Source organism: Molossus molossus, unplaced genomic scaffold (assembly GCF_014108415.1).
Source record: "Molossus molossus isolate mMolMol1 unplaced genomic scaffold, mMolMol1.p scaffold_m16_p_7, whole genome shotgun sequence".
NCBI classification, from domain to species: domain Eukaryota; kingdom Metazoa; phylum Chordata; class Mammalia; order Chiroptera; family Molossidae; genus Molossus; species Molossus molossus.
Window position 1 is genome coordinate 25,750,090 of NW_023425401.1, and position 72,089 is coordinate 25,822,178.

Here is a 72,089-nt window from a genome sequence, read left to right on the forward strand (position 1 = left end):
TCATATGCTGAATAAATTCCAAAGAATTGAGTACATTCTTGCTAACATGAATTTTTGGTTCTTATCTTTGAATACTAAGTGGCTATCAGTTTTAATGTATAGAGTTTTTATAGGCACATGAATTCACTTGGTGCGTTTGAGCATTGATCCAGTTTAACCACGGTTTGCGTTCTATCCACACGTTCCTATTTACACAGACACAACAAAGTGTTTGGATTGTTGAACTAAGAATTATAGAAATAAATGCCAGCCACCAAGAATCTCTACATGCAGAAAAGAAAGAAAAAATACATAATTCAGACAAGATAATCATAATCATGACTGTTGTAATTATGTTAAACTAAGAGATATTGAATTCTTATCAAATGCTTAGCATTCCTGACATTTTTAGCATCACACACTGAAGGTCATAAAGCAGGAATGAGAGTGATTAGGTTGTCTTCAGAGGTGAAATGGGACACACTGAAGAGTAAGGTTGAAAAAATACATATAGTCTTAGCCAAAGCATGTTTTGGAATCTGAGACATCAGGTTGTGGACCTTTACCATTTAAGCATTATTATTCGAGAAATGGTTTTATTTATAAGATGCATTACCCATTTGGATATGCATTTTGACCTCATATATGTCAAATTGTATTTATTTTCCATAATAAGCGTGGTTCTTATTTGCACATGCCAAATCTGAGAGGTGACACCTCCTGGCATAGAAGCTTCCATTCCTCTTGTCCACTTGGAAATGCCCTGAGAAAATAATTTTCCAAACATCATGGTACCTTTCTAGAACAAAGCAGCTAATGAATAGAAACACTGAATATTAGGCACCATGAGTAATTAATAAGATGTGACTTCTTTCTTCTGGAACCTTAAAACAGAAAAGAAATAAATATGAACCATGGGTAAATAAAAATGGAATTTGCTAAATTGCAGATTAAAAAATAGAAAGGGTGGAAGTCGAAGGAAGGAACATTTCCCTCTTGTAGGGTCTGTAGGGAAAAAGTACTGTATTTCAAGGACCTCCTAGAATTCACCTTTACCTGTAAGCAGCCCCTTAAGAGAATGAATCCTGTCTTCATTTACATTTTAACCAACCATCCAATGATTTCATCTCTTCTTTAATCCTAGACACACACCAGACCCAACCTTTAATGTCAAATCCTATCCACACTGCCCAATGCATGATCCGCTCCTTTTTCTTTCCCTGGTTTTGCAGAACTGGCTCCCTCTGGTAATATATTTAAAGCAGGCAAATAGTTCATGTACAAAGTAAACTTGATCTTTTCCTGACTTTTTAAGTATGTTGTAAAAATAAAACCCTATTTGGCTCTACGTTTCCATGCTTTCTCTGGCAGAAAGGAAGTGGGGATAGGTGGGGAACTAAATAAATGTACCTAAGTTTGCGGAAAGGTTTTGGTGCTTACACTGAACTTGATTTGTATGCTGATGTATGCTAATGAGCACAGCAGGATTCTCTAAGAACAACGGGATAATTATTGTGCCACCCGGGCTAAAATGTTAGCTCATGTGACATGTTCCCCTTGTCCTCTAGCACCGGTGGTATAAAGGGATTGATTTCACTCTTACACTAGTGAATATGATGAATTTTTAAAAGCAGTTTATTGTTTTGATGTAAACCCAAATGTCTTGATAAACAAGAAAAATAATTGCTAGAAAGTAGGTTTGGGGTTGACTACGATAGGGTTAACATATATCTAAGGCGAGTAAAACAATAATTAAAATGTGAGCAGGCAAATTCCCTCAAGCACTGTTTTAATGATGGACATATTCCAAGAGGGCCCTTGCCTCCTCAGGGCAAAGGCTAGAAGTCCCTTTTCCGTCTCAGATGGAGGGGGGTGGCATCTCATTTTGGTTTTCAGGTACACATGTTAGGAGAAAAACATCTGGAAATTAAGAAGCATGCTGCTTTTTTAGGATGGAAAAATACTGCAGCTATAGGGATCAGCTTCTTAAGAGATTTCTTGTTTTGTTTTTCCATATATGAATTTCTGAGCATTTGGGACAAAAGCATATTTTAGAAATTAAGCCCCTTTCACATTTAAACAAAAGGAAACATGAATACTTTACTTTCTGTTAAGTCTTGGACTGAACCTGGAAAGGATTTGGGGCATCATTGTTTCCTTTTAAAGGGCACTTACATAGGTTATTAAGTCAAAATCATTTTGTGGTAACCCATTTTGGAATATACTTTACTATGGACATTGATTTGTGTGAGTTTATATACTTTTTTCTGCTATAGGACGCTGAGCACATCCTCCGAACGGGCTTAGTGCCTCGGCAGCTCCCTCCCCACATGATTGCTGGTGACCATAAAGCCCTATGACCTTGCCAGCTCTGTGTACCTTCCCCTGGGAAGGTTTGGATGCAAGGGATTCCTTATAGTAACCCTTACCTCACCATCAGCATTTCTGTGAGTGGATAGTTTCTTCTATTCAATAGGTGGTTCTCAATGCTGCTCTGCATTTGAATCCTCAGAGATTTTTAATAAATTGGTTTTGGGTGAGAGCAGGTATTAGTTTTTTTGTTTTTGTATTTTTAAGCTTCTTGGGTGATGCAATGTCCATCCCGGGTGGAGAACACTGTATTAGATGATTTAGGAAAACCCCAGGGCCATTCACTCATGGCAGGGGAGGAGAGCATGGTGACACTCCATGTCCGTTACGCCTTCACTGGGGAACTGGCCATTCCATTTACTATTTCTGTCCAGAGAGACTTGCCAAGTCCCATCTTCTGGCTAAGTCTTGCTTAATTTGGGGTACTGAGTCTTTTTGCTTTTCCCACTGATTTGTACATGAAAGTTCAAATTTCCTCTGGTTTCCTACCGCGTGGCTATGTAGGACTTGGACAATAATTCACCTTGGCATCACATTCTGCAACTCTAGGCCAGCCCTCTTTCTCAACTGTAATCCCTACTACACTAGACATACAGGCTCATGAAACTGTATCTTACCTCTCTCAGTGTGTGCCTTCCAACTCAAAGTGTTCGAACCCCTCCAGCAAGCATTCTCTTTGATGATCCAATGAAAATACAGTAGTGTTTTAGTATATAAACTATATGTTATTACACAAGTAAACCTTTGGCCAACAAGAAATCATATGTCACTTAAAGCTAGATAATATGGATCATCTTTTCCTTCTCCCTTATATTAGTAATTCTAATTAGGTTGACTGTAAATACTTTTTATCCAGAAAGTATAATTACTGTCTTTTTAAGAATGTATGATTTTAGTATCATAAATTCAAAGTTCATAGATAAATTAATGCTGATAAATATGGTGCTATATATTAGGAATATAGCTTGGTAACAGTAAGTTCCATATGAGAGCAGAAAGGTTGGAAACAAAGGTACTTTGTCAACCAAAATATATGAATACGTTGAAATTTTGTTTGGAAATAAAAATCTTTATGTTCTATGACTTGTACTTTGTTTTATTGGCGAGGGTGTTGGTGTTGATTTATCCTCCTATTAGAAGAGCTATTTTTTAAAATATAGTTTTATTGATTTTTAGAGAGAGAGAAAGGGAAAAGGGGAAAGAGATAGAAACACTGATGTGAGAGAGAGCCATTGATCAGATGCCTCCTGTATGCCCCCTACTGGGAATCAAGCCCATAACCTGAGCATATGCCCTGATCGGGAATCGAACCTGTAACTTCTTTGTGTATGGGTCGGTGCTCACACTGGCTGGGCTGAAGAGCTATTCTTACAAAACAAATATGAGGATTTTTTTAAAAAAATAAAGAGATCTTTTTTTACTTGGCAACAGTGCTGAAATATCATAAATTATATATATATACACGTGTTATATATATATACACACACACATTCAAAAAGTTCCACCACTCTGCACTTTTACACTACATGGTGTTAATAGCAATGATATCAAGATTTCTCAGGATATTTTAGTGGGTTTGTAGTTGGCTCAGGTTTATTATTTGGAGTTAGCTACAGTGTCATTCAGTTATCTCTATAAAGAAGCATTGACACACATGAAAACCTTTAATGACTTCACAGGATTAGACTGTTGCCGTTATGGTGATACTTTCTGCCTGTTACCGTCACTATTCAAGAGAAAGATCCAGTAATATTTTTCAAATTGAGCTAGAGGGTAATAATTGAGGCAGAAATTCTGGCTTGGTAGCAGAGGTGTTGTCATTATATGGTTTGAATTCTCTGATTTGAAGTAACAGAAGTCAAAAGGCAAATTAATAATGAGAAGTAGTGGGGCACAGCCTAGAATCCCAAAAACAGGATTCATCTGTGCCTCACTGACATGAGCAGGAAGTCATTGGGGCTCCTTCCTTCATCTGCAATCCTTCCTTCATCTGTATTTCTCCCTGCATGTCTGCTTTACTATTTTTTTGCAAATAACTTTTCTCTTCTACTCTACCTACTTGGTGGGAAATGACTACCCCTGTCTCCCTATATTGTATATGGTTGGTCTAGGCATATCTGAAATTTAAACGGCTCTGGAAGAGAGAATCTGACTATTTCAGCTTAGCTCAGGGACCGACTGACTCATCACTAGTGATGGCCTGGTATTAGTATCATTGAGCACTGTACTCTGGGGGCTTGAGCCAATGAATGAGAAAAGGAATTAACTGGACGGATGACCAACTAGGGTTAACTTTCATTAGAAATGTTCAAAAAGATATGATTTTATTAGCATATGAGGCTTAGAGCTATTACTTGCAGCCAACTGTTCCTCCATCTGGGGTCAAAAACCTGGTCATCTAGACCACTTATTATACCCAGGGACACCTCTCACCCTCTCCTTTTCCTGTATTTGCACAGCTAACAGCTAGCCTGCTACTTCCCGTTTTGTCCCATGTGATCCTGCCTTGGTGTCTTCCAAGACTCTAGGGCTGGACCAGTATATGATCTACCATGGTTTAGATAGAAGAAAACAAATTATAGGTTATTCCTTTTCCCTCTGGCACTCTCTCAACCTCAACCTATGTTACTGTAGCAGCAGAGCCAGCGTAATAATTGCTCTCAATGATTTGATAATAGTTGATATTACTGAATGTTCACCATGTGTGCAGGACGAGGCTGGTCCTAAGATTATCCATTTATGCTGATAATAACCTTCTACACACTCATCTGTGGTGTGTGTGTGTGTGTGTGTGTGTGTGTGTGTATATATAGCTTAGAAAAACTCTCTAGAGGAAACAGGCATTAAGTGATGTTGCTGGAATTAAGCTCCAAGCAGTCTGGTTTCCAGACCAATTTCTTAAGTAGTTTTTTATAGAAAGGCCAGCATCCTTTGCATCCATCCCCCCACCCATTCCACTCTTAATAGCCTTTATCAGGTTCCCTCCAGACATTCACCTCGAGCTCTCCAGGCCTGTCCAGGCCTGCACAGTGCTCCTGTAGGGTAGTCCACTTGGTCCCCCAGTCACACCTTTACCTTCATGCAACATGGACTTTCCTAGGGAGGGTATAATGGATAAATGTTCATCCTCGGTTATGAACTGAATGTCTGTGTCTCGCCTTCCCCATTCATAGGTTGAAATCCTAACTCCCATTAGGATGGTAATAGGCAGTGGGGCCTTTGGAAGATAATTGGGTCATGAGGGTGGTGCTCTATCAGTGTCCTCATAGAAGAGTGTGAGAGCTTGCTCTCTACTCTCTGCCGTGTGAGACAGTGAGAAGCCAGCCGCCTGCAAGCATCTCAGAGAATTCTCATAGTCTCTAGAGAAGCTACTTAATGCTCTTTACAAGCCCATATTGTGTTCAGTTCCTGTTTGTATTTGAAATACTAAAATTATATATCTTGAAAATTATTCTAAAAATGTACAATCTTGGTTGTGTGCAGTCCTGGGAAAGCACAGTATCAATCAATACATTATGTTTCAATTTCTTTTCAAGACTAATAGAATGTATTTGTGCTGGTGAGGCAATTGGATGCATATTTTATTTAACAATCAATAAGCACATGGTTCGTTTCTTAACACTTTTCCCTGACAATGTTAGGCAAACATAAGTAATTCAGGCACTTTAAAGAACCCCTCATCAGTCTGCTGCTATATCCACTAATTCCTGATTTCTCCCTGGAGGAATTCGGTGGTAAGTATAGCTGTCTGGTGGGGACCAGTGCAGCTAAGATTTTTATTTCATGTCTTGAAAAAAATAGAGAGAAAGCTAGAACAGAAACACCCCTTTAAAAAAAGCAAGTAGAAAAGTTCAAAGTTTATTGACAAATCGTGATCTGACTCGGTTTTCTTAAGGTGAGTTGACTTTTTCTGATTCAGTGAAAGGAGGGTACATATTGCTGATGTGCAGTGACCACCTTGCCTGTGTGTTATAATCCTGGTACTTTGGAGCATTCATCTGCTCCTGAGATCCATCTGAGGGTCAGCGGCCCTGTTATGCTTATGGGTGGGGCACACCCCAATTTTACATTTAAAAAAACTGCAACTGAGGTACGTGCCCTTAGCAGGAACCAAACCCAGGTCTCTCGGGACCGCAGGCCGACGCTCTAACCGCTGAGCCAAACTGGCCAGGGCTACTTTTTAAACTAACTCAAAGAGAATAAGTATGGGGATGTGTGTAAATTTCCCATTGCTGCCATAACAAATTACCAACACTTTTGTGGCTTAAAATAACATAAATTTGTTACGGTTCTGCAGGGGTCTGAAGTTCAACTGGTGGATGCCCAGCATCTTCTGCTTACGGCACCTACCTCCATCTTCAAAGCCGGTGAGGTCTGTCTCTGACCATTCTGTTCTGTATCTCTCGTTGCTGCCAGGAATAATTCTCCATGTTTAAGAATGCATGTTGTCAGACTGGGCCCACGTGAGTAATCCAGCATAATCTCTTCTCTCAAGTTCTTTAACCTTAATTATATCTGCCAAGTCCCTTCTGCCATGTCAGGTAATATGTCACAGGTCTGGGGATTGGGATGCGGACAGCTTTTCGGGAGGAAGGACATCATTCTGTTTTCCATAGAATAGGTTAAGACAGCAATACAGAGAACTATTAGGTAAAATGAGCAAATTGATTTATTTTTGGTAGGACTTTCCCCCTGACATGAATGTTCCTCCTCAGTTATCACCATGTGTGGTATTTTACTTATTTTTTTTTTTATTATTCCCACTTTAGGTGAAAATTGAAGCTCATAAAATGGTCCTAAGTCATGTTTCCAGTTATAGGAGAAATCAAAGGCTGAATCAAACTTTCTGATTCAAGGTGTCCTCTTCCTATGGCTATTCCAGATTGTTTATATGTAGAAGACAAAAGGGATGCCCTTGAAAATTATAGGCCAGTCCCTGGTTCAGGAACCCTCTGGAAGTGTGGGCTGTTGGTACAGGCCCTTAAGAGATTCCTTTAAGTGAGAATCATAACCAGTGATTTCTCTTTTAAAACTGTAGGTAAAATGTGCAGACTGGCCAGGACAGAGTTTATATTTGAATAAAAATAGGACAAATATAATGGAATCTGAAAGTTATAATAATTTACCTATTTATTATAAGACTGACCACCAGTTCAGGGGGAAAAATAGTGAAGAGTTCAAATAAATTATTTTAAAGACCAGTGCTTCTCAAACTTCACATCAAAATTATCTGGAGGGTTTGATAAAATGCAAATCGCCAGGCTCCACCCTCAGAGTGGCTGATTCAGTAGGTCTGGGGTGAATTTGCATTTCTAAACTATTCTCAGGTATGATCATAAAACCTCCTGGTCTGGGACCACCTCCTGAGAACCATGAGTAAGACCTTTAATTTATATAGGCAAACTCCATATTTCAGGGATAGGAAAAAGATGCTTCAGTTTCTTAAAGGAAATTGCTTAATATCTGCTCCTCAAATACATTTTCCCATTAGTTTTATGTAAAGAACACTGTGATTCAAGTGTGCAGCAAAGTTTGAGAACCAATGGACTAGGAATTTTATGTGGTACAGGACTTTCCATCATTACCATCATCATCTTCAACTTCAAACTCTGGGTTTCATTCTTAACTTGACCCCTCTGGAGTTCTGTCATGAACCATGATTATTACCTTCATGAGAAAGTCTCCAAACTGACTGAAGACACTAAGTTCTGTGTCTGCTACTCTTTGGCATGGCCTTTTGCTTCCTAAATTGACCCCAGTCAGAGGGGCCCTGGCTCGGGCCCTGGCTCGGGCCCTGGCTCAGGCCCTGTCTGCAACCTTGGGCTAGATCCCTCCTGGCTGTCTGGACCACACCTCAGTCAAGCTATTGTCCAAGTGTAGTCCTTTCTCTACCCAAAATAGTTTTGCTTGTGCCTTTCAAGATTAGTATCTGGGAAATAGCACCCCCATGTCATCTAGGCATGATCTACCTGACAGTTTTAGTGCACATTTTATTTTAGCCAAACTGGCTAGTACAGAGAGTTGCTATGAGCACCGTGTGTTCATGGAATGAATGCCTGACAGCCACTACCAAATGGTGAGCTCAGATCAGGCAGTAATTGTGATTGAAAAGGAATGGAATTCATTGTATAATTTGTGGTTCTGGCTTCCATTGGAAGATGTCATGAGACAAGGTAATATGATGGGCAATTGACAGAGCTGCATAGATAATCCTAAACCACATGCACAGGGCACTCTAGCACCATGTTCTTAAGGGCCTTCTTGACTTCTCATTGTTATCAACAAAACAATCACGTGGCTGGTCCACACCTGCACATCTGACCATCAGTCCAGATAATCAGACACTGGCACCCTAGGGTCACTTTATGAAATTTCCAAAGGCCTTCTCCTAAAGACATTTTGTCTAATGACGGACAACTCAAATGTAGGAAACCTGGTGGTCATTTTGAAAATTTAGCACTAGTTATTTATGTTCATTACAAAAATGGCAAAAATGCAGTCCCAGTGGGGGGGGACTTACATACATTATTTATGATTTTTATCATAAAATGACCTGGATATAAACTAGGTTGTTACTTTTTCTGATGTGATCTTTGAGGAGAACAGAGGAGCAGACATTGTGAGCATAACTGGAGAACACTGCATGAGCGAATGAGTAAAATGTCATAATATTTTCAGTGCGGGGTAGAATTCTTACCACTCATTAAATTGAAAAATGAGAGAAGCAAGACTTCTGCTGCCACACACTTTGGTAAAGAGTCCAGTTTTCCTGATACAAAAATAAAATAGCCATTTCATTCTCTTTTGAGCAATATCTTTGAAATATTACTAACCTCCATAGCAGAGGTTGCTTAATCTGCAAATTTATCAGCTAGCAAACCATTATTATTGCTAATAACCCTTATTCACATTACCCAGAGAACTGCTGCTTCTACCGGTCCTTAACAAATGGAGTAGGGCAGAGTGGTGAAGCCTATTAAATTTTCACACATCATTAGTCCCCACCTCCTTTAAAGTTTTAACTTATATTTTTCCATTTTGTCATTTTCTCCATGAAGGCATTTTCTTCCTACAATTGACAAATATCGAGTGAGATTTCATGCAGTTCAGTGTAATTATCTTCTGTAATTTTATTTAAAAAATAGTCAAAGCGCCCTGCCGGTGTGGCTCAGTGGTGGAGTGTCGACCCATGCACCAAGAGGTCGCCAGTTTGATTCCCAGTCAGGGCACATGCCCAGGTTATGAGCCAAATCCCCAGTGGGGGGCATGCAGGAGGCAGCCAACCGATGTTCTCTCCCATCAATGTTTCTATCTCTTTCCACCTCTTCCTTGCTTTCTCCCTCTGAAATCAATAAAGAAAAAAAAAAAAGTCAAAGAATTGGCTCAAAGTGGGTTTGTAAAAATGTGGTGACTCAGTCTATTCAATAACAGTATTTTTAATAAGAACAAATAATTTGTTTTGGCTATGTGAATGGTGCTAAACTCACTATATAGCATATAACTTTAAAACAACCAAAAGGAATCCTTTAGTTTGACTGTTATGGTTTACCATTATTATATCACAGTGAACTCTCTTCAACAGGACCACTTGTCAAGGTTGAGTTCATTATGAAAACATTTACTTTTATTTTTATTTATTTATTTTTATTTAATTAATTTATTTTTGTTACAGGTGTTTCTCCTTTTCCCCCCACTGATTCCCCCCTCTCCCTCCCTCCCCGCCCTGTCCCCAGCTTTGTTGTCCATGTCCATTGTTCATGCATACATGCATATAAGTTCTGTGGTTTATTTCTCCCCCCACCCCCTCTTCTGGGGATTGTCAGTCTGTACCCCACTTCCACATCTCTGGCACTACCCTGTTCCTCAGACCATTATGTTCATTATATTCCACAAATATACAATGAGATCATGTGATACTTGTCTTTCTCTGCTTGGCTTGTTTCACTTAGGATAATACTTTCCAGGTCCCTCCATGTTGTCTCAAAAGATAAGAGATCTTTCTTACCGCTGCATAGTGCTCCATTGTGTATACGTACCACTGCTTTTTTATCCATTTGTCTACTGATGGACATTTGGGCTGTTTCCAGATCTTAGCTGTTGTAAATAGTACTGCTACGAACATGGGGGTACATATATTCTTTCTGATTGGTGTTTCACGCTTTTTAGGGTATATTCCTAGAAGTGTGATCACTGGGTCAAATGGCAGTTCAATTTTTAAATTTTTGAGGTAACACCATATTGTTTTCCATAGTGGCTGCATTCCCATCAGCAAATGCACCAGTCTGCATCCCCTTTTCTCCACACTGTCACCAACACGTGTTGTTTGATGATTTGTTGATGGTGGCCATTCTGACAGGTATGAGGTGATACCTCATTGTTGTTTTAATTTGCATCTCTCTGATGATGAGTGATGGTGAGCATTTCTTCATATGTCTCTTAGCCATTTGTATGTCCTGTATGGAGAGGTGTCTATTTAGTTCCTCTGCCCATTTTTTAATTGGGTTCTTTGTCTTCCTTTTGTTGAGCTGTATGAGTACTCTCTATATATTGGAAATTAACCCCTTATCTGATGTATCATTGGCAATTATACTCTCCCATAGAGTGGGTTGCCTTTCCATTTTGGTGGTTGTTTCTTTTGCTGTGCAGAAGCTTTTGAGTTTGATGTAGTCCCATGTGTTCATTTTTTTCTTTGTTTCTGTTGCCTTAGGTGATGTATCAGTGAAAATTCTGCTGCATATGATGTCTGAAATTTTGTTGCCTACATTTTCTTTTAGGATTTTTATGGATTCATGAGTCACATTTATGTTTTCTTTATTGATTTAAAGAGAGAGGAAGCAAGAGGGATAGAGAGATAGAAACACTGATGAGAGAGAACATCTATTGGCTGCCTCCTCCATGCCCCACACTGGGGATCAGGCCCGCAATCTGGGCATGGGCCCTGACTGGGAATTGAACCGGAGACCTTTTGTTGCATGGGCTGACACTCAACCTGTGAGCCACACCGGCTAGGCAAAAACATTTCCATTTAGCCCTGGCCGGTTTGGTTCAGTGGTTAGAGCATTGGCCTGTGGTACAGAGAGACCTGAGTCCGGTTCCCGCTAAGGGCATGTACCTTGGTTGCAGTTTGTCCCCGGCCCTGGTTGGTCATGCGGGTGGCAGCCACTCGATGTGTTCCTTTCACATCGATGTTTCTCTCTCTCTCTTCCTCTTTCTCCCGCCCACTCTATCTGAACAAAAAAGTGGAAAAAAATGTCCTCGGGTAAGGATAAAAAAAAACCCACAAAAAACCATTTACTTTTAAATCATCTTTAATTCACCAACTGGCTCAAGGTCAATTATGGTACACAGTGTTTTGGCACTTTCCACCGAAGTGTCTGCTGAATTAGGTAACTCTTTTCAGAGAGTGACATACAAACAAAACAGTAGTCTTGCTTTCCAGCTTCTAACAATTTGATAGTTTTCTTTTTTCATTAATTTCTATAGGATAAGGCACCGTCTCAATTAACAGTGAATATTCTGCCTTTGGCTAAATAAAGACAGACTTGCTAATCACATTTATAATGATATCTCAGCAGTTTTTGCCAATCAAGGTATTCATATACCAGCAAATACCAGGTGTGTCTCGAGCCACAAATTGGTCTTTTTGGATCAGATTGAAGTAGGAGTTAGGATATGTATTGTGAAGGTCAGCAGAATCAGCTCTGTTTCTCAGCAGGTCAAGAAAATAAGGTCTGTGAATTTTTACAGTAGCTAAAAATAGGATAAATGGGTTACTAGATTGGATTATGTTCCTCAGTCACATTTTTAATTATTAAAGAGTGTTACAAGTATTTACAAGCAGATGAAGATGAATGATTCTTTAAAGCAACATTTCTAAAGCCAGGACCAGCATGTAAAGAGCTTGGGAGTCACAACTCTCATCCTTGCAACAACAACAGCAAAAACTTAACAAACTGAAACTTAACAACTCTATAGATTCATCCAGCAATTAAGTCCTAGGGCACACTGATGACACCCCTAACTGGAGAGACAGGCAAACAGTGACATTTAAATGTTATTTTTGTTTCCTGGGACATTGCTTTTCACATTCAGTTTCTGTCAACAGTGAATTTGGCAAACCTTTCCCAGAAATGAATGCATGACAAAATTTCAGGCAAACTGCAGAAGTTTTATACTAGTGATGAAACAAAAATAAGAAATTAAGAAATGTTGAAAGCTGTAGAATGTTTAACTACAATACTATTTACCGGAGACTTTTTAAAAGTTTCTCATTTTTCACAATTGATGTGTTCCTGGAAAGTTATGATGCAATTTTGGGGGTACGGAGATAGGATATATTGAAATATTTAAATTTCAATATGGTTGTAGGTCAATTGAAGTAAATCTTTGAAAAATGTTAATGGAAGAAATCTGTTTAGAAATGGGAATCAGCATTCCCTGATTTATATGTTATGGTTAGTTGTCTCATTAAAGTTGAGAATATTTGTAAAAGAGTGTGGGTTCCACCCCCTGCTCTCCTATTTCCACAAAGTATGTCTCCTCAAGAAGAAAGAATAGTCTTTCTTTTCTTTGTTTAATTATTTGATTAACAAAGCATGTAAAAAGGTACCTTGGAGAGAGTTTGGTCATTTTAAAAAAAAGAAGAAGAAAACAAATGAAGAAAAGAGAAAAGAAGGGAAATGTTAGAGTAAGGAAAACAAAAATGTATTCTGAATTAACCTTTTTATTTATTTTTTATTTCTAGTTGACTTAATATTATATTAATTTCTGGCATAGTAGCTAGACATTTATATAGCTTACTGATTCCTCCCATTGGTCTAGTACCTACGTGGCACAATACATAGTTATAGCACAATATTGTTGACTATATTCCCTATTCTGTACTTTATTTCACTAGAAAAAACTTGGGTATGGGAAAAATCAGGAAGGGATTCAATTACGAGACCATTCCAGAGTTTTTTCTGCTTTTATTTATATTACTTCTCCTGTCTTGTTTTGTTTATAAACCTTTTCTTTTGCAAGTCAGGAATACAAATATAGCTCAAAAGTTAATATGTATGACTCACTGAAAGGAACACACTTTCTGAGATAGTAAAAATTTGGAATAGTGGAATGCAGTTAGAAATTGATCATAGTGCCCTGCTTCTCTGTTCCTTAGTGTGTCTGAACTGAAAAATAATTTTTGTCAAAATTTCTGTGTTTATTTTCAAACTGTATTTCTATGTCAAAAGAAAGTCTAGATAAAAATTCAATTTTAGATTGTTTCAATTGGTAAACTTTTTTAAAAATTCAACTTTCTTCCCATCTCCCTTATCTATTTCTTCAGGAAAAATAGCTTCCATACACAGTCCCAGCCCTAGGCACATTACTCATTAATTCTAACTCCTTGATCTCACTGTTACCAGAGAAAAATGTGCCTCGTCCTTCCCTGTTGCAAGTGGGAGTGGGGTTCTTGGTGTACCACTGGAATAAGCATTTCCAGAGTCCCCCAATGGAGGATGAGATATGATAGAAAGCTTTATTTCATAAAGTGAAATCCGTGCATTTCCAAAGTCCAGTTTCCCTTAGTCTAGTCACAGAAGTGTTGCTGATATTTCAGTAAAGCTAGAAGCAAAGCCAGTGTCCAGAGTTTCCTTGTTGAAGCTGGGTCCAATTCAGCATCAGGTTAGTTACAGTCCTTTAGTTCACTGTGTGTGGGATCCACGTGGCCATGGGCTATGTGGGTAAGTGCAGGGAAGCAGGGGCAAGAGCCCTGTGAGCCCAGAGTCATACGCATACCAAGAGAGCCAAAAGCACAGGAGAGCGAACTCCTTTGTTTAGGGGGTGAGGTATCCCAAGTCTTCCAGGGCTTGCCATGAACATGCCCGTTCTGGACAATGACCTCTGTTCTTCAGTGTGATTGACACAAGCACCTTCCCTGTCACCCCAACTTCAGTGGACATGTGTCTATCTTCCCTTGGTGCAGTCCCCTTCCCCCAGTGTTTTGCAGGGTACATACTCATAATGTCTGGCCTTCCCTTTGTGCCTCTCCTATTATTGATAACTAACTAATTACAATGGTATCATCATGATTAACATATATTCAGAGAAACCTTAACACTGAGCTTTTGCTTATAATAATTTCTCTCTGCTGACACATTAAAATAGTTCCAAATTGAATTTGTTTATACATACACACATACATATATATACATGTGTATATATATATGAATTCTAGGTAAATCTCTTATAGACTTATAGATATGGCATTGAGTTACTCTAAGTTGTATTTAATTATTTTGACAAAAATTATAAAAATTTTTATCTTCTATATACACTTGCATCTCCACCAACTTGAGTGGAATTTTATAAAATTGGATTCTCACATTTTAAAATGTGCTAGCCTTGCCTTGGCTGTTTTTGCTCAGTGGTTAGAGCATTGGCCCATGGACTGAAGAGTCTTAGGTCCGATTTCTGGTCAAGGGCACATATCTTGGTTGCAGATTTAATCCCCGGCCCTGGTCAGGGTCATAGAGGAGGCAACCAATCAATGTGTCTCTCTCTCATCGATGTTTCGCTCTCTCTTTTCCTCCTTCTCTCCCTCTCTATCTAAAAATAAATGAAAAAATATCCTAGGGTGAGAATTAAAAAGACATATAATAAAATAAAATACAATTTGCTAGTCTTTTTTGTTTCTTTCATGACTTGTCTATTTTATACTCTTTTACTCTAGGGTTTGTTTTGTTTTTTTCTTAGATGTTAAAAAGTGTGCACTGTGGCCAGTGTGGCTCAGTGGTTGAGCATTGACCTATGTACCAAGAGGTGGCTGGTTTAATTCCCCAGTCAGGGCACATGCCCAGGTTGTGGGCCAAATCCCCAGTGGGGGCCAGGCAGGAGGTGGCCAGTCGATGTTCTCTCTCATCGATGTTTTTATCTCTCTACCTCTCTCTTCCTCTCTCTAAGATCAATAAAGAAAAAATTAAAAATAAAGTGTGAACTGTGCTAAATTATATTACCTAAGGTTTCAGCCTTGGAGCAACTGACTCTGGGCATGATCTCTCATTGAATGTTAATAACATGTAGGAGCAGCTCAAAAGTTGTGTTGAAAGCTACTCGTGAAAACCTGGAGAACATGACAGTTTTCAGATTTTATTTTGTCTTTTGCTTAATATATACATTTATCATTTTATTATTCTCTCTTAACCCTGAAAAATAATTCCTACTTGGTTTTGTGTTATTACTATTTATCTCAGTGTAGATCATTATCCTATTTGCAGACTTGTGACTGTGATATTCTGAAGTCATAGCTAGGGAAGAAATCTTTCTGGTGATCCCTATTTTATATTTTAGAAATCTGATGTTGGTGATAGTCATATTTCAGAGAAATAACATACTTCATAACTCATGTTGTGTTCCTTTGCTTTTCTTGGCCAACCTCTGGTGCTGCAAGCCATGTTTTAGAAAAAGGGTGAAAGTGGGGAGGACTGACTTGCCTAACTTGGCCGTTGGGTAGATTTCACTCATTATTAGTACATCGCATCTAGGATGCTGCCAGCATTTGCTGATGACTATGGCGTAGCAATGAGGCTACAGCCTTCTCTTCTCTGGATTCGACTGTAAGCACCTATTCCCAAAGCAGATATGCAGAACATTAAAGGAAATGTAAGGAATTTACTGTAGGCTTCAGGTAGTTGACCCAAATTTACCCGGATTTAGTTGCATAGATGATGAGGCAGGTGGCACAGCTGAACATCTTAAACTATAATTTCTCCATTCTATGTTCCTTTTCTTCAGTCCTCTCCTTTTAACCCCTTTTCCTTTTTTTCTAGAGCTCCCCACCCTCCAAAACACAGGATTTCCCAGCCCGTCTATTTTCAGTTATCCCTTATTTCTTTCAACTCTTGTAGCCTGAATGATCTGTGGAAAGGTCTCTTGTACTTCTCCCCATCCTAATGGTCTTCTGCTGGCCCTGCAGAGGAAGGACCCTTTGTGTTAGGGTTTCTGCATCTCTGGCTGTGTTAGAGAAGCATTATGAAGACTTTGTTTCCAATTTAGAGAGAGGAAATTGATGAAGGAGTAGGGTAGGTGTTTTTACTCCAGGCTGTAAGTTATTTCCACCCAAAGTATCTGAAATCAAACACCCCTCCCACTGTGATGATTCATTTATTTCTAAGGGTCCCCATCTGGTCTCCATGAGAAATTCATATTCCTTCTATTAACATAACTTTGACCTTATTTGTAACAACCAAATAACTAATAACTCCGGCCTTATTATAACACAAGGGCTTTCCCTGCCCTGGGCTATGTTAAAAATTTTCTTATATTAACAGGCAGTGAAAGGTGTTAGGCCTATTTGCTTCTCTTTGATTACTAGGTTTCATCCTGAGTAATAGGAGAGATAGGAAGGATATTTAGTTCACCAAATCACTGCTTATAAAATAATTTGTTCAGCCCTGGCTGGTGTGGCTCAGTTGGTCGAGTGTCATCCCATGCACCAAAGGGTCACCAGTTCAATTCCTGGTCAGAGCACATGCCTGAGTTGCAGGCCTGATCCCTGGTTGGGAGCGGGCGTGCGGGAACCAGTCAACCAATGTTCTCTCTCACATCTCTCGACACTGATGTTTTTCTCGCTCTCCCTCTCCCTTCCTCTCTCTCTAAAATAAAACAATTATATATTTAAAAAATAATAATAATTTATCCACTGTTGTCCTGAAATTAGTAAACCAGGAGGCACATAGCCTCTAAGAGAGTCTTGCTTTCTTCATTTCCACTCCAGTCCTTGTATACTTTATGTCAGATATCTTTCTGAAACATTCATTTTATTTTTTCAAGTTTTCATGATAAGAAAATCTAGAACTAAAATTATAGATGTGTTTATTTATGAAGGGAGGACAATATAACAGGATAATCTATAAAATGTTGCTAAGAACTCCTGTGGTAGGTATTAGAGAATAATGATGATTATCGTCATAGTCATTTAGATCTGAATCTTTTGGGAGCAATTTCTGGTTAATGTTGAAGAGTAGTCATACAAAAGCACTCAGGGCTGCTATCCTCAAAGAATGAATATTTTCACAAACAGATATGATTACTTACTCTTTAGACATAGCCACCAATTGCTCCACTTTCTTATATATTTATAAAAGTGAATTTCACATATTCAACTCTTATTTAAATGTGATATTGAGGTGATTATTAGTCTGTGTACAACATTTTGATCCATAATATGTATCAGAACTTTAATTTTTTTGAATGTGCTTATATTTTCTCTTTCATTTATATTCTGGTAACTGCTTCTTCTTTCTGTAGTTAGCTGAAGCTTGCTATTTTAGTCAAAATCCTTCATTAATCCTTATTATTGACCATTGTAAAATGTACAAACTATTCTTTACCCCTGGTATCTACCATTTATATATCTCCCTTTATTTAATCTCTCTCTGTATTTCTTGGTTACTTTTTTTCTTTTTGTCTTTGCCTACACTGGGACCCTATCATTACCAAATATTCTTTTCTTTACTAACTGCTATTTTCCTTTAAAAATTATCTGATATAACTATATTTTCATCATTTTGTTTCTGGATTTTTATCTCCTTTCAGTGGTCTTAAAGTGAGAAAGCAAGTTATCTAATCATACTTTGTGGAGGTAACAGGAATGGCCTCCTATTCCTCCACTCTTCCAAATGAGGTATCATTACTCCTTTTATGAGTTATTAATCATCTACAATGTCATGTGACAGCCACTGTGTTAGAGGCCCTAGCAATACAAAAATAAACAAATTAAAATTCCTGAAGCCAAGAACCTTTAAACTAAGCTCTAGAAAAATGTTGGCTTCATGGATTTGCTTGGTTTGTGATGGCAGATTACTGATGGCCTCATGTCTATTATGATAGTAAATTATGATAGTTCTCCATATTCACATTTCAGCTGGTTGACATTTGAATCATATATGCTAACTAGTCTTTTTGCATTGCTGGAGAGTAAAAGTAGCCTGAAAAATTAATATTTCTAAATAGTTGAGACATTTCTGAGTTCTTGACTTATTTTACATTATCAAAATGGAAATTACTTTAAAATGTATTATACATCTTTCTTCATAACCATTTAGGAATGATTTGGTCTAGGTGAGATGGAAAATAGTGGGAGTGGGATTATCTTGATATTGAATAGTAGGCAAAGTTAAAATTCACTTTTATATTAAATAATTATAGAGTGAAAAATATGTTCACATTTTTCAAATTGTGTTTGTTTGGGAAATGCAATTAAGGGTGTTTTTCACATCCTCGGGTTAAACTTAGTTGACATTTATTAATTGACTACTATGTGACAGGTGCCTTGCCTTGCGTGTGCCACCTTCTAACATCCTTGCTTAGCTGTCGCTTTGATGTCAGACACCATTTTGAACAATGGTGAAAAACACCACTGAGTTTTACTGATCTTTTAAATCTTTGTTAACATTCTCTATTCTTTGTGAATAAAGCGGAACAATTTTTCTCATAGGTCAGAAGCCCTGTTATCCAATGTGTAGGCTAGCATGTGGTTACTCTGCTAGGTTTTTGTAATCAACTCATAATGATCGCTAACCATGTTATATTCTCCCTTCTTCCAGGAGAATCCTAGAAATAAAATTCCCATGATCCCTTTTCTGTAATGGTTCTAAGTTACATTCAGTCAATAAGAAACATTAGACAAATAGTAGCTATTAGAGAAAACCAAAGCCAGAACCTAAAATTGGATAGACTTGGATTAACTTGAGCTGAATTTAATCTGCTATGCAGATCAGTTTTGATGACCCAGGTGAGTTAGTTTGAGGTTCTGATTCAGTTTGGCTCAGGGTTATCTCCACTGCACATCTGCAACAGTTCTGAACACAGTCCCCATGGAGGTTTCACAAATGATAATTTTCAAATAGCTGCCATTAAAACCAATGACAAGAAGTAACCCTTAAATTCATTGTTAATTCTGTACCTTCAGAAGCAGACAGTGGTTTCTGTATTTTTCTCTTAGGGTCATATGTTACATCTGTACAAGTGGTGCTTTGTCAGTTGATGGAATGACTGAGCAGGAGCCCAGCTGCCCGTGACCTTGTCATATTGAGCTCATCTATGGAAGTGTAGTGAGGTTGGTCACTCTGAAATCCAGTCAGAAAAGCCCAGTAAAATAAGCATTGGTTAAAACCAGGCCAGACAGTAATATTATCAACAAGGCAAATGGATTGTATCAGAGATGGCAACCAATTCTTTGAATAGCCAATGCCATTTTTAAGAAATATGAACCCTAAAAATTTTGGGGTTGGGATACTACTATACAGATTTTTGAGTACATTAAACTTTTCTCCAGCTGCTTTTTGATTCATTTTCTTGATAAATATATTATAACTCCATTACTAAGGAGATACTGCCATAATGATATTTTGCACAAAGGTATATAGAGCATGCATTATGTTGGATCATGTTGCATATGTTGGCATATTCAGTAGTCTTAGTTGGATGTCTTGATCCTTTAAATAACATGTTGGAAAATAAAACATATATTTCATGTTGAAATATATAGGAAAAATATATTTTTTCAGATTATGATATATGTGACATCAGAAATCTTAAGGATGATGGATATGTTATAGTTGAAATTTTATCTATTACCTGTTATGATACTCCTGATCTGCTTTATCTATAAAACAGTTTAAATGTTCAATCAAAATCTGTGTTGGAAGTGTTAATCCTTTGTATTTCAGGGTTCGGGAAATCTTGAAGTAAGCAAAATATCAGGATAGCAGTGGTCTCTAAAGATTGCTGAGGCAGTTTAAGGAGAGTCATGGATGGAGAAACACACAATAATGTAAATGTCATTCGTTCTCCAATTGCAGATTCAGTTGGTTTGCTGTTTCTTCTAGATATTTCAGAGTGGCAGGTGCAGTCATATGTTATACATAAGAATTGAAGAAGCATTAGTTATTTTAAGTGAAAGAAACATTTTTTCATAACCACAATTATATCTTAATTTTGTATCCTCATTTATTTTTTCCTCATAGTAGAGATAATTAAGATTAAGGTTGTTCTAAAAAGCAGAGTATAATGAAATTTTAGAAGAACCACTTCATTGAGAATTAGGAGGACTTAATTGTGGTCTCGATTTTGGTCAGGTTTCTTGGTCTTAATGTTCTTGAGTTGTAAAATAAGGAAGCTAAAATGATCCTTATGTAGCCTCTACTAAATCTCTGTATTTGATGAACATTATCACAACTAATTAATCCTTAATTAACCCTATGAGACAAGGCTTATTAGCAACATTTCACAAGTATAAGAATTCAAGCTTTGAAAGACTATAGCTGTATGAGCTACTAGGCATTCGTGGGTATTGGGATTCAAACCCAGTCCTGTACTCATGCAAAGCCTATGCTCAGAACCATGAGTCATTACTAATGCTGTAAGATTGCTGCACATAATTCTAGGACTAAGTTTTCTTAGCATCGTCTATTCTAACCATTCATATTCTTAGATATTTGTTTGAATAAGAGAAATGTTAGCAATTGAGTTTTGATATTTTTGAACCCTAGTCACTTATTTTAATCCTTTAATTTTCCTTGTAATAAGTTAAAGTCAAAGAGCCAGAAGCAACTGGGTTGAAAAATGACTCTATCAGTACTCCTTCTTTTCAGATAACAAACAAAGAGAATTGTCTTTTATTTTCTTTATCTGCACTGATACCACTTAGAGACAGAGGTGGGAATGATTAGATATGATTGTCAATTAAACAGCATCTTTGCTAAAAGACAGAATTTGAGTTAAATAACCTGATTAACATGGGATTTTGACATTTTTTTTTTTTTTTATCCTCACCCGAGGACATTTTTCCATTTTTTGTTCAAGTAGAGTGCGAGGGAGAGAGAGGAACAGAGAGAGAGAGAAACATCGATGTGAAAGGAACAAAATTGAGTGGCTGCCACCCGCACGACCAACCAGGGCCGGGGACAAACGGCAGCCGAGGTACGTGCCCTTAGCGGGAACCGAACCCGGGTCTCTCCAGACCGCAGGCCGACGCTCTAACCACTAAGCCAAACCGGCCAGGGCTGATTTTGACATTGAAATATTTCTTATGGTTATAGCATTGGAAGACAACAAGGTACTTTCTCTAGGTTTTTTTTAATTCCTTACCCAAGGATATTTTTCCATTTATCTTCAGATAGAGTGGGAGGGAGGGAGGGAGAGAGAGAGAGAGAGAGAGAGAGAGAGAGAGAGAGAGAGATAGATAGATATAGAAAGAGAGAGACATTGATGTGGGAGAGACACCCCAATTGATTGCCTCTTGCATGACTGTGACAAGGGCCAGGGACCAAACCGCAACCAAGGTATGTGCCCTTGACCAGAATCAAACCCTCTACTGTTTGGTCTGCAGGCCAACACTCTAACCACTGAACCAACTGGCCAGGACTCTCTAGTTTTTATCATTCACTTCTATGGTTGTAAATACCACCTACATGCTTAAATGTGATCATTTATGCTCTAACCCAGAACATTGTTAAACAACTCAAACTTATGCATCCAGTTTCCTGGTTGACATCTCCATTTCGATATATCAAAAACTATTTTAATTTCTTAATGTGAAATAAGTAATATACATGTGGAGAAATGTCCCCCACCCTAGTACCTAAAACTCAACTACTGTTCTAACACTTTAACTTTATAGCAGTCATCATGATTTAAAATATATATTTTTATGTTATTGATGTTCTTATTAATATCTGATTACATAAACTGTGTGCTTCATCAGTACAAGGTTTTATTCATCATATATCACAGCATCTAGCAGAATGCCTGACAGTTAGTAGATTGTTTATGTAATATCATAGAATAATGAAGGGACTGGGTAAAATATAACCAATTTGTATGATGCACACACACACCAGTTTGCTGATATGTACAGAATTTCCAGGTTAGTTCAGGGGATAGGGAGAAAGGGAGTCATTACCAGTTATTGTGCCATATTTTCTAATGACAAGATTTAATTAAATGTCTACATTTTCCTGTGCCTTCTCTGACATTATTCAGCAAAATACAAAACAGTATTTTCTTCAGGTGTAATAGATAAATGGCCCAAACAGAAAACTGGCAGTATTTTTATTTATATTCTTTTGAATAAAGAATAATGAGAGATCTTGTCCTTTTAATTTATGTAACAGCCAGGCAGTCACAGACTTCTTATAAAGTGACGTCAGGCTGGCCCTGGAAGGGTTGGCACTCTTCTCTAGTGGGCTCTCTCATCTTTTTCTACATTATTATTTCTTCTTAGCACGTTTTATCTTTTGGCCCTCTTTTTCTACCTGCCCTGTGTTTCTCTCCTGTCTATCAAGTCTTTAGACCAGTTATCAACACCATGTGTGGCTTTGCCCAATGCTGGTGGCCACTGGGGCTGGTGAGGAATAGAGAAGCATATGGTTGATCAAAACCAAGTTGGAACTACTGGCAGATATCTTGTGTGCATGATTACTTTTTAAAAATGTAGTATTGATTTTTAGAGAGAGAGGTAGGAGGAGAGAGAGAGAGAGAGAGAGAGAGAGAGAGAGAGAGAAAGAGAGAAGCTGCCTCCTGAATGCCCACCACTGGAGATCAAGCCTGAAACTGGGCATGTGCCCTGACTGGGAATCAAACCAGCAGCCTTTCGCGTCACAGGACAACACCCATCCACCTGAGCCACGCCGCCGGGGCACATAATTACTCTTTAGGGTTCTTTCTCTTTTGGTATTTATGATGCTTGGTCCTTATCATGCCACATTTATTAGTTATTTGTTTGAATACTTTGCAGCAGCATTTCTATAACTTCAGGGGGGAAAAAAACCCTCATATACCTAGATTTATAGGCTCCTAAATTCCAAGACTTTTCTTCAAAAAGCAGATTTTAGATGAGTCTCTGAGAAAACAAAAATATCTTATGATACTACTGCCCAGGCTAAATGCCACTAACACAAATGAAAATAAGGCAGAAAGTGAAAGACAAATTTTGTCTCTGTCCTTTCGGCCTTAAGTGCTTCTTTCCTGAAGAGTGAAATATTATCATATATTTTATATTAGCATTGTTTTGTATGTTTGCATCCATTTATGAATGACTTATAATTATATGTGAAACTATGGAAAGTAAAATAATTTAACTTATTTTTCATGTTAATGCTTGGATCTAATCATTTGTCAAGAAAATGTACTATAAAATATGTTTTATATGCATTTTTAATTTCACCCTTAGTAATATGTATGTGGCAGAATAGATATATGGTATATATATATCTATATATATACACACACACACCATATATATATATATATGTTCACATATTCACTCACTCCCTCACTCATTTGATAATAATGTTAGCTCTTTATCTGATTGCTGATATGACTAAGATATTACATTTTTGACATTTATTTTCTTCAGAACAAATGCTAAGTGAAGGATCGAAGATATTTTGATGTTCGTTGTGTTACCTTGATGCATACATTATAAAAAACTTAAAAAATCAGTAACAGTGTTAAAGTAACTTTTCTGTGACAGAATCTTCAAGGTTAATAAGAGCATAGGTTTTGATTAAGACTGCTGTAATATAAATACCCAAAACGGAGCAACCTACTGAATGGGGGAATACATTTACCAATGATACACATTTAATACGGGATTAACATTTAAAATTTATATAGAATTCATGCAATTCAACACCAAAAAGAAAAACAATCCAATAAAAAAATGGGCAGAGAACCTGAGTAGACACTTCTCCAAAGAGGACATACAGATGACCAACATACATATGAAAAGATGTTCAATGTCACTAATATCTGAGAAATCTAAATTATTACCACAACAAGCTACCACTTCACACCTGTCAGAATGGCATCATCAATAAATCAACAAACAGCAAGTGTTGGCAAGCATGTGGAGAAAAGGGAACCCTCATGCACTGTTGGTAGGAATGCAGATTGGAACAGCCACTGTGAGAACCAGTATGGAGTTTCCTCAAAAAAAATTAAAAATTGAATTGCCTTATGACCCAGCAATTCCACTTCTGGGAATATATCTGAAGAAACCCAAAACACTAATTCAGAAGAATATATGCAGTCCTATGTTCATTGCAATGCTATTTACAATAGCCAATATACACGTATACAATGAATATTAGCCGTAAAAATAGAATGAAAGCCTACCATTTGTAAGAGCATGGATGGACCTAGAGGTTATTATGCTAAGCAAAATAAGTCAGGCAGAGAAAGTCAAATACCATATGATTTCACTTACATGTGGAATCTAAGAAACAAAATAAACACAATTAAAACAGACTCAGAGATACAGAAAACAGACTGATTGTTGCCAGAGAGAAAGAGGGTTGGGGGCCTGGGTGAAATGCTTTGGTGGAGGGATTAAGAAGTACAAATTGGTCTGGCCGGTGTGGCTCAGTGGTTGAGCGTGGACCCATGCACCAAGAGGTCGCCAGTTCGATTCCCGATCAGGACACATGCCCAGGTTGTGGGCCAGTGGGGGGCAGGCAGTAGGCAGCCAGTTGATGTTCTCTCTCATCGATGTTTCTCTCTCTCTCTCCCTCTCACTTCTTCTTTCTCCTTAAATCAATAAAGAAAAAAAACCATAACCTTATTAAAAAAAAAAAAAAGAAGAAGTACAAATTGGTAGTCACAAAATAGTCATGAGGATGTAAAGTACAGCATAGGAAATATAGTCAAAACTATTGTAATAACTGTGTAATGCCATATGGGTACTGGAACTATCAGAAGAACATTTTGCAAAGTATATAATTGTTGACCAGTCTACTGTGCATCTGAAACTAGTACAAAGTAATGTTGAATGTAAACTGTAATTGAAAAATAAAACAAATATGTAAAACAAACAAAAAAATACCCTAGATGGTTAAAGCAGGTTACCGTAAACTTAAGAATGGATTTATTTGACATTATTTTGACTTGGAGCTTCAGGGATGTTCTTCCAAATGGAGGGAGCGACCTAAAGAAGATGGCCTGCTATACTTCTGTCCCTGTCCAGGGCCCATTTCCACAGACATTTGGCCCAGGGGTAACTTGAGTTATAGAGGCTGCAAAAGTGAAATCAGCAGTGATGGCGAGTGTAAGTCATAATAACGACCTGTCCCTGCAATATATTTTTAGTGTGAATGAGAGAACAGTTTTCTGACTTCTGTGTAACTGCTTTTTTGTATAATTTTAAAACATGTAGACTGTTGGGAAAATGTGGTTTACTACTCAGGGGTAAAGAAGAGGCAAACCCTCTATAGCATTTTATCTTCGTGTTATTTTTTTAAATCTTTCACATTATATGTAAAGTGCTGTGTGTGTGTTTGTGTGTGTGTGTGTGTGTGTGTGAGAGAGAGAGAGAGAGAGAGAGACAGAGAAAGAGAAAGAGAGAGAGAGAAGCTTAAGGTAGTATTAAAGCTGTCAGGCAGTGCAACTCAATTTTAGTTTCTTATTTAAAAAAAACAAACATATTTGGTAAGTAATTGGTGAGTTAATGTTTTTAAAGCACTTAGAACTGCTAAACTACTTAGAACTGCTAACCTGTAATTTTTAAAAGTTTATTATAACTCTCATGCAAATAGGATGAACACATGCTGAACATGTATGCAACTAACTATAGGAAGAGAGCTGTGTGGCCTTAAAGAGACTGTGGGGCAAGAATGGCTAGGTTAGATGCATACCTAGTTGATGTACAGGGCAATGGCCCTTAAACTTGGGGATTGCCTTTTCTACCAGATAGAAATCATTTGCATCACTAACAGACTAAAATCTACATATTAACTTGTACCTTTGCCTCTATTGGGCTTTTTTTTTTAAATCCTCACCTGAGGGTATTTTCCCACTGGTTTTTAGAGAGAGAGGAAGAAAAGAAGAGAGAGAGGGAGAGAAACATTGTCAGAGCAAGACACGTGGATTGGTTGCCTCCAACAGGACCCCGACCAGGGCTGGGGATCGAACCTGCAACCCAGGTATGTGCCCTTGACCAAGAATTGAACACGGGATCCTTTGGTCCATGGGCCAATGCTCTGACTCTTGAGCCAAACAAGCCAGGGCTCTATTGGGCTTTTAATTGATAATAAATACTAAGTCCATCAAGATACATTATTAAAAACTTAAATTGGCTGGTTGAACAATGCTCCAATGTGAAATTCAAAAGATAGGCTGCTTTTTTTCCTTTGTCTTATTTCTCAGTTGTGAATATTTTTGTAACAGAACAGTTAGTGATGTGTAAGAAGAACTCTATAAATATTTAAAAACAGGGGAAATGACTTAGGAGGTGACATGCTGCGGGCTTATGTTTAGGATTAAGATTAAGGAATAAAATTTGTCCACATAAGGCTTGAATTTCTTTTTTATTTCCCTGAGCGAGGGAAGATGGGATCTTAGAAAAAGGACCAGAAAGAACATGGGTGAGGGAGAAAATGTGAGATCTAGTACTGCATGGGAGAAGGTCACAGGATATCAAGAGTTGTGGCATGACCCGTGACTGAAAGGAATTTCGTGAACAAAAAAATCTAAGATTTGGAGTTACTTGAATTGTGTAGTGGATAATTTCGTCCATTTCTCTTGCCTTCCATTCTTTAGTAAATTTTATTGTGTTCGTAACTTTCTATGTGTACTTTATTTTTATTTTATTTTTAGAAACTGGGGAATGGGCTGAATTTCATAGGTAGCTATTTATTAATACATTCATGTATTAAACAACAACTTTTGAACTCAGCTGTGTGCTAAACATGTATGAGTTGCTGGACACACTGTGTTTAATCCAACAAAGAAAGCAAAAGGAGCTTTTACAGAGCTTATAGTTTAGTGTGAAAGTCAGGCAATAAATAGATAACCACAGAAATATATGCTTATCGCTTGTGGTGGATGCTATAAAAATTAACAGGATGCAAAATAAAACAAATATGTAAAACAAACAAAAAAATACCCTAGATGGTTAAAGCAGGTTACCGTAAACTTAAGAATGGATAGAGACTGATAGGTTTAGAGATCTGTCTTAATGGTATGGTCAAGGAAAGCCCCTGTGAGGAGGAGGCCTGCAGGCAGACCTGAAGCAAAGGCCATCGAAGAAGAGGGAGATGTATTAGCTTCTCCGGCTGCTGTGACAACCACAAACTTGGTGTGGCCTAAAATACAGAAATTTATTCCTTCCCAGTTCTGGAGGCCAAAGTGCGAAATCAAGGTGCCAGCAGTGTTGGTTCCTCCTGGAGACCCCAAGGCAGAATCTGGCCTGTGCTTCTCTCTTACCTCTGGTGGTACCCAGCTGTCCTTGAGGTCGGTGGCTTGTACTCCAGCTGCAGTCCTCCAGTCTCTGCCCCTGTCTTCACGTTGTCTGCTGCTCGTCAGTCTATGTCACAAGCCTCCCTCCACCTTTCTTTTATAAGGGAACTGTCATTGGATTTAAGATGTGTCCTAAATTCACGATGAACTCACTTGAGATTCTTAATTCCATCTGCACCATTCAACCCACTACTCTAGGCAGAGGAATTAGCATGTGCGATGACAAGGAGGTGGAAAAGAGCCGAGCCTGGCATGTTCAAGGACAGGTCGTTTTGGGTGAGAGGGAAAACAAGTCATTATTCAGTTGACATGTTAGGCAGTGTTGTCACGTTGCCTCTGACGTCAATGGGTAGAACTAGAGAGTGAGCGTCATGTGGATTTTCAGAAGCATGAGGAATAATTTGGGCTCCACAGGGTCTGGAATGGGGCTAGGAGTTGTCCATGAATCTGTTTGGTATTCAGCTTGCTAATCATTATTATCTCTTCTTTCATAATATACTTAAAAGCTTTGTGACTTAATGAGCTTACTAAGTGGATATACTACAAACTTGTGTAATTTTTCCCACAGTTACTGCTTGTGTGTTTCTTATCCATTCTAACAGGGTCATTTTTCAATATCCCTTGCCTCATATGTTGTGACCTTATCCCATTTCTGAGGTCATTGCCTAATGATCCATTTTCTATAGCTCATCTCTGAGAAAGAGTGACTAAGCAATAATGCAAAAGTATTCTCCAGGTTGTACAGACCAAGCAAGTCTTTTCCTATGATGCCTTAATATTTGTTACACAGAGAATTTGTGTAGTTGTATATGTCACCACTTTGAAAAACCTGTCTAAGTCCCTTCTGCAAGATATGCCAATGGAATTCAGTTTAAATTAGAGTATAAAATAACACTGTTTGGGTGTCTTATTGAATTTAAGAAACTCTTGTCTAAGGAAACCATTTCCATTAGCATCAGTTTTGTCTCCTACCAAGGAATTCATTTCAAACTTTTTGTTCCCTAAGAACCACTTTATGTGACTAAAGATAGTAAAGAAACTTCTTTTAACCTCTTAAATGTGACTTGTGCACTTATCTACCCAAAAACATACTGCTGAGATTACTGATGTCCCAGTAGCAAGCCCGCCTTCAGATAGGGCTATAATCATTCTTGAGCATTTTAGGGTATATACCTTTAACATCGTTAGCCACTAACCTCAGTGCTGAAATAGTAGTAACATTAAAAATCCAACTTTAGGTACTTTTCTGATCAAATGGTAGTATTTTTTGCATTTCTAATTATTTTCCATTAGCAGTTTCTACTGCTTATAATTTACTCTGAAAGTAATTTAGCAGCATTCCTATAAAGGAAACCAACCGATTACTAGTCTAAGTGTTGAGAGGGTAACACTAAGAAGATAATTGAAAAACAGGACAAAACAAAGTCAAGTCACTCTAACGTATCCTGAGTACCTTCCTTCTGCAAAGCAAAATGGAACTAAAAATTAGGAAGATTAAAATTGGTCTTTCTATCGAACAGTTGAAGGACATAATTTATAAAAAACAGAAATCTGCACTTTAAGAGAATTTTCCTCAAATGTGCATTTGCTCAAATGTGGGATGCACACTGAAGAACTTTGGGGGGTACATAATAATTTTAAATAAGTTAGTGGGGAACCTATGCCAAATGCATCTTAAAAATTAGAAGCACAGCAGGTGAATTAATTCATTTGTTGATCCAAGATAGTTTATAGATAAATGAAAAGAGCTAAAATACAGCTTTCCATGAGAAAGCAAATGAGAATGTGCCTCACTGCTAAAAAGAAATGTCATCCCCCCAAAAAGGCAGTTTGGAAAATAAGATTGTTTGTTGAGATGGCATTTAAATATGCTAAAGAAAATAGCGGTGACTTATGACAAATGTGAGGTTGTATAGAATAATTTACTGAATACTATTTTATGGAAACATTTTGTAAATCATATTCATGTTAGATTTATTTTTTCCATTAAAATATCAAAAGCTCCTCAGCAGTTTTCATTCCTTAAGAAAATTACAAATTATTGGTTTGTTGAATTTCTCAAAGCTTGTTTGCCTATTGTAATTGACCTTGAATAATGAGAAAATAAACTTAAAGTAATAAACTACTGCTTTAATCTTGTCTCTGTTTTATTACTTTCATTTTTTTCTCCTTATGGAGAAATGTGTTTCTGGCATGAGGACAAAATTTAAAGCAGGGGGGAAAAGAAAAAAAAAAGTCATTTGATCTTTATACATATTACTACTATTTATTTATTTAAATGACTTATTTTTTATTTAAAAAATAAAGAGCATAAAGTCTTTGCTTTACATTGATTAATATTCTTTATAGAAAAGTTTAAAAGATGACTTCATTTTTTTTTTTTTTAATCCTCACCCGAGGACATTTTCCCATTTTTTTGTTCAGGTAGAGTGGGAGGGAGAGAGAGAGAGAGAGAAACATCGATGTGAGAGGAACACATCGAGTGGCTGCCACCCGCACGACCGACCAGGGCCGGGGACAAACTGCAACCGAGGTACGTGCCCTTAGTGGGAACCGAACCCGGGTCTCTCAGGACCGCAGGCCGACGCTCTAACCGCTGAGCCAAACCGGCCAGGGCGGTGACTTCATTTTTAATAGGTAAGTAAAAAATTACCTAATGTTAAAATTAGAGCAATAAGTATTAGTAGGTTATAATTAATGGAGGAGATGAAGTACCATGTCTTGGAAAACAGTTCTCATATTTTTCCTTCTGACCTCTGTATACAGATATATAGTCTACTTTTCTGGCATAATGGTTGATTAACTTAGTGTGCTGCTCAAACTAAAGGAGAAAACTAACACATAGGTTCATTAACACCTTAAAGCATGAATACAGTTAATACTGCTGTCATCACTACTCACTATGGCTTAATATTCTAAACTTACAAAGTATAATTGCGATGGATGGAATTGTGGCCCTCCACCCCAAATATATATGTTGACGCTCTAACTCACAATGTGGCTAATGGTAATAATATTGTCTTTGGATTTAGGGCTTTTTAGGAGGTAAAGTTAAATGAGGTCATGGTGGTGGGATCTTAAACATGTGGAATTGGTGGAATTATAAGAAAAGGAAGAGAAATATTTCTCTTTCTATCTGTATCCTCCATGTGAGAATCTAGGGAGAAGCCAACCATCTGCACGAGAGGAAGAGAGCTATCACCAGAACTTGACCATGCTGGCACCCTGATATTGAACTTTGGCCTCCAGAACTGTGAGAACATAAATGTCTATTGTTTAGGCCATCCAGACTATGATATTTTGTTGGCAGCCTGAGATAACTAGTACAACAATGAAAATAGTGTACTTGAAAAGAATGCAGTAGAGACAGTTTAACACATTCTGAAGCTTAGACTTAAGGGATACGTTTCTGATACTCCAGGTCTAAGATAAGATAACTTTTTCCTAGCAGTAGGATTAATCTGGATTTTCATAATATACTTGGTAATTTTTCAAGTTTTTTGCTTGTGTTTATAAGATAGTACATATTTTTTATACACTATCACACCTGGGAATTTATTTAGAGTAAGAATAAAGGCAGCTAACAGTAGCTTTGAAGTCAGTATCTATTGCCAGAACTATTAGAATCCAGTTCTGACTCTCAGATCCCTTCCTGGTGCAACTGGGATATTTTATACATATTCTTGAATAACTTTGACTGTTTTGCTACCTCCTCTATCTTCTTTTAAATAACCCCTTCTTAAATATAGCATGTTTTCCACATGTATTAGTTAGGTTCAGTTTCCATGGCATATAACAGAACAAAACCAAGAGCATCTTCTGAATTTCTTCCATTAGCCATGAGTTAAGAAAGTGGTGGTGGTGGGGGAGGGGAGATGAGGTGTGTAGACACCATATGTATAGTTTTTTCTGATTATAGGCCATTTCCATTAGATTGCAATTCCAATGGATAATAGAATCTTGCCTCTGTTATTTACCTCTATATAGGTAACTTCTAGAATAGTACCTGGGCTCTGGCCGGTTTGGCTCAGAGGTTAGAGCATCAGCCTGTGGACCAGAATCCTGGGTTCAGTTCCCGCTTGTGTGGGTGACAACCAGTCAATGTGTCTCTCTCTCATTGATGTTTCCCTTTCTCTCTTTCTCCCTCTTTCCCTCCTGCTCTATCTGAAGATAAATGCGAAAATGTCCTTGGTTGAGGATAAAAAATATATAAATAAAACAGTGCCTGGGACATAATAAGCCCTCAGTCAGTAGTTTCTTAATATGCAAATAAATTCAATAATGAGTAAAGGGAGTAGATACTGAAAACACAAATAAAGGTCATTTTGTGAACTATTAGTTTTAAAATCTTAAGATATAAACTTTTCCCTGGAGGTAATAGACAACTATTGAACATTCCAAGATAAGACATGATAGAAAACATTTTTTTACACTAATCACATTTATGTTTTTCAAACTAAGCACATGTTTTTAAAACTAATCCCATATCTTTTGATAAATACTGACAGGTATAATTAATGAAAAATAAATGATTGCTTTAAAATATTTTTAATTTAAAAATGTTTAAACCTATATATATTTTAAAGCTAGGTTTATTAAGAAAGAATAGATTACTTTTATAAAAATAAAGTAAATATTTAGGGTAATAATATAAGGTAGGAATCCATATTTCTACTTAGTGTGAAGTACCAATGCAATATTTTTGGTTTTGAACAAAACTGAAGAAAATTATAGACAATTTTATAAGTTATAAAAACTGTTATTGAGGTACAATATACATACAAAAAATTGCACATATTATAGACATATAGTTCAATTAATTTTCACAAAATGAACGTTCTCAAACCTAACTTTAACAGCATGTTGGTGAGAGTCAACCATGTTTTGTCATGGTTCTAGAATGTTCACTCTCATTACAGTATAGAATCCCATGTATATATTTATATTGAGTATTATACTCAGGGGGTGAAACTGCTGCATCCCACAGTATATGTATGCTCAGCTCTAGTAGCTACTGCCAACATTTTCTATGTATTTATTACTGCTATAATAAATACTACTTATTTTACAATTTGTACTACATTGATCTTGTATCTAGTGAAGTTGCTTAATTTGCTTATTAAGTTTCAAGTGTTCTTCTAAATATTATTTTAGATGTTCTAAGTGCATAATTATGTCACCTATTAACAATACTACTTTGATATCTTCTTTTCTGATTCTTTGCAATACTTTTTCTTGCCTTGTTACATAGGCTGAGATTTCCAGTATAGATAGAATAATGATAATGGACATCCTTTGCAGAGAAAAGGGCACACTTTATAAGTATACAGCTTGATTAATTTTTACAAATACAACACATCTATCCCATAAACCTAAAATTATCAGCAGCTAGAAGCCCCCATCTTGGAAGGGTAATTAATCTCTTCACTTCAAATTGCATAGATTAGTTTTACCATTGTTTTTTTTTTTATCTTCACCCGAGGACATTTTTGCATTTATCCACAAATAGAGTGGGAGGGAGGGAGAGAGAAACATCGATGTGAGAGGCACATTGACTGGCCACCACCCACATGACCCCAGCTGGGGCCGGGGACAAACTGCAAGCGAGGTACATGCCCTTAGCAGGAACTGAACCCGGACTCTGATCCGCGGGCCGATGCTCCAACTGCTGAGCTTAACTGGCTAGGGCCCATTTTTTTTTTATTTGTATAAATAAAATCACGCAGTATGTAATCTCTTGTACCTCAATTTTTTTTTTTTTTTATCGTCACCCAAGGACATTTTTGCATTCATCTTCAGATAGAGCGGGAGGGAGAGAAAGAGAAAGAGAGAGAAACATTGATGTGAGACAGACACATTGACTGGTTGCCATCCACATGACCCCAACTGGGACCGGGGACAAACTGCAACTGAGGTGTGTGCCCTTAGCGGAAATCGAACCCAGGTCTCTCTGGGCTGTGGGCCGATGCTCTAACTGCTGAGCCAGATCAGCCAGGGTGTACCTCAACTTTTTGCGTCACCACTTCAGTGTTAGAATTTGTAAATATTATTTGTAAGATAAAATAAATTTCCTTCTATATGTAGTTTGCCAAGAGATTTTTAAAATCATAAATGAGGAACGACTTTTGTGAAATTCTTTTATTTTATCTGTTATTTCATCAATCAAAATATTTTTTTTGTTGTTAATGTGGTCAATCATATTGATTTATTGTGACTGTTAAACCAGTTTTTCATTTATTGTATAAGTTCCACATAGTCATGGTGTAATATTTTTTTTTCAGTACCACTGAATTTGACTTGCTTGTATTTTATTTAGGATTTTTGCCTTTATTTTCTTGAGAAAAATCCCTTCATAATTTTCCTTTCTTGTAATGTCTACATCAGGTTTTGGTATCAAGATTATATTGGCTCCTTAACATAAATGAAGAAAATGATCTTTCCTCTCTTTTTATTATCACAAAGAGAATTGTGTGATATTAATATTATCTATTTCTTAAACAATTCAAATAATTCACTGAAGACATCTAGATCTAGGGTCATCTGTGTCACAATTTTTCAGTAGATAATTCAATTTCTCTACTTGATATCAGGTAATTCAGATTTTCTATATATAGTCAGCCCTCGTTTATTACTGTTAATCAGTTCCAGACTCTACCGCGATAAATGAATTTCCATGAAGTAGGATTCTTTATTTATAAATCGAATATTTTCACAGTTAGAGCATAGAAAACCTGTTTATGACCTTCTAAATACATTTTTAACATTGTTAGAGCCCTCTATACATGAAATAACACACTTTAGTCACCATTATACTCATATTGCCCAATATATTAGACAAAGTAAGAGAAAATAAGACATATTAGATATTACAAATATCATATTATTATTATTGTACATTTAATTACACATACATACAGTTCTTACACACAACCACTAACCTATGAAAATAGTGCAACTTATTCGATGATGAAGCGATGAAGATGAAGAGATGTACTGCACAGCAAAGAAGAGCAAGGTTTCTGCTCCTCTGAAGGCACGACCTCAGTAGGAGAGTCTTCAGGTGGTGCAGTATCTTCAGGTGGTGCATCATCGTCTTATTCCGCTGAAGGAGCACTAGGAGCAGGCAGTGGGTGTCTGGGTGCATGGCTGAAGAACATTGTGATAGGCAGTTGCTGACGCTGTCTTTTCATATGCATGAGGAGGCTTTTGTAGGGTTCTATCGCTCCATCAAGTGCATTCCAGAATCACAATGCATGCATCATTTGTGGGTCCCCTTCGCCAGTCATGTCCTGTACTACCTTCATAGTTCGCATGACTTGCGAGAGACGCTCAAGTTGTAAGGCCAACTTCCTCCTCCTGACCCTCAGGAACCTATGGCTGCTCTTCCTATTCCTCACTTGCAGACTTAGTCCTCTCCACTAGATCCTTGTCAGTTAAGGCCACCTGTTCTGGATGATACTCACCCTCCTCAAGGATCTTCTGGAACGTGTTGTTCACATAGTCCTCTGCTGCAGGCTGGTCAGCAGAGGCAGCTTTTCCATGGAGAATGACATTCTTCAGATGATACCTCTTCTGGAACTTCTCAAACCAACCCTTGCTCGTGGTGAAATCCATGAACGTTGCAGAAGAGGGTCCTGGTTGAGGTTCATCCACTGTAAAGCTCTGGTAGAGCTGCCTTGCCTCCTCCTGGATGACCAGGGAATCCAACGGAATGTTTTTCTTGTGGCTGTCGCTGATCCAAATGACTAGGGCAGACTCCGTTTTCACTGTGAACTTATTACGATTTGTCATGACGTACTTTGCTTCCTTGTTGAAAGAGACAGTAGCTGTTGCACGCATGTTCTTTTCATCTTTATGGATGGAGTGAATCGTAGACTCATTCAAGTCGTAATGGCAGGCAACCTCCATAATTTTCTTGCCATCTTTGATCATATCCAAGAGTTTCACCTTCTCCTGGATGGTAAGCATCTTCCTCCAGCGCTTAGCTTCATCGTCAGAAGGCTTAGAAGAAGCAGCATGTTTAGGAGCTATCATGGGGCTTAGATAAAAGTTCTCAGAAATCACCAACACTTATAAGAGCAAAGATGCTTCCGATGCATAGTGATGTAGAAGCGTGTATGAGAGAAATGAACTTGCATGAGGCTGAGTCAATCAGTTGCCAGGACAGGAAGAAGATAGGATAGCCAACCAGTAAACAGCATGCTCTGATTGGCTTGGTTTCACCCAATTTTTTGGAAAAAAGTTATTGCCCACACACAAGGAGTGGTCCAGCGGTTGTACCTGGCATTGAAAGATTCTCGAATACATAGGCCTACAGTCCATACATACAGTAATTTTAATTTTAGTTGTAATACAGGGGTGTATAATTGACTCTGACAACTGAACGTGTGCTGTATCATTTTAACTGTCTCGATCATCTTTAATGAATATATTTGAAAAAAACCGCGATAGATGAAGCCGCAAAAGAAAGTCGAAGTGCGAAGTGGCTAGGGATGACTGTACGCTCTCATCTTCCTACAGTTTTATTTTAAGGAATTTGTATATTTTATTAAAATATTCTAATTTATTGCTGATTTTATTTTCTTTATTGCTTTTAGAGAGAGAGGAAGGGAGAGGGAGAGAGAGAGATAGAAACATCAATGAGAGAGAACATCGATTGGCCACCTCCTACATGCCCCCCACTGGAGATTGGGCCCACAACCTGGGCTTGTGCCCTGACCAGTAATCAAACTGGTGACCTCTTGATGCATGGGTCAAGGCTCAACCACTGAGCCATGCTGGCTGGGCAATAGGCTAAAAATTTTATATTATTATCCTATGATCTTTTTTGATGTGTCTTGGAACAGTGTAACTGTTACCATATTAATATTTTTTATTCTTAACACTATAGTTTGTGTTTACTCCTCATTTTTTTTGTAGCTCTATCTCAATTTCATTAATATTTTCAAAAGTTTAAAGTTTGCTTCTTTGAATGTTTGCATCATATTTTGTTGATTTATTTAATTTTTTTAGGTTTGATTTGCTTTTCTTTATTTAACGTCTCAGAAGGAAAGCATACATAATTTATTTTCAAGTTTTCTATTTTCCAATATAGTAATTTTAAGCTATAAACTTCTCTCAAAATACTGCATTAGATGGATTCCAGAAACTTTGAAATGTTTTATCTTTACTTATGTTTAACATATTTTGTAATTTGTTTCAATTTTTTTGTTCCATTTAGAAAAATATTGTTTAATTTTCAAGAAAATTATTAATTTCTGACTTTTTCTCTAGCTCCTCTTCTCTCTTTCTCTCTATCCATCTCTGTTTGTCTGTCTGTCTGTCTCTCTCTTAATTAATTCCTAATTTTATTTCACTCTGATTAGGGAACACATTCTGAATCATTTAAATCCTTATAATTTTGTTAAGTCTTGCATTATGACATATATTGCTTTATTAATTATTCAGTTTGCTCTTAAATTCCTCATTGTTGAATGTGGCATTCTAAATATGTCAAATGTGTTAGTTCTGCCATTTATATATTTCATATCCTTATTTATTTTTATATTCTCTCAGATTCTTACTGATTATCATGTATTAATAATACTGTATGCAACTTTTCCATACTGTTAATGGATTTAACTATTTTTCTTTTAAGTCTGTCAGGTTTTGCTTTACATATTTTGAAATAATTTTGATAGATACAAACAAATTTAAATTGTGATAGTTTTCTTTATTACTGTGAATTATTATTCTCTATCTCCAGTAATGATTCTTAAAGCCTACTTCTTAAATTATTAACATAGGTATATTAAGTTTCTTTTGGTTGTCAGTCACCTTTTTCTAAAATCTTAAGATTATCTCTCTGCTTTATTTATTGAAAGGATGACTATTTTTTCAACACCACAAAGGCATACTATGTGTAATTTTGTTTGCTGTTATGAAGACCATGAAGAGAACTGTTTCCCCAAAGGGCTAACAATGCAAAATAAAAGCACTCTTTGATGATGTGGGAATTTTGAAGTTAGTATGTCTCTAAAGTTGTAAATCTCTGGTAATTGAGAGGAATCATCTCCAGATCATGCAGTTTGTATGCTTGTTTTTCTTCTTCTCTTTCTTCAGGACATAAACTCCATGGAAAGAATTTGCCTTTTCCATTGATTGCTATAGTTCCCAGTAATCCCCTAATTATACTGAAAGGTAAAGCGACCCCTAAGAGTATACAACCAGTTAGTGACAAACTGAAGGAGAAATCATTCCTGCCTCAATATACTCAAAGGCAATGTTCAATGTAATAGTTTCCTATAAATTACTATCACAAGGAAAGAAAAGGGGAAGGAAGCTGTGATGTCTATATTTTTGAAATTTATTGAACTTAAATTTAAATCCTTTAAAATTAAAAAATCTCCATCACTATCTAATCACTTCTGTATTTCTGATAAGTAAACCAGAATTATTACTACTTTATAAATAAATTTGAGTTTTAACTCTTTGCTACTCTTTTTTTTTTTTTTTTTTTTTTTAACCATTCAAGTCTGATGGAAGTTTGTCATCTTTAAAAAGATCCAAGTCATATATAGCATTCTTAATTTGGAACTCTCTGTGAAGTAACTCAAATCTGAACCTTTAATACAGCCTTAAAGAGTATAGTTTCACTTGGATAAACTTTTCCTATTAAAATGGTTGATTAAATGTGATTAGATTTTTGAAGACTTATAAAGATACTCTTTTCATATATCCCTATTTTTTTTAAAATATTCCAAATTATTTTTATTTTAAGAAACACAGTTACTAAAGAACTGAAATGAGAATTCTGTTTAGATAAATGTTAGAACATTTATTTATTTCTTTAAAAATTGTTTCTGTACGGAGGATAATTTTAGAGTGATTATAATATTTTATTTAAATTATATGAGAAATTAGAATGCAGTTTTTATTTTTTAATTATTATTTTTCATTCTTACCCAAGGATATGTTTTATTGATTTTTAGAGAGTGAGGAAGGGAGGGAGGGGGAGAGAGAGAGAGAGAGAGAGAGAGAGAGAGAGAGAACATTGATGTAAGAGAGAAACATTGATTGGTTGCCTCCTATGCAGACCCTGACTGGGAATTGAACCCACAACCTTTTGGTGTGCAAGATGATGCTCCAACCAACTGAGCCACCTGGCCAGGACTACAGTTTTTATTTTTTAAATGTTTTTGTATGATGATATTTATGGTATAAGGTTTTGATGTGTAGATTATTTCACCTTAATATATTCAACTGTAGTTGGATTTAATGATTATATGCTATGAAAACCAAAGTTTGAACTTTTCACATATTTGTTCAAGCACAATACAATGCACTTCAAATATTTTATAGTAAATTATTTTTAGAGTCAGTCTCAATAGTCTTAGGAACCACAAGGACTCTTCCTTGAAAACATACTCATTAAAAATTTCATTCACGTCATTCCAGTATAAATTTTCATTTTGGTTTGCTTGTCTACTCCTCTTTTACCTGAGCAAGGACCTTAATTTGATATTTTAATTATGACCTTGCTTGCAATTTCTGTGTTGACATGTTTTTAAAATTCTGACTGCCAACTAAATTGAAATATATACCTCATATATTTTAATGTTCTCATGTATTTCTCAGCAGTAATGTTTTCTTGGCTTTTTAACATTTAGATATAAAGCACTGCTGAGATCCAGAGGGGAGACCATAATCCTGAGAGCACATTTTTTCCTCCCTTTTTACTCTTGAGTAGGAGGAGCGCGTGCCAAGTTAGACCCTGACCTCAGCCATTCCCGGTCCTCCTCCCCTCTGTCCATCCCTTCCTTCATCGTCCTCCACACATTTTTCTTCTAAATTAAACTGCTCATTAGCACTATTACAACCTTTGAATCCTTTATGGTTTTTTCCGCAACATTTATAATATGAATAACCCCTTTTGTCAGCAGAATTATGACAGTTAAAGCACATATTTTGAAAGCGATGTAAACATTCTTCTAAAACAAAGCCCGATTTTAGTGTAGTTTATTTTGTGTGGTGGAAAGATATCCATTGTCAGCCAGATTTGCCCAAATGCTTCTCTCCTTTCTCAATATGTAACTTTCAGTTTTGCACAGAATAGGAAATTTCTAATAACTTACAAATGGTGAAAATGGTAAATGTAATGTAGAGTTAAGGCAGTTTTTCAAATGTTCATATTTCACATTTCAGTTTATGACCGTTGAAAATTTATTAATTGAATAATTTAAGTGCCTGGAGGCATCTTTCTTCAACAAACACAAAGAAAAAGAGATAAAAAAGATTAAATAAAAGAGAAAATGCATGATTTATGGACATATTATAAAGGCCTGATTTTAGCACTGTTTGTCCTTAGTAAAACATAAACAGATGCCAGAAACACTTTTATGGTTGTTTTTATTATTACTATGTTCCTTTAAAGGTTTTTATTGGTTTTTGGAGAAAGAGAAAGGGGAAGGGAGAGAGAGATGGAAACATCGATGTGAGAGACCATCATCAGCTGTCTCCCACACGCACCCCAGTTAGGGATCGAACCTGCAACCTGGGCATGTGCCCTGACTCAGAATCAAACCCGTGACCTTTTGGTGCACAGAACAGCACTCAGCCAACTGAGCCACAATGGCCAGGGTAATTACTATCTGTTTTTATGAAATCTGGGGGGAAAAGAAACTGATTTATTTAAAGCTTATTGTGAGTTAAGTAAAGAACCTTTCTGGTTGTCCCTTTCCCTGATTTAGGGAGACAAACCCTCTACACGGTACATCTTCATAAGGAGAGAGGTTGGTCATGTGTTCTTCTTTTAGAGCTCTTTGGATATCACTTAATCATGAGATTAACTTTTATCCAAAATATTAACTATTCTTTGAGAATTTCTTGTGACCTATGTGTTCCTTACTGAATACTTCCTGCTTATTTTCTAACTCTAAAATCTGGTGTCATGAAAATAAAATGGAAAGTTGAAGCAGAAGGCTTGTTAGTATCTTTTTTGCAAATGTTGATAGAAAGTTTGGCTCAAATTAAAGGTAAAAAGTTATTTTTACCTGTATTGATCATGACTCATTATATCTAAATTAGAGGAAGTCTCTTAAAATGATTATGTAATATACTGTATTAAAGCATATTTGAGCCCGGCTGGTGTGGCTCAGTGGTTGAGCATCGATCCATGCACCAAGAGGTTGCTGGTTCAATTCCTGGTCAGGGCACATGCCCAGGTTGTGAGCCAAACCTCCAGTGAGGGGCATGCAGGAGGCGGCCAATCGATGTTCTCTCTCATCGATGTTTCTCTCTCTCCCCCTCTCCCTTCTTCTCTCTCTAAAAATAAATAAAAAACAAAATTTTTTTAAAAAGTATATTTGACACCATCAAAAAATTACCAAACAACAAGTGTTGGTGAGGGTGTGGAGAAAAGGGGACTCTAGTGCACTGCTGGTGGGAATGCAGACTGGTGCAGCCACTATGGAAAACAAGATGGTGTTACCTCAAAAAATTAAAAATTGAACTGCCATTTGACCCAGTGATCACACTTCTAGGAGCCTGAAACTCCAATCAGAAAGACTACATGTGCCCCCATGTTCATAGCAACACTATTTACAATAGCTAAGATCTGGAAACAGCCCAAGTGTCCATCAGTAGACGAATGGATCAAAAAGCTGTGGTACATATACACGATGGAGTACTACTCAGCTGTAAGAAAGAAAGGATCTCTTATCCTTTGAGATAACATTGAGGGACCTGGAAAGCATTATCCTAAGGGAAACAAGCCAAACAGAGAAAGACAAGTATCATATGATATCACTTATTAGTGGAATACAATGAACATAACAGTCTGAGAAACGGGGTAGTGCCAGAGACGTGGAAGTGGGGTACAGACTGACAATCCCCAGAAGAAGGGGTGGTGGGGGAGAGATAAGCGACAGAACTTATATGCATGTATGCATGAGCAATGGACATGGACAACAAAGCTGGGGACAGGGCAGGGGTGGGGTGGGGCTGGGGGTTGTCAGTGGGGGAAAAGGAGAAACATCTGTAACAAAAATAAATAATTTAAAAAAATAAAAAAGCATATTTGATTCATTTTATCCTTCCATACCAATTGAAATATAATTTACTATTTTATTTTGGCATCTGTTAATACAAGTATGTGAGTGCAAGAAAAAAACACACATCCACCCCTGGCCAGTTTTGCTCAGTGGTTAGAGCATCAGCCTGGTACCAGAGAGTCCTGGGTTTGGTTCCCGCTAAAGGCATGTACCTCGTTTGCAGTTTATTGCTGGCCCCGTTGGGGTTGTGTGGGTGGCAACCGCATAGTGTGTCTCTCTCACATCGATGTTTCTCTCTTTCCTTTCCTTTCTCCTTCCTGCTCTGTCTGAAGATAAATGGAAAAAAAAAAATGTCCTCGGGTGAGGATAAACACACACACACACACACACATCCAAATGATGGAAAATTTAAATGAAAAGTTAATGTTTGAGTTAAATACTGAATTTTATTTTAAAAAGTGATTTTTTTTTGGCCTTGGCTGGGTAGTTCAGTTGGTTAGAACATCATCCTGATATGCTAAGGTTGCAGGTTTGATCCCTGGTCAGGGCACATACAAGAAGCAACCAATGAATGCATAAATAAGTGGAACAACAAATTGATGTTTCTCTCTCTCTCTCTCTCTCTCTTTCTCCCTCTTTACCTTCCTCTCTAAAATCAATAAATTTTTTAAAAGTCATTTTTTACTGGTAATTTGCATCTAGCATGAGTTGGAAACCTTGGTTAGAATTGACTACATATATTATGCTGGAAATAATCTTGTCCCAAACTAAAACAGGAGAGAGTGTGTGCTAATGCTTAATTTCTTTTTGCACTGTTGTAAAAGTTTATTTTCTTTTACTTCAGTGTTTCTTGTGTTCCACCCCAAAACAAACTATTAGTATGAATTTGGAAGATTGGAGAAAACATCCTAAACAAAGATTTACAACTGTGTTACATTTAAATTAGTAAAAATTCAAGTTTGTAATTAAAAAAGTATTCTAACTACATTTATTTGGGAAAATTGCATGAAGAGCAGTAGGATGCAGACAGTATTTAGAGAATTTAAAGAATCGGTCATACTTACCTGTGAGAGTACTCTACTTAATAAAATTACATAGAAAGAAAGAAATTTTACTTTGTTTTTATCTTCCAAAGGAAAACCAGCAACCATAACACAATTGACTATAAAATGTTGGTTATAAGACCAGATTTCTTTAGTAATTGTAAAAATTTGGACCTGCACATGCTGGTACGAAAGGATCTTGACTTCTGTTACAGCCTAAAATCATACTCTGTGATATGCAATTGTCTCACTACAGGGTGCCTGTAAGGATTCTAGTCTGTATTAGGTTAGTAACAGGAAAAGATAAAGTAAGAGTATATTATTTTAAAATGGAATGGTGGAATATATGAGAAAGCATGTGGAAACTTTGAAAACATTTCTTGGAGTTTTTTTCCTAAAGATACTCTCTATTTTCCACTGGTGTCCTCGGAGGTCGGCTGTTTAAGTACTCATGACTTATCACTGAGGCATAAGCATATCTTAAGAAAGTGAGAAAACTTTGTCACCATTCCATGAACATCTGTGTTCTTTATCAGACATTTTATTTTTCTTTAACATAGAAGCACTCACAACTCTGTGTTTCCCCATACTCTAAGAGGAATAAAAATGAAGTAAAAAGAAAAGTATCATAGCTCCTTCCTGAATTATTCCAAAATAAAATAAAGATTCAATTTTGCAATTCAGTCCTGCCCCCAGAGTGCCTTTTTCTTCACTATGTAAAAATATAGACATTCTAATGGAAACAAAATATTTCAAATGGCAGTATCGGTCTCAAAAAACAATTGGGCTGGCGTAACTTTGAAGAAGTTAAAAAAAAAAAAAAAGTAAAAGTCCACATTAGGACTTTGTACTCAAAAGGCTATATTTGAGTTGTGAAAACCGGGGGTGAGCTTGGATGCTTAGTGGGTACACATTACCAATGAGTTCAGCATCAGCGATTTAAGATTCACTGTGATCAGGTGGAACTGACTTCTCAGTAACTACAGATGACATGCTCACCTCACCCACTGTTGGCAGCTACCTAACCAACACGGAGACCTAGAGATGAGGACACATCAGCTCAAGTCCAGCCACCTAGCTGATAGAAGCATCTTGCTGTTCCCTCAGTAAGAAACAGTAGCCTCCTTGTGCATAGGGAGGATGGCAGGCTTTTATTATATAAAATTAATACCCGGTATTTCTACTGTCTAGCAGGCACTTTGCTAAGCACAGGTCATCGATACTTTGATTGCCTAGCAAACTTTAAGATTTTGATAAGTAAATAAAATTTCTATGCTTTCAGAAATAGATTGACTTCTAAAATTAGGTAAGATTTTAGCAAAAAGACTCCTGAATATTTAAAACTCCGAGCACTGCACTAGCTGTTTTTATGTAGTGAGTGGATGAACACAAGACTGCATGCATTTAGTCATTCAGCATTTATTTCTAGTCTGTTTTCACTGTTGGCTTGGTGTTAGGGATCTAGCTCTTTCACAAAATAAAGTCAGTATTTTTTTTTTTTTTAAACAACAACAAAAGTAAAATATACTGAAAGGAAATTGAGAACAAATGAAAATATTCACTCATTTAGCAGCAAATGAAAAGTTTAGAATTGACAAGGAGGCAAGAGCGGCCGCAATTACGCTGTCGAGAGGGAGATGGAAATGCATGATTCGCCCTTCCTCTGCAGAAAACAATGCTCTGCAAGCCCCAGCGTGTTGAGTCTGGCCAGACACTGCGTAGAAAGGGAAAGGGGACGGGAATTGTTTAAGCGAAGTTGGAGTAGAAATCCAAAAGAACACTCAATTGGAGGCCAAAAACCCACACTGTGTTTAACATGCCTGTAAACAGTGTTTCTAAGGACATTTCTTCTAAATGATAGTTTGGAAGACTTATCTTTTTTTTTTTTTTTTTTAAATACAGAGAATAGCTTATTGCATCTCCCTGTGATAATAGGTGAAATAACTAGCTTTATCGCCATGGCTTATGTTCTCTCTGTGTCTAAACTGAATAACAGTAGGCATTAATCAAGTATCACTGGAAAGGGTCAGTAATTGGGTAGCCAGTGAGATTGTATGAAAGGTGTAGCTGGTATTTTATTCCTAACCCCTGTATCTTCAATGGCAGCTATTACTTCAAAGAGATTTTTTTTTCTTTCATTGAAAACATAGTTTGCAGTTAACCATTGCAATTTATTTTAAAATGAATGTTCTGTAGCCAACTAAGGGAAATATTGCAAAGTTAGAAGTTATAGCATTTAAAAATTACCCCTTAAAACAATTTTATATGCATTTGTTTTTATGTCTCCTGTGATTATAAAATAAAAACATGCACATTATTGAAATATGATAAAATGGAGACATTTGGAGGTGAAATTGAAAATCAATTTGAACTCCAGGACATAGAGATAGTCATTGTGAATATTTTGGAGAGCTGCCTTCCAAATTACACAAACACATTTTGCATCCGTTGGCACAAGTGAGATTCATCTGTGAACACTTGGTCTTCCAACCCTAGCTCTCTTGGATTTTCCATGTCTCCATTACTGCATTCACCCTGGCCAGCATTCTTGAGAGAGTGTTTTCATATTTCTTTTCCTTTACCTTATATATTGACTATGTTGTTAAATTATGTTGCTTTTTCTTGATATCTAGAAATTTTCAAACATCCAAAAAATGGAGAGAAGGGTGTAATCCCTTCCAATACTTTGTGTATGTATATATTTTAAAGAAATCCTCAGATATTATGTTTTTATATCCACAAATATTGATACTTTGGTATATATCTCTAGCAGAGGATTTTAAAAATATATACTCCCATATTATAACTATATTTAACAAAATATATAGTAATTTCTTAATAATAAATCCATAGTTTTCCTCAGTTAGTTAAAACATGTCTGTCTGCAGCCCAGCCAGTGTGGCTCAGTGGTTGAGTGTCGACCCATGCACCAACAGGTTGCCGGTATGATTCTAGGTCAGGGCACATGCCCAGTTTGTGGGCCAAACCCCCAGTGGGGGGCATGCAAGAGGTGGCCAATCAATGTTCTCTCTCATCGATGTTTCTCTCTCTCTCTCTCTCCCTCTCCCTTCTTCTCTCTCTAAATAAAGTCAATAAAGAAAAAAAAATTTTTTAAATGTCTGTTTAAATGTCTGTTTGCAGTTGGCTTATTCCGTACTGAATGCAAACAATGCATTTCGTTGGCGTGACCCTCCCCTGCCCACCTCTTGCCATTTGAGCATCAGTGATGAGACACTGTTTCAACAAGGAGAGCATAAGGATCACAGCTGGAAGTGCTCAAGCAGAGGCTGAGTGTCTACCAGAAGTTCACAGAGAGAATTCATATATTTGTTGCTTTAAAAGAACCTCTCAACCCCAAGACTGTTGTTTTTGGAAATAAAGCAATCACGGATGCAGCCTTGCGATTAGATAGAAAACATGTCTCTGCACTTTCAGAGACCCAGCTCCTCCTCAGCTGCTTCCCTCGCCGGCATCCGCAGTGGCGGGGGCCGGGGGAGAGGGTGGGAGGCCTTGGATTTTAGTTCTTCCAGAATCCAACACTGGGTGGAATGCCCTCTTTCTTATCAAACAATCGGGACAATGAAGATGATGATGCAAGCAAACAGGAAACACATGTATATACACTTTGTTTTATCATAAATGCGCATTCTCCTCTTCACTCTGATTGTAATCCTCGTTACATGTGGTCTAATTACCAAGAGAGCGTCCTGACTTGTTTCCCTCTGATATTTACCATGCTAATTTAATGTGTGGCAATATTTGTTTGTTTTTTAATACTGATTCATCTTATTGTTTTTCTAAATTGTTGAGCTGCTCCTTTCTTTATGATCAATATCAAGTTTTTAGTATTCAACTTTTAAGGACTCCTGAGATTGGTCTTTTATTGAGTGAAGCTGTTGTTTTTCTTTCCACGAAAGGATTGATCTGTCCTTCGTAATATTTCATAGACTCTGAGGAGACAGCTCCAGGCCACACATACGACCTCAAGCAATTCCCTTAACCTTTGAATTTTTATAGTTATATCTCAGTGAGAATAATAAAATTTCACTTACGGAATTATTAGTAACAAGTAGAGCAAAACACTTTGCACAATGCTTTGCAGGGAGTGAGTTCTTTTTACCTACGTCGGTTTCCTTTTTTCACCTTCTTGCTCCTTTTTATTTACCGTACCCGCAGCTATTGTCGTTGGGCATGCCATTTATTTTGTGCCTAATATAAGTTCTATACATATCTTTATTAGTTGTCTCTTTTTAAAGGTCACCAATGAAGCAAATTATTTAGGCTGAAACTAGTAGTGTGTTTATTATATATGTTGCAACTTGAAAAAAAAACCATGAGCTGAGTATTCGGGAAAGGTAGAAAGCTGAATTCCTGCCTTCACTTGTAAAAGATTAAGTATCAAAAGAGAAATATGACATAGTGGTTAAAGAAAATAAAGTCATTGGTTCTTCCATTTACATAACTGAGCAGGGCTATGATAAGCAGTGTCTGCTTGACCACTGGCTCTTCAGGGCAACAAGGCAGTAACCACATTTCTGTGGCATTCGTAGCGCTTCTCTCAGATCCAACAATGGACACAATTACTTTTCGGTTGCACTTCGCTCTGGTGTTTCTGCTCTGCTCTCGTGCCTTGTTTCTCAAGGTGTCTCTCCCTTTAAGGTGAGCTAGTTGAAAGTGTTTTCCCAGAAACGGGAGCGGTGACCAGGTCATCTCTGCCCTAGAAGTGGGTTCTAGCAACAAAAGGACTTTGTGGACATTTCAAACCATCTGAAAGATATAAAATTATATCTTCATTTGAGAGTTAAGGGTTCCTTAGGAAATGAAACTTTTCTGAGATCACAGAATGGAGCTTTTAGTGTTGCTGTTTTGGTTAGCACTGACACTTCTCCCCCATCATCTCGCAACTTTTGTCCTTCAGTGTTTACTTTGGTGAGTTATTCATTTTTGGGTGGACCAAAGTCCTTTCATTTCATCATCACAGACAACCATTAATGTAGACCCCAAGCTACTCAAAGAGGTGTTATATAATTATTTGATTAAAATAATGGCTTCTGGCTCTCAAGAGAACAGGCATAAAAATCATAACCCCACGAGGGTGTCTAGGGGGAAAAAGGAGAAACATCTGTATCAAAAATAAAATAATTAAAAAAAGGAATAAGAAAAAAAAAGCATAACCCCATTTATAAACCAAACTGATTCAGTCTAATAAAGCAACAGTCTCTAAGAGCCTGACAAGTTAAAAGCAAGCTCAATAACTTTAATTATACTCCAAGTTCATTTTATTTCTGCTTTTTTCTTATACTTTAAACAAAATTGTACGCATTCACCTAATTCATAGGTGCCTATAATATGTATAATTCTAGACTAATTGCTTTGGGGAATACACATTATTTTGCAGTAGGCTATGGTCTAAGGAATTTGCAGTGTAGTTGGAGAAGAAGGAATTCAGCATAAAATGTTAGACATTGGAACTAAAATGAGGCAATAACTACCAGTCATTTCTTAGCTGCCTTCGGCTTCACAATAAAAGATGTATAAAAACAAAAATATAAAAAAAGGAAAAGAGGGATGAAAAGTAAGTAGCTATTAATAGCATCTAAAAGAAATTTCAAGGAATTGAAAGGCTGTTGCCACTGAATGTAGAACATAATCGAAGTCTACTCCTGAAGCAGAACATACCTCTTGGTCTGTAGGAAGATTATATGACTTTTCATCATTCCCTGTCCCTCGGTTCAAAAATGAAAGTTTTAACTGAAGATAGTGATAGGCAACCATCTCTCTACTTCATTGGTGCTGTGTTTTTATTTTTTTCTTTATTGATTTTAGAGGGAGAAGAAGGGAGAGGGAGAGAGAGATAGAAACATCAATGAGAGAGAACATCAATTGGCCGCCTCCTGCATGCCCCCCACTGGAGATCTGCCCACAACCTGGGCATGTGCCCTGACCGGGAATTGAACTGCCCACCTCTTGGTGCATGGGTTGACACTAGTCACTGAGCCATGCTGGCTGGGCAAGGTGCTGTGTTTTTAAACAGCCAGAGTGCCTCTCTCATCATTCTGCCCCTGCCGCCATACCATCTTTTACACTCATTTGTAATTGAAAGTTCTAGAAACAGTTACCAACGGGCAGGGAGTGGGGTGAAACTTACACCATGCTACCATATTTATAGATAAAACATGAGTAGAGAGAGGAAAACAATAGCAGTTTACATTAGGAACTGTAGTTTTTCATATGTCTCATGTGCTAAAAAGCAAAGTGGTAGTTGCATACGCTGATGACAGTCCCTCCTGAGGCCAAAAAAGGTGGGTCTAAGGGCAATCCACATACCTTACTTACTAGTAATGACTGGGCATCTTCCCTTCTCGTCTCTTCCTAGAGCATAGGCTCAGGAGGCAGACAGTGTTCCTCCAGGTTGTCCCGGACTGCATTTTAACTGAAGGTGGTTTCTTGGGTTTTCCTGAATAATTTGCATCTCCCTCTTTCCAGCTTCCAAGGTCAGTTTTCTTCCTGTCCTTTAGACGCTGAGCCAAACCTGCCAGGGCATCTTTCCCATCCTTTAAATGACCCCTAAGCTAAAAGTATATTTAATTTTGTTGTATCTAAGACTTACTTCAAGTTACCAAGTTAAAGATCGGCTGCTGAACTAAAGCCTCTTTCGTAAAACATGCATATTACAGATTATATTACATTTTAAAGTCTCCACTTACAGACGATGGCTTTTTAAAATCAGAGAAATAATCTATATAATCTCTGTTTTCCTGCTCCCCTAGTGTCAGACAGAGCTATCAAGACTTTTTCCTTAGAAGGGATCCTTTGTCTCAGACCACCGTGCTGAGGAAAAGGTCTGAGAGAAGCTGCTGCAGAGAGACCCTGGAGCTGTCTCAGCTCAATAACGGGGCTAAGAATCCATCCTATGGCGAAGCCGCACATGGTTTTACCAAGAAATGAACGAGATGTAGAGAAATACAAATCAGCTACAGACAAAGCCATTGTAAGCACTAGTCACTCACCAGGTTCTGAATACTGTGGGGCCAGTTACATAGTTAAATCCCACCTGGGTACTATGAGCCTGTAAAAGTCACCAAAGCAAATTACCTTAGTGACATATTAACGGTCTACACAGTCTAATCCCATCAGAAGACTTGCTCATGTAGTTTCTGTCTGACATTTCATATTCTCTTTCATTTCTCTGTGTTTTCTGACAATGCACCAAAAATTACTGGCTTTGAAAGGAAGTCAAATAGCAAACTATTCTTCCACTGATTTCTGAGAAATAAGACAAAAAGTCCTGAAACATGTACAAAATTGTCTTTGTGACTTTGAAGTGCAAAAGACTTGCTAACAAAAACTGCATTGAAAAACTGAAGCAAAAACGATGAGAAAAAATATCAATACATTTGACAACATCAAAGCCATGGTTTTGGTTCAAGCACACACAAAAACTGAAATTGGGAGAAAGTACCTACAGCATCCAGACCAATAAAAGATTGTTATGGATTGAATGCCTCCCTCCCTCAATTTCTGTGTTGAAATTCCAACCCCAATGTGATGGCATTTGGGAGGTAATTAGGTTTAGAGGAGGTCTGAAGGAGGGGCCTTCATCAGGGCATTAATGTTCTTATAAGATCTGGAAGACAGGCCAGAGCTCACTGTCTCTCCACCGTGTTCAGACGCAGTGAGAAAGGCCTCGCTAGAACCTGACCATGCTAGCACCCTGAGGGTGGACTTCCCAGCCTCCAGAACTGTGAGAAGTATATGTCTATTGTTTAACACACCCAGTCTATGATATTCTGTTACAGCATTCTAAAGCTGAGTAAGACGGAGATAAGTTTTCCTAAGTATTAAGGAGACTAATTTGCATCAGCAAGACAAAAACAGGAAACCCCAAAGAAAGATGAGCAAAGTATACAAATAGGTAATACACATGTAGAAAATGTCTAAAGTATATAACAATAGGCTAATGCAAACTCATCAGTAATGAAAGAATTGCAAATTTAAATAACTATGATGTACTTACTTTGTGCTGAATAGATTTTAAAATATTACAACATAGAATTATTAGGTTGTTTAGGAAGTAGGGAACACACACAAAAAATTGTGTGTACTTCTGATTGGTATGTAAATAATGTAGGCATTCTGGAAAGTAATCTGAAAGCATTTCATGAAACAGCATGTCAAAACCCTATAGCCCAGCAATTTTATTCTTAGTGTTTAAAGGACAGAGATTTTCTCAATCATACGAGGGAGCTTATTTAAATCCACTCATTTAAAGCTCTGCTTGTGCTATCAGGAACAGTTAGACAACAGAGGGATCCATTACTAAGAGAATAGACAAGTAAGAAGTGATACAAATAACTGTGTAGGAGGTAGTTGTAAAGAACTAGATGTACCCTGGTTTTATGAATTGATTTTTGAAACATAGTCTGAGTGGAGGGAAAAAATATATATATAAGAACCTATGGCACAATTACATTTTTTTATAAATGAAAAAAAAATGCTTATATGCATCAAGTAGCATATAGTTTTGGAAGACATATACTTGTAATACACATAATAAGTCTCAAAGTGACTGCTTATGACAGATGGTGAGAAGAGAATGAGATCTAGAATTGGAAATTTAAGGGAATAAACGCAAGGGGTTTAATGCCAGCTGATGAGATGGCATGACAAACTAAAGAGTGTGATCCATTCAACTATATGCTTCTGAAATTTTTAAAAAAAGATCTCAAAAAGGTGGATAATCTGAGGCATGCTGGCAAGTAAATAGGGAAAGGCGATAGTATCATAAAAATCCAAGTTGGTTTTATTATTATTTGATCAATAATGTTGATGATCAGTAATGATAAGAATGAAGAGTTCTTCCAGAATGAAAAGTAAAACAACATAAGGAAAACAATGAGAAATCTTCGATGTGTAGGACATTGAATTCCTAAAGAAGAAACTAGAACAAAAGCAATAATAAATGGCATTAGTGTGTGGGGGGGGGAGGTTGAGTGCCAATTTTTTATCTGAAAAGAGCCTACCACATTCCAACAAACTAGTAAGTCAAATCAATAAAAATATATACATCTAGACACATCCTGTCAAATTTATTGTTGTTGAATTACAAGAATATGGCAGAAACTGTAGTTTTGTTGGGGAAATTTATGTTTATAAAGAATCATCCGACCAGTGTGGCTCAGTGTATTGAGCCTCCTCCCATGAACTGAGAGGTCCTGGTTTGATTCCCGATCAGGGCACATACCCAGGTTTGGGTTTGATTCCCAGCAAGGGGCGTGCAAGAGACAGCTGAGGGATGTTGATATCTCTTTCTTATTGATGTTTCTATCTCTCTTTCCCTCTCCCTTCCTCTCTCTCTAAAAGAATAAATAGAAACATATTTTTTTTAAAAAACAGAGTATAAAATGACCTAGCAATATGCTTAGCATTATATATAATGTAAATAGTATGTTACAATCTGTCTGTGTTGGAAGAAGAGATGAAAGCAGAAAATTTGGTGTTGATTTTAACTGTAAAATATATACCAATGTGCAGATAGTTGTTATCTCTGAGAGGTTAGATTCTTTGGGATTTCATATATGTCATTTTCCAATTTCACCACAACATGCATACATTTCTTTTAAAACCAGAAAAAATATATTGAATTTATAAAATGAAATACTAATCATAAACTAGTATGGATATAAGGAAAAAACAAAAAAAATGCAGATGAGCCCAGGTATGGAACTGATCCTGAGAATGAGACCCTACTAATTATGTGGTCCAAGTACCTATAAGTATCACCAGCCCAAGTGAGAAGAATTTAGGACAATAGTTTCTCTTAGAGAATTATCTTCACAAAGAATTATTTTTCCTATTCCAGCACATTTGAGAATGAGAACATTAGTAATGCTGATGCACAGGTTATTTTTAATACATTAAAACTTGTATTTCAATAATATGAATCAGTAAAACATCAAATTACACATCAATTCTCAGCATCAGATCTCTTAAAGGATTTTCTCGAGAGTTGCAATATGTGCTTAGTTATTAAATGTTTTTATTTTACTTTATTTAGAAGTAAAAAAAGATTGAATGCAATTTGGTCATGTGGTCTACTGGGTTTATGAAGATTATCAAATGTTAAGATAATAGCACCATATCAATTAATATGAAATTAATAATTTAGGCCCCAAAGTACACATCACTATCTCCAGATCTTGTATTCCCTCTATATTAATATCTACAGTACATTTTGCATTAAAACTCTAATTAAATGGGGTATTCTCATTTGTGCTAGTACTGTTGCTGGGGCAGCTGGCACTAACAACCTCCTGAAGCCTGGGAATTTTCTCTCTTTCCTGGAAGTGCCTCAGGGCTCTGTGATGGACTGAGGTGTTCCTGAGGGACTTAGAGTAGATGAATATGTGTGGACAAAATATTTAGTATCTCTGTTTAGAAACACTTATATTCCTTCTAAATGTTCCTCCCATGTTCCATTCTACTTTGCATTTATAACTTTATGACAATCAAAGGTATCAGATGAAAACTGTAACAATGATCATTATTAAATGATAAATGTGGACTCTGGCTCCCCGTCCCCCCAAAAAAAGAAGAAATAGAAAAGGACTCAGTACCATGTAGTTAGGTGGTCTACTGGATTTATGAGGATTATCAAATATTAAAACTGTAGACATCAATATGAACCATATGGACATCTAATATTTAACAGAATTGGAGTAAATAATACAATACAATCAATTACTTAAAATTGCCTTTCCCATGTGGGGATCTGACATTCTCTCAGCATAATTACAAGAGTTTTCATAATGTCTTTTCCAGACATTGCTTTAGAATACTTTCCTCCACATTCTGCATTTATTGCCTCTTTTATTGAACGAGCCTGCCCCGAGATAGTACATGTACATCTGTTTAGTGTAAGATTTTTTTTTGTATAGATGTTGGATACTGGAAAGGGTACACCAAGAAATTATGATCGATGGACTGGGAATTTACTGTTACCTGATGACAATAAGATAAATGCTGACATTGACAGCTAAATGTTTAGAAACTTTTATAGCAAATTGGCATTGTCATGATATCTAATCATGTGATCCATGCCTGGCCTGGTTGAACAGGGTATGCAGTCTATTTGGGGTGTTGTTGAACTTGATTATTGAGTTGCAGAAGGCACAAGTTGTGTTACAGTTACATTATAACGTAACATTCCCATGTCTTGGCTGCCGTGAATAATACTGCAATAAACATAGAATTATGTATATATTTTTATGAATAAATGTTTTCAAATTTTTTGGGTAGATAGCAGAAGAGGGGTTGCTGGGTCATATGGTAACTCTATTCTTAATTTTTTGAGGCACCTCCATACTGTTTTTCATGGTGGCTGTACCAGTTTACATTCCCACTAGCAGTGAGTGAGAGTTGTTTTTTCTCCACATCCTTCCCAATGCTTATTTCTTGTCCTGTTGATAATAGCTATTATAACAGGTGTGAGGTGGTATCTCATTGCATTTTTGATTTGCATTTCCCTAATAACTAGTGCAGTTGAGCACTTTTTATATATCTTTTGGCCATTTATATGTCTTCTTGGGAGAAGTGCCTGTTCATGACCTCTACCCATTTTTTAATTGAATATCTGTTGCTATTGTTGAGTTGTATGAGGTCTTTATATATTTTGGATATTATCCCATTATGAAAGATATATTTGCAAATATCTTTTCCTATTCAATTGGGTGTCTTTTTTGTTTCATTTCTGTTCCATTGATCTGTGTGTCTTTTTTTTTTTTTTTTTTCCAATATCATGTTGTTTTGATTATTTTCACTTTATAGTATAATTTGAAGTCAGGGAGTGTGATACCTCTGGCTTTGTACTCCCCTCCCCCCCCCCCGGGTTGCTTTGGCTATTCAGGGTCTTTTGTGGTTCCATACAAATCTAATTATTTTTTGTTCTATTTCTTTAAATAATGCCACTGGGATTTTGATAGAAAATGCATTAAATCCGTATATTTCTTTGGGTAATATGGCCATTTTAACTGTTGATTCTTCCAGCCAATTTACATAGAATATATTTCCATTTCTTTGTGGGGTTTTTTTCAATTTTAGTTATTTATTAAAAAAAATTTTTTTTCTTTATTTTTTAGAGAGAGAGGAAGGGAGAGTGAGAGAGAGATAGAAATATTGATGAGAGAGAACATCAACTAGCCGCCTGCTGCATGCCCCCCACTGGCGATTTGGCCCACAACCTGGGCATGTGCCCTGACCGGGAATTGAACCAATGACCTCTTGGTGCATGGGTCGATGCTCAACCACTGAGCCACATCAGCTGGGCTCAACTTCTTTTAATAATGTCTTACAGTTTTCAGTGTATGGGTCCTTCACATCATTTGTTAAGTTTATTCCTAGGTATTTTATTATTTTTGTTGTAATTGCAAAAGGAATTCTTTTTCATTTATTTTTCTAAAATTTTATTATTATTATATAATAATGCAATGGATTTTGTACATTGACTATGTATCCTGCATCTTTACTATATTTGGTTATTGTTTCTTATAGATTTTTTGGTGATGTCTTCCAAGTTTTCTATTAAAAAAATCTTGTCATCTGCAAAAATGTGACAATTTTACTTCTTTATTCCAAGTTTAAATGCCTTTCATTTCTTTTTCTTGCCTGGTTGCTCTGGCTAGGACTTACAGTACTATGTTGAATAACAGTGGTGAGAGTGGACATCTTTGTCTTGTTCCTAATCTTAGAGGGAAAGCTTAAACAAATAATAAAACACGTTAAACTGGAGTTCATTGCAGGGTACAAGGATGGTTCAACATACACAAATTGATCTATGTGATATACCACATTAAAAAAATAAAAGGTAAAAATCATATTGTTGTAATGTGTCAGCAAGATAACCAGAGATGCACAGCTGAATTGTAAAGGAGCATTTTATTCACCAGCAGGCTGCGGGGGATAGTCTCCCCAAATCAACAGCAGTGAGCCTTCTCTACTGCCTGCTTTTAGAGGGAAAAAAATAACTACATTCTCACTTTTGCCACTGTTAAGTGGGGGAACTGATACGAGAAGGGAGACAAGAGGAGCTGTTTACAGAGGTTAGGGCAACCATTAATCTCTTTCTCTTCATGGTTTCTCTGCATTTCCCAAGGCCATCATTAACCTCCTTATCTTTATAGTTTTTTCCTGGGTTTCTCAAGGCCCTCATGTTTACAAAAAATTGCCAGGGTATATATGTGCAGTAACTGAGGGTCAGAATGGAGTTACTTCAATATGACTACTTTAATAGATGCAGAAAAAGTATTTGACAAGATACAACATTCATTTATGATTAAAAACATTCAATAAAATGGATATGGAAGTAAAGTGCCTCAACATAATAAAAGCCATATATAAAACCCTCAGTTAATATCATACTCAGTGATGAAAACCTAAAAGCTTTTTGTTTTTTTAAGGAACAGCCAGCATTTATTTATTTGGCCATATGTTAGCTCTTTGCAGTAGGTCCACTGATATAGAATGTTTCTATTTTTCATATGGGAAAAGTGAGTCTTAGTAAGTGGTAATTAATTGACTCAAAGTGCATTGCCGGTAAATGGCAGACTCAGGATTGGAATCCAGGCCAAGCAAATTTCCTAGTCACTGCACTCATGAGTACATTCAACTTGTCAATGTCCTTTAGCCAGAGACCATCAATAACCTATTTGTAGTTTAATTAATTAACTTTATTCCTTGCTCCAAGAGTGGAGAATATATATCATAGGAAACTGTGGGGTGTTGTAGCAAGAAGGTATTAGAACATATTTTATGATTTTAGACTTTGGTTGGATGATTTGCAAGGAGACTCTAAGGAAGCAGAGGGCTTGCTCTAGACAGGTTGTTATTAAAATGCTATTAGAAGAGTGTCTATTGAACATAGTCTGTAATTACACTAGGATTTATTTTTATTTTTAGCATGAGTTATTGAATAATCTGAAATGATTATGGTGGCATAGAAGCATTTAAAACTCTTGACAAAACATATTATTCAAGTGTACTATAGCCAATTATCAGGAATAAAGTGAGTTTTAGTTTTTTAAATAGGTTTTGAGATCAAGTATCTAGACTATAAAACCCAGGTAATGGTACTATGTCCCAGAAACCAGTTGGTTCTGCTTTGGATAGGTAGCTTTTTGTTTTGTTTTAACTTAGTCAAATATCATTCTGTTTGTCCTGTAGTGTTTATATAGGTGTAACAAGAAGATTGACTATAGCATAAACTCCCCTTTGGCTGATTAAGAGAAAAGTGCTATGCAATTGTCAATGACAACTCTAGTAAATGTATTTTGATTACTTTGGGGGGGGGGGTGGCTTTCAGAGCATAAGTAGCCATTTATTACTTTTTGTTAAGGTTAGAGATGTTTTGAACTATCATCTCTATTTTATTTACTCCCCATAAGAAAATTGTGTTTGGCCCAGGTAGTGTGGCTCAGTGGTTGAGTATCAATCCATGCACCAAGAAGTTGCCAGTTCAATTCCTGGTCAGGGCACATGCCCAGGTTGTGGGCCAAATCCCCAGAGGGGGGCATGCAGGAGGCAGCCAATTGATGTTCTCACTCATCAATGTTTCTATCTCTCTCTCCCTCTAAAAAATCAATTAAAATTTTTTTTAAAAAAGAAAGAAAATTGTGTTTGAAGAGAGTGCATGAAAAGACATTAAATGATCTGTTCTAAATTTTTAAAATACTTGTTTTTTTTTTAAATTTTATATTGGAGGCTAGAGTCTTCTGGGTATTATTTTGAAGGAAATATGACTTACTGATAGGATAATGATTTTTAATATCTGGAAATCTCTAATGATTACTCTAATTACCCAAGATAAGTGAGGGTGTGGCACACAAGTGCAAGCTTGATGCTCATATAAGAAGTATTTTAATGGAGCATTTATATTGGGTGGATAAGTCTCATTTATTATAATAGAAGTAAGTTATTTCATGCACCTTGAGTTAGACAAATTCCTTGAGTGGAATTAAGCAGTTTTGATACAGTAGGATGAATTGTTTCTGAAGAGAAGTGACATTACGTTTATTCCTACATTTTTTTTTCCCTTTTTGATGCTATGGTAAATGGCATTATGTTAATTGTCTTGAAGAAACAACTTTTGTTTTTGTTCATTTTCTCTATTTTCTATTCCATATTTCATTTAATTTCACTTTGATCATTTTTTTCCCTGCCTGTGGTAGGTTTAATTTTTCCTTGTTTTCTAGTTTACTAAGAGTAAAGGATTATTGGTTTGAGATGTTTCTTCTTTTGCATAAACATTTTTTGTAAATCTCACTTTAATCAGTGCTTTAGCTGCATTCATAAGGTTTGGCATGCTGTGTCTTTGTTTTCATTCATTTCAAAGTAATTTCTAATTTCCCTTTAAATTTATTCTTTGACTCATTGGTTATTTAGGAATGTATTCTTTAATTTCAACATACTCATTAATTTCTCAGATTTTTTTTCTGGTATTAATTTCTAATTTTATTGCATTATGGTCAGAGATCATACTTTGTATATTAGTTTAATAAGGCTAGCTGTGGTAATATAAACCACAGGCTGGGTGGCTTAAACAACAGAAATGTATTTTCTCATAATTCTAGTGGCTGGAAGTCCAAGATAAATGAGCTGGCCTCTCTGAGGCCACTCTCCTTGGCTTGCAGATGGTTACCCCCTTGCTGCCTCTTCACATGGTCATCTCTGTATATGCCTGTTCCTGGTATCTCTATGTCCTAATTTCTTCTCCTTTAAGGATACCAGTCAGATTGGATTAGGGTCCATTCTAGTGGGCTCATTTTAACTGAAGCATCTCTTTCAAAGACCTTACTTCCAAATATAGTCACACTCAGAGCCTTTTGGGATTGGGGCTTCAACATATGAATTTAGGGGGACACAATTCAGTCCATATACTTTATATAACTTAAATTCTTTAAAATGTATTGAAGCTTTTTAAAATGGTGTTATATAGTCTATCTGTATTCTACTGGTTTGGGATGGAGTGTTGTATAGATATCTTTTAGCACAGTGTACTGCTATTTAAGTGTGTGTGTGTTTTTTTTTTTTTTTTTTTTACTGTTGATCTTCTGCCTAGTTCTATCCAATGTTGAAAAGGGATATTGAAATTTCCAACTATTGTTGAATTGTCTATCTCCTTTCAAAGCTGTCGATTTTTAATATATTTTTAGACTTTGTTGTCAAGTGCATAAATGTTTGTAATTGCTATATTTTACTGATGGATTGACTCTTGTATCCTTATAAAATGTTCTCTGCCTCTAGTAACTATTTTTGTCTTGAATTTATTTTGTCTGATATTATTGTAGTTATTCTAGTTCTTCCTTGATTTCTCTTTTCATCCTTTTACTTTGTATTTTCTTGTATCCTTTTACTTTTTCAAAGTATATGAGTTTCTGAATCTGAAGAATGTCTTGTAGACAACATATAATTGTATCTTTTTGTTTCTATTGCTTTTTTATTCATTCAGACATTCTCTGATTTTTTGGAGTTTTTAGTTCATTTCTATTTAATGTAATTTCTAAGAAAATAAGATTTATGCCTGCCATTTTACAACTTATTTTCCAAATGTCTTATATTTTTTCTTGTTCTTATGTTTCTCCATTACTGCTTTTTTTGTGTCTTAAATAGACACTTTATAGTATTCCATGTTAATTCTCTTGTTTATTTTAAAATTTTATTGGCTATAGTTTGTGTTTTTCTTAGTGGTTGTACCAGAATTTATAATTAAAGTTTTAATTTAGAATAATCTAGTTCAGATTAATACCAAAATAATTTTAAAAGTATATAACAAACTTCTCCAATACAGCTTTATTTCTCCCCCCTCCTTTGTGCTAATATTACCATTAAAATATTATTTTTCATTATAAGCTATGGGTGGAGTTTTATAACTATTATTTATGTAATTGTCTTTTAAATAAAACAGAAAAAAAATAATTACAAAAATTGCACTTATACTGTTCTTTAGATTTATCTATGTATTACTTTTACCAAAGCTTTTGTTTTGAGTTATTCTTTAGTGTCCTTTCATTTTAGATTAAAGGGTTGCCTTTAACATTTCCTGTAGGAAAAATCTATTAATGAATTCTTTCAGTTTTTATTTATCTGGAGATGCCTTAATTCTCCTTTGCTTTGAAAAATAATTTTTAATGATGCAGCATCTTGGTGAAGAGACTTTTTCTTTTAGCTCCTTGAATATGTTATCACACTGCCTTCTGGCCTCTCTGGTTTTTGTGGAGAACTCATCTATTAATTTTATTAAGGATCCCTTGCATGCAATGAGTTCTTTCTCATTACATTCAAGATTCTTTGTCTTTCAACAATTTGACTATGATATTTCAAGGAATAGATGTTTTTGAGCTTATCCTACTTGGATTTATTGAAGTTTTTGGATATGTAGATTAATATTTTACATCAAATTTGGGGTGGTTGGACTTTATATATATGTGTTCTTTTTCTGAGATTCACATTATGTCTCTGAGACTATGTTCATTGGCTTTTTTTTTTTTTTACTTTTTGTTACTTGGACTGGATAATCTAAATTGATTTATCTCCAACTTTATTGACTATTTTCTGCTGTTTAATCTATTGTGAAGCTTTTCTCTAAGGAATCTTATATTTCACTTATTATACTTCTAAAACTTCATTTCTAAATATCTCTGTGATTTATATTCTCTTTTGGTGGGGCATTGTTCTAATACTTTAATTTCTTAGACATGGTTTCTTCTAGTTCTTTTGCATGCTTATACAGTGATACCTCGGTTCTCGAACGCCTTGGTTTTCGACCAAATCAGGATTCGAGAAACTTTTGTCTCGGAATCCGAACAAATATTTGGAACTCGAACTTCCGAGTTGAGCCGAATGGCGTTCATTCAGCCCAGCGTGCCTTGCTTGCGTCATCAGTGTGAGTGCAGAGAGAGAGTCACGCTTTGTGGAGTCCGCTTTCCTATTGGGTTTCATTGCTTCGGTTCTCGAACAATTCGGTTCTCGACCGTCCTCCTGGAACGAATTATGTTCGAGAACCGAGGTATCACTGTAATAGCTCTCTGCTAAATCTAACATCAGAACTTCCTCAAGAATAGTTTCTCTTGCCTACTTTTTATTCTGTGCCACAAACTCATACTTCTGTATCTTTCCCTCCCTGGTATCTTTTGTTGCTGCCACTGCTGCTGTTGTTTGTTTGTTTTTGTTTACGGATGTTTCTGGACTAATTCTACAAATTGTATCTCTGCTAGATTAGCCTATTGGTCAGCTACTGATTTGGTAGAGATTTCTTTAAATATCTTGAGCTGAAGTCTTCTAGATTTTGCCAAGAGAATCTGTACTCTGTTGGGATATTCCAAGTCAGGGAACTTACAACTCTGTCATAGCATTCACTTATTGATTGCATAGATCATGAAGGTCAGCCAGACATGAGAGATTAGGGGCCTTATTAGATCTGTTCTGGACAACCTCAGAACTCTATACATGTACATGGTCTTCTAGATTTCCAAGAATATCTCAGAGATAGTCAAAGCCCTATGTAAACATATTATTCCACAGTTTTTTCTTTTAAATATTTTGGTCAGTCTTATTAGCCCCAGTTGATATCATGCTGCCCACCCAATGACTCAAAGTGAGTCAGCTGCAATGTTAAACACTTGCCAAATTTGTTTAATTTTTTTTTTTTTTTTTTTTGATACGGGTCCTCAGGATTGGGTTGTTCACACAGATTGAAGTTTACATCAGTTCAAATAAAGACAAGCCCTGAGAATGGGGCTATTCAGGAAGCTGTCACACAGGCTAAATACTGACCATCTGGCGATGGGGCATTTTGCACAGCCCCAAACCTATTTTGCCCTTTCAGTATTGGCTTACTTGCTGATTTTCACAGCTACTTTTGTTGCAAGGCTGTTGGTCTTTAAGATTACCAAAGAACAAGGAAAACAGATGGGAAAGTTAAAAAACGACTAAGCTTGCTGATCTTAACAAGTTTTAGACACTTTTCTTTAATAAACATTTTTTGGAGGTTGTTATAAACTATGGTTAATATTCAGAATTCAGAAAAACTTAATTTTTGCCCTGGCCAATTTTTCTCAGTGGTTAGAGCATTGGCCTGTGGACCAGAGAGTCCTGGGTTCGGTTCCTGCTAAGGGCACGTACCTCGATTGCAGTTTGTCCCTGGCCCCGTTTGGGGTCGTGTGGGCAACCACTCGATGTGTCTTTCTCACATGGATGTTTCTCTCTCTCTCCCTCCCTCTCTCTCTCTTCCTCTCTCTCTCCCTCCTGCTCTATCTGAAGATAAATGCAAAAAAATAAAATAAAATAAATGTCCTCGGATGGGGATAAAAACAAAAAACTTAATTTTGACATTGCTTGTCAGTGCACTTGATGAATGATGATTTTTTAAAGGCATTCATTCTGCCACTTCAGAAGTGCTTCTCTGTTATTCAATTTTTTAGTTAATATTTTTTTCAGTTTGCTACCTGAATTCCCAACATTGTTCTTTAATTATATGGAAATAATAATTTAGCTATTTCAAAATTTTAAAGCTTAGATCTGATAAGTTTATTACCTGGAGTGCCAATGATCTGTTTGTTTATTTATGTTATCTCCTTATGTGCTTGGTGGTTGTTTTTATACCAATGTTATAGTTGTAGAATTTTTTGTACAAATGTCATAAGTCTCTGATACAATTATCTTTCTTCAAAGAGGAGTACATTTCATTCTGCCAAGAGTCTATTTTTGCAGTCTCAAAGTTACATTATTCCCATTTCAGGAATTGAAATAACTCAAAAGTGAATTGTATTCTGGATTTTTAGTTTTAGTTTTTTTTTAATCCTCACCTGAGGATACATTGTTGTTGTTTTTAAATTGATTTTAGAGCGAGAGAGGCAGGGGGAGAGAGAGAAAAAAGCATCGATGTGAAAGAGAAACATCGATGTCTCGTGTACACTCCCCTAAGGAGGATCAAACCTGAAACCCAGGTATGTGCCCTACCAGGAATCAAACCCACAACCCTTTGATGTATGGGACAATTCTCCAACCAGCTGAGCCACCCTGCCACGGCGTATTTTGTTTTTGTTGCTGTTCCAGTCACAGCAAGGGTTTTCAGCAGGAAGCCTTGTGTGGGTCCTGACCTTCAAGTCTTACCTGTAGGCTCGCAGGAGTACCTTACAGCACCTCCCAGTCTTTCAGCTCACCCCTCTGAAATTCACCGGGAAACGGGCTCACTTCTCTGCGCCTTGGCTCTTCCCCAGATCTTGGCCTAGTGATTCTTCCGTATTTTGTTCTCCCTTTGATTCCTTCAGGCGTATCATTTTTATATGTTTCCTAGGTTTTCTCATTATCCTGAATAGAAAGATTGTCTGAATTATCTAGTTTATTATCAGCAGATGCAGAAGCCAAGTGTTTATTTTTACTCAAACTTAGTGTTGCAAAATCTTGAGTTGCATTAATTCTAAAAATTTGGTGCACTGGGAAGTTAACCTCCTCAGGTCTCTTTTCCTCATTTGATAAATGACAGCTTTGAGTTAAATTATCTCCATAATGCTTATCAGGTGTAACGTCTCGTTCTCTGGATCACAATCAGCATTTGTTTGTTTGTTTTTATTAAAATTTAAGACAGATATTATATAAAGATAATTCTGTTTTTCCCCAAATTTCCAAGGCAGGGACTACAGACTGTGTTCTCATAAACATCGTATTTACCTCCATATACTTCATACTGTCCTTTGGAATTTGCTTTTAAGGATTTTTTTTTTTTTTTTATTACTAGCCAAGGACATGTTTTATTCCCTTGTACTTTGTATTCTTAGGAAAAATGTAATAAGGAACATAAATGCTTCAAAAATAGTGTGTTATTTTAAAATTATCTGCTCTGTTATCTGCTGTGCTACTAAGTGAAAAGGCAAGTTAACATATAATGTACCCAGTGAAAGGTTAAAGTCGATAGTGTGGTGCTCGGGCATGCTAAATAGGAATCACAGATGGTGAATAAAGAAAAATTGGGTTACCCAGCTGGTGTGGCTCAGTGGATTGAGTGTTGTCCCATGGACTGAGCGATCTCGGTTCGATTCCTAGTCAGGGCACATGCCCATGTTGCAGGCTCAATCCCTAGTAGGGGGTGTGCAGGAGGCAGCCAAATGAGGTATCTTTCTCACATGGATATTTTTATCTCTCTCACCTTTACTCTCTAAAAAATCAATAAAAACATTTTTTTAAATTGGGTTTATTTAAAGAAAAGGGGGAAGGGAATGGGGATATCCAAAGGGGAGGGCTACACATCACTGAGCCATGGGGTATTGGGTTGATGATGGCCACATCTAGGAGCTGGAGATTTTGTCCTTAAATGAGTCCACTGGCGGGAAGTTTTTTTCACCAGTGGGTTTTGGGGTCTTGGTTGGTGGGCTTGAGCAGTGGGGTTGGATCTGCAGGAATGTGGATGTGTGATTGAGTGCTGCTTTGGCAGTTTTAGTTTCTTATATGGTTTGATTGCTGGTGTCTGGCATTGTTTTGTCCAGCCAGTTCTCCTTTATTGGGAAGTTTGCTCTTTGTTCTCCTATAGCGTGGAAGCTTACAACATGGCTGTTAAGAATTATATTGCCTTGTAAATCCTAACACCCAATATGGCCCATTTTTTGTTAATGAAGGAAAATTAGGCATGTATATATTTGTATAAGTGTAAATTGTGGTGTAGAATGATACATGAACATTGCTTTTCTTAACCAGGTAAGGTTTTCAAGGTGGTAGGAAATGGGAATTATTTTTAAAAACATATTTTTAGAATATTTAACTTAAGAATACAAAGTACATTTTATAAACAGAAAATTTAAGCCCTAAAAGTTAGGGACTTTCCCAGAATTGCATAATGCTAGGCAGACATGAAATTCTAAATAGCTTGTTTTTGTGTTTGTTTGTCCTTAATTCTGGTCATTTAAAAAGAGAAACATTTAATAAATAATATTTTATATTTAAAATATAAAATTAAATGACTCACTTAATTTAATCACTTTAACTCATTATACATTTGTCCAATAAGCCTTAATTCCAGTGTAGAATGAAATGAATTTTGATCCTAACATTAAAGGCCAGTGAGAATAAACCCAAATGATAATTTCAGTGAAACTTATGTTTGACAATAGGTAACATGTCAAGGAAAGTCAAGTGTATTAATTCTTTGTGTCTTGAGACTATCTTTCAGTGTATTCTCGAATTTCTTAGCTCATACATAGTTAATGTGACTCTTGATTTACTCTGTGGGACTGAAAGACACTCGGGAGGAACGAAATCCCTTCTCTTTTTTACCCCTGAAACATTTTTAGGGTGCTTTAATAAAGGATATTTTACAAACACTGAAGGCTTCTGTGTGAGAATGGATTACACTCTGGAGGTAAAGGTCTATGGTGAGTTGTACCATCTGCTACACGTTTAAACCAGGAAGGCATCTTATATACAACAATTTTCACAGATGCTCATTTTTAATGGGCAAGCCAGGTTATTCTCAAAGGTACTGAATAGAGAAAACAGTCATGTATTCAATGGGTTGAATTTTCCTTCTTTTAATTTCCCATTTCCCCATAACTGCTTGCAATTTGCATTCATCTCTTTGCTAATTTCTTCACTAATGCTTTGGAATCTTAAAATATTTGTTATACTCTGTTGTTGTTAGGTCGCCTAAGGCACAGTAAATTCTAACTTTAAATAATCTCAATAAATGTACCACTGTAATGCTACCACTTACAGTTTTTTTGTGCATTTATACTTGATAGATTCTGTGCTCTTTAAGACTCTGTGATATTCATATTTAGAATATTATGGAAATGATGTCTCAGTTTAGAAGCTTTTAGTTGTATTCATTTTAATGACTTTTTTAGTGTATGCTGTATGACAGAACTTTTGATATCACTACATATTGCAGATTAAAAATTGTTTATGAGAAATTTTAACATTAGCATATTTAAGAACATGTACAGGGTACAAATATTTAAGAAAAATTAAGAGATAGATCTGACTTTTAATTGATATTTGAAGTTTAATTGATACTGAGCTTGGGAAATTTTATTACCATTATATGATAAAGATGTTTTAGGTATAATATAACTTAATCAAAATTCTCTTTTTAATATTTGACACTATTCTCAGGTTAGTATTGAAAAACATTAAAATCTCAATATAGTGATTTTTAGATATGTTCATAAGTATTCTAATGAAAACATAACCTCACTTTTGGACAAAGGTAGGGGAAATACAAAGGATATAGGATATTTATTACCTGAATTGATAGATTTAGACTATGTATTGAAGAAAATATTAATGGCTTGATTGACCTAGCAAGTTTATTTATATTTATAGATTCATATGACCTTAAAGATGGGATTTTAAGGTAGATTCCCCCATTTTTATTTTATTTTACTCAAATGCAATACCATACATATATTTACCACATAAATGTTTTGATATATTAAAGAAAACTTTTGTCTTACTATAGATTTTTGAAGTATTATATTTGAAATATTTTGTTTCCCTAAACAAATAAAACAAAATCCTGAAACACATTAGGATACATTCAAATTTAATCATTTCAGTTAGCTTTTTATCAAGAAACTATTTGATTTTCAGAGAAATCCTCTGAGCTAAGGAAAATAAGTATATGATTATTGACATCACATAGATGAAGAGCTTGAGACACAGATAGATTAAATGAATCTTTTAAGGACTGGAATGAATAATCAACTGTTCTGAATACCACTGCCCTTTTATATCAATTATAAAGGAATGGTGAAAAACCATTGCGGTTCGTCCCTGGCCCTGGTCAGGGTCATGTGGGAGGCAACCAGTCGATGTGTCCCTCTCACGTCGATATTTCTCTCTCCCTTTCTCTCCTCTCTCCCTCCCACTCTGTCTGAAAATAAATAGAAAAATATCCCAGGTGAGAATTAAAAAAAAATACCAGTGCCTTGGCATCACTCCCAAAGATTAATTGTTCTAGGGTGAAGCACCAAGCATTAGTATTTAAAAAAAATAAAATTACAAAATCACAGAATGAGTAATCCTTATACTTGTAATAACGCATAAGATTATGGAGCTTCATAGTATGAGCCAGCAATTTTTCCTGGCAATGAAAGAATTTTTAGAAAGCACAAAATGAAAAGGATACAATCCAAGGGAGATACATATACATTTGAATAAATGTAACAGAGAGTTTTATAAATTAAAATAGCAATAAAGTAGACTTCTAAAATAAAGGCAAAATAATTATGTTCTAATTAACATATAACATGATAAAATTGCATATAGTTTGTTGACTGTCTTATTCATTCATTCTTTTATGCCACAAATATTGAATGTCTGCTGTATGAAAGGCCCTATTTGCCCTGGCCGGTTTGACCCAGCAGTTAGAGCGTCAGCCTGCAGTCCCAAGAGACCTGGGTTCAGTCCTTGCTAAGGGCATGTACCTCGGTTGCAGTGTGTCCCCGGCCCTGCTTGGGTCATGCAGGTGGCAGCCACTCGGTGTGTCCCTTTCACATCGATCTTTCTCTCTCTCTCTCTCTCTTCCTCTCTCTCCCTCCCACTCTATCTGAACAAAAAAAAAAGGAAAAATGTCCTCAGGTAAGGATAAAAATAAAATAAAATAAAGATTATACTTAGCAATTTAAAAAGGAAAAAAAGGCCCTATTCTAAGAGCTGGGAATACTAGAGTGAATGTCTTTTGGAAACTTGTCTTTCAACTTGTCTAGTTTCACAAATACTATATAATGATGATAATTATGGGTACTGATCATTTCAATTCTATGTACTTTCATATTAGAACTTTTTCAACATAATATACATTTGTATTATGAACAGTGGCATAGTAATGATTACAGCTGCTATAGTTTAATGTAAAACACGTTGTGTGATGTTGAATAAAATGAAAGAAAAACCCCTACCACAACAAAAAACAAACTGGCAAATAATCTGAGGGGTGATAAGAGAAATTGGAATCAAGGTACTTTGTCAATTCTAATTATTCTAATTTGAAAAAGCAAATAGGCCCACCAGATGTTACGGCATGAGTTTATTCTGTCTTCAACATTAAAAGTAATTAACTTACGTGCTTACACTTGTACAGTTTCTTAGATTGCAATTAAATCCACATGTTATGACTTTCCATAATACTGTCTTGAAATGAAAACCTTTATTAGAGTGATGTAAATTTTTTGTAAATGGGAAAATCCCAGCCATCTACTCATACACTACGCTTTGAGGAGATGGCCCAGACCAGGGTTACCCACTCCCGACATTGGTGGCAGGGAGTAGGGCCACAGACCTTGTCATCCTGCTTTCTTAAGTGGCTGCTTGGCCGCTGCTCATTGAAAATTCCCTTGACACATCTTCTTTGTCTCCACAACGCCTCCAGAGCCCCATAAAGGGAAAGTAAACAGAGGCAATGCTGCTGTGGCTTTATTTTCCATCTGTTGGTCACCTTATTGACTGGAATAACAGCAGTTAACATTTACCATATGCCAAGCAATTGTCTTCTTAGTGCTTTACATATATCCAGTTTTTAAATCCTTACTACAAGTCTTTACATTGCTTTTTTCAGGATCTGTATTTTATAGAAGAACATACTCAGGTCCAGGGTGGTCAAAAGTAGTCAGCCAGCAGTCTGAGATTTAAACCCAGACAGTTCAGATCAGAAGCTATATTTATAACAAGTCGTGACTATGGAACAAAAATGTTTCATGATTTAGAGTTTCCTGTGTTCATGTTTATCTCTTTGACCTAATCTTCCTTAACCTTGATTTTTATTTTTATCCATAAAAGAGGAAAGCAAATATCTGTCCTCCTATCACAGAGTTGTCATTGGTAACAAATTTTATGTATGAAAAACTATTTAGAAACTGTAAAATTCTATGTAAGTGTGAAGAATTATTATCATTATCACTTGGCACTATTGACAGCCCCCGTCTTGACCTAACTCTTTTCTTTCTGGCTTTGTGGTAATGATCTATTTTAGCTTTTCTGCTTTCTTTTCTTTTTTTGCTGGCACCATTTTCTTTTAACACCCACCCAAACAAGGGGTAAATCCAGGGTTTTATCCTTGACCTGGAGAATTCAAATGTTACCTAGTAAGACTTCATCTTACAGAGAAGGAAACAAACTTTGAGTAGTTATCTGATGCCACCGGTTAATATTGTCAGAGACAGTATTTGTTCAAGGATTCTATTACCTAGTCTGAAGTTCTCCCACTGCATATGTTAGACTAATTTAATGGGAGGCATTCTTGCATCTTCTTACTTTTACTTCAAAGGATATCAGATTTTAAAGTTAATAATGTTTAAGACATAAAAATTTCAGGAGCTAAATGTTTAAGATTACTTCTGTTATAAGAATGCAAGTAGTAATATCCATTAAAAGTAGAAAAGATTAAACAAATTGATTCTAGAATAAAAAGGTATGCAGTGTCAGGGCAGAGTAACACTAACCATCTGACTTTACATTTTTTGGGGAGAAAAACACTAATTAGTTTGGGACTGCTTCAATGTCATTTTATTTTAAATTACTTCTGTTTACCAAAATAATGCACTCAGATGGAGTAAGTACAATACAGAAGACAGGTTTAAAACAGATGTCTGGCAATAGATATTTACACTATTAAAAAAACTATATATAGAACTGCCTGCTAGGCAAATTTATGCAGAATTGAATGTTGGGTCATTCTCAAGAAAAATGAGCCTGATTGAAATGCTTCAATTTAGTCACAGGTTTAATTTTTAATCAACAGGAGACATCACTTGGACAAGCTCGGTGGAATGGTGTGGTTTAGATTTGTGGGGGAAGAGGTAGGTGATGAAGACAATTGATTGGGTTAAGTCAGTCCACTCAGAAAACTGACGTGTTTATCTTTTTGTTTGTTTTTAATTTCTAATTTTTTTCTTATTTATGTTGGTTTCAATTTAGATTGTGCATGTACTTTTATCTATCCACATCTGTATATGTATTCACACATTGACACACAGTTTTCTTCAGAGTTAAGCAATAGTTATCTATTGTATTTCATTTTCATTAAACTTAACCAATCCTTTGCATAGGTTTCTTTTCTTTTAAATAAGGAAGAGAATGGTTGAAATGTTAGTCTGAGATGGTAGCAAGTGATTCTGTACAAAGCATAAAGAAATTTTTATTTCAATTGGCAGAGTATTTCCGATGAAAACAAAGAGCTATATTTAAACTTCATTAGCTAACAGTGTCTTTGGGCATGTTTTTAGTGATACATAACCTCATAACCCATAAAAATAAATAATACATAAACTGCACTTATTCTTTAACTAAACACTAGTTTTTCTTCCCCCGAACACTATGAATATTACTTAAAAATTCATCTATTCATTTAAAATATTTTCTGCATATCTATGCACAATGCATGGGGCAGGTGTTGGATAGGATGAGTATAGTCTTCTTTCTCACAGAGTTTATTATTCTTTAAGGGATAAAGACTTATGATTTACATATCAAGGTGATTTGGGTGGTGGGATTAGAACTTTTGGTATGCTCTTCGAATGTATGTAAAGTCAGCAAATCTAGTCTGGTGTAAGGGACTAAGAGATATGCAGGGGTCCAGGGAGGGAGACTTGTCTGCAATTTGCAAAGCATGAAGAGTTGGCAAAATCAGGTTATGAATTGCTTAATGAACTATGCTAAGAATTTTGAAATTCATCCCATCAACAATGGAAAACAATTAAATGGTTTTAATGGGGAGAGAAGTGAGTGAGCCAGTTTACATTTTAGAGCAATCATTGTTTAACTTGATTTGCTAGTTAGGATTCTTTTTTGGCAGGATTTATTCCCTTTAAATCTTGTTATAGCTCTGTCAGTGAAAGTTTACCAGATACCGCAGTAATAAAAGTAGAAATTTGGTCTTGTTTATTTTTGTTTAACAGTGATCTATTGTGTAACTATTAGGCATATTGCAACTTGCTAGGTTATCTTGGGGCTCAGGACAGGTGACCCCAAAATATCCCACAGGGCATATGAATTACTTTGAATTAAAGTTACTCTACAAGTAGCTCATGCAAGAAAGGCACGTTGACCCTCCCTTATCTCCTTAATTGTAGGAAATAAATCTCCCCTGTGAAAGGTGTCCTCCTTGTTTCAAGGGGAGAGAGAGAGACATCCTTATTGCCAGAATTAAGAAATCCATGGCTGACAATCCTTTATAAACAAACCTTGTTACTTGTTTGCTAATTTACTACCAAAGCCCAAACTTTGCTTAGAATCTTCACTAATGAGCACCCAAATCTAAGTTTCTTTGTCCTGTTAATTCTTCACAAATTTGTAGTTTATTTTGTAAAAATATAAAAAGCTGGTTGATTCATCATTTCTCTGAGCATCATTTATGATCTGTGGGCACATATTAAATTGACTTTTCTCTGTTAATCTTGTTTTATATTAATTTTATTATTAGTTCAGCCATAAACACTCAAGAAGGGTTGAAAGGGGAAAATTCTCCCTTTTCCCTGACATATAATAAGACTTCTTGAGGCCACACTAGAGCTGTTCTGGTTCTGGGAGTGATACAGTTCTGAGGAAGATCAATAATCCCCCTTATTTTTTTGATTTATAGGAGTGTTCAATCCCTTATTTACTATTTCTCTCCAGTTTCTTTGCAACCAATGCTGAATCTCCTTACACAAATACCTTGAATTTACTCTGTTGGTCCCTCTCTCCGTTTTCTCTTCCACCAGGCCATAATCTGATGGCAACCTTGGGTTGCTCTAAGAAAATTTTATTTCATATAGCTGTCTTTTGAATTTATGTGTGCAAGTCCCAGTTGCCTTGGATCGTCACAGTTTTAATAGTATTTAGAAGACAAATGTATATATTTTTTCTAAATATTACTGATTGCTTTTCATTGCATTACTTTGATATATTATTATACTAAAACTAGGGTGTGCTGATAAATGTTTAACTGGCTCTTAAGCAGGAGTGGGGGGGGGGTGCCCTGATTTGTAACCACTGTCCCTGGTGTAAAGAATTCTATCATTGCAGATTTTACACTACCAACTTGACATCACTGCATGTAGTGTTGAGAGAGAGAGATGATCAGCTGGCTCTTGGAAGTTGGTTATGATCCAGCTCCAGCACACTCTGAAACCTTCCCTTCCCACTACATGAGGCAACTGAGGAATATATATATATATATATAATGTGTGTGTGTATATATTTGTAGAGGACAGAGACCTCTGAAACCCCATCAGCTCTCAAATGAATGAAGTAAGGTAAAATGACTCAAGAGAAAATGGACTTGAAAAAATTCTCCTTTTCAATTTTCGGCTGTTAGCAATGTCCATTCAGGCCTGGGTTTAGAAGTGGAGAATAAATGAGTAGTTGGCTC